General features: G+C 45.0%; 4 protein-coding genes across 4 annotated transcripts; all 4 read left to right on the forward strand.

Annotated features, from left to right (window-relative positions):
* Positions 1-23679: 23679 nt before the first annotated feature.
* On the forward strand, positions 23680-27610 carry LOC125507963 (uncharacterized). The gene has a single exon (XM_048672506.2). The coding sequence runs from the start codon at positions 24600-24602 to the stop codon at positions 27339-27341; it is 2742 nt and encodes a 913-aa protein (XP_048528463.2). The 5' UTR covers positions 23680-24599; the 3' UTR covers positions 27342-27610.
* Positions 27611-27737: 127 nt separating this feature from the next.
* On the forward strand, positions 27738-33216 carry LOC125506799 (B3 domain-containing protein LOC_Os12g40080-like). Its single transcript, XM_087525565.1, has 7 exons — positions 27738-29337; positions 29739-29868; positions 30512-30932; positions 31015-31220; positions 31380-31644; positions 31816-32018; positions 32168-33216. The coding sequence occupies exons 1-7, from the start codon at positions 29198-29200 to the stop codon at positions 32423-32425; spliced, it is 1623 nt and encodes a 540-aa protein (XP_087381691.1). The 5' UTR covers positions 27738-29197; the 3' UTR covers positions 32426-33216.
* A 414-nt stretch (positions 33217-33630) lies between these two features.
* On the forward strand, positions 33631-35184 carry LOC147970400 (B3 domain-containing protein Os12g0592300-like). Its single transcript, XM_087525566.1, has 3 exons — positions 33631-34096; positions 34280-34527; positions 34643-35184. The coding sequence occupies exons 1-3, from the start codon at positions 33682-33684 to the stop codon at positions 34940-34942; spliced, it is 963 nt and encodes a 320-aa protein (XP_087381692.1). The 5' UTR covers positions 33631-33681; the 3' UTR covers positions 34943-35184.
* Positions 35185-40366: 5182 nt separating this feature from the next.
* LOC125555686 (B3 domain-containing protein LOC_Os12g40080-like) lies at positions 40367-44477 on the forward strand. The gene is made up of 9 exons (XM_087522646.1): positions 40367-40506; positions 40700-40812; positions 41122-41171; positions 41465-41884; positions 41988-42402; positions 42486-42682; positions 42974-43235; positions 43439-43674; positions 43812-44477. The coding sequence occupies exons 1-9, from the start codon at positions 40367-40369 to the stop codon at positions 44091-44093; spliced, it is 2115 nt and encodes a 704-aa protein (XP_087378772.1). The 3' UTR covers positions 44094-44477.
* The last annotated feature ends 27612 nt before the right edge of the window (positions 44478-72089 follow it).

Consider the following 72089-nt stretch of genomic DNA (forward strand, 5'->3'; position numbering starts at 1 on the left):
GGGCAATGCTACTATCCTTTTACCACACTTGTGCTTCAAAGTAGCACCATGATCTTCATGATAGAGAGTCTCCTATGTTGTCACTTTCATATACTAGTGGGAATCTTTCATTATAGAACTTGGCTTGTATATTCCAATGATGGGCTTCCTCAAAATGCCCTAGGTCTTCGTGAGCAAGCGAGTTGGATGCACACCCACTAGTTTATTTTGTTGAGCTTTCATACACTTATAGCTCTAGTGCATCCGTTGCATGGCAATCCCTACTCAGTCACATTGATATCTATTGATGGGCATCTCCATAGCCCGTTGATACGCCTAGTTGATGTGAGACTATCTTCCCCTATTTTTGTCTTCTCCACAACCACCATTCTATTCCACTTATAGTGCTATATCCATGGCTCACGCTCATGTATTGCCTGAAGATTGAAAAAGTTTGAGAACATCAAAAGTATGAAACAATTGCTTGGCTTGTCATCGGGGTTGTGCATGATTTAAATACTTTGTGTGGTGAAGATAGAGCATAGCCAGACTATATGATTTTGTAGGGATAACTTTATTTGGCCATGTTATTTTGAGAAGACATAATTGCTTTATTAGTATGCTTGAAGTATTATTATTTTCATGTCAATATGAACTTTTATCTTGAATCTTTCAGATCTGAATATTCATGCCACAATTAAGAATAATTACATTGAAATTATGCCAACTAGCATTCCACATCAAAAATTATCTTCTTTATCATTTACCTACTCAAGGACGAGAAGGAATTAAGCTTGGGGATGCTTGATACGTCTCCAACGTATCTATAATTTTTGATTGCTCCATGCTATATTATCTACTGTTTTGGGCAATATTGGGCTTTATTATCCACTTTTATATTACTTTTGGGACTAACCTATTAACCGGAGGCCCAGCCCAGATTTGCTGTTTTTGCCTATTTCAGTGTTTCGAAGAAAAGGAATATCAGACGGTGTCGAAACGGAACGAAATCAACTAGAGAAGTTACTTTTGGAATGAAAGCCACCCGATGGACTTGGACCCCACGTCAAGGAAGGAACGAGGAAGCCACGAGGGTGGGGGCGAGCCCACCCCCCTAGGGCGCGCCCCCTGCCTCGTGGGGCCCTCGTGGCTCCCCTGACGTACTCCTTTCACCCATATATACCCACGTATCCTAAAACTGCCAGAAGAGAGATTAGATCGGAAGTTCCGCTGCCAAAAGCCTCCGTAGCCACCGAAAGCCAATCTAGACCCATTCCGGCACCCTGCCGGAGGGGGAATCCTTCTCCGGTGGCCATCTTCATCATCCCGGTGCTCTCCATGACGAGGAGGGAGTAGTTCGTTGATGGTATGTACCAGTAGAGGGTATGTACCAGTAGCTATGTGTTTGATCTCTCTCTCTCATGTTCTTGATTTGGCACGATCTTGATGTATCGCGAGCTTTGCTATTATAGTTGGATCTTATGTTTCTCCTCCCCCTCTTCTCTCTTGTAATCAATTGAGTTTTCCCCTTGAAGTAATATTATCGGATTGAGTCTTTATAGATTTGAGAACACTTGATGTATGTCTTGCCGTGGATATCTGTGGTGACAATGGGATATCACGTGATTCACTTGATGTATGTTTTGGTGATCAACTTGCGGGTTTCGCCCATGAACCTATGCATAGGGGTTGGCACATGTTTTCGTCGTGATTCTCCGATAGAAACTTTGGGGCACTCTTTGAGGTTCTATGTGTTGGTTGAATAGATGAATCTAAGATTGTGTGATGCATATCGTATAATCATACCCACGGATACTTGAGGTGACATTGGAGTATCTAGGTGACATTAGGGTTTTGTTTGATTTGTGTCTTAAGGTATTATTCTAGTACGAACTCTAGGGCTGTTTGTGACACTCATAGGAATAGCCCAACGAATTGATTGGAAAGAATAACTTTGAGGTGGTTTCATACCCTACCATAATCTCTTCGTTCGTTCTCCGCTATTAGTGACTTTGGAGTGACTCTTTGTTGCATGTTAAGGGATAGTTATGTGATCCAATTATGTTAGTATTGTTGAGGGAACTTACACTAGCGAAAGTATGAACCCTAGGCCTTATTTCCACACATTGCAATACCGTTTACGCTCACTTTTATCACTTGTTACCTTGCTGTTTTTATTATTTCAGATTACAAATACCTTTATCTACTATCCATATACCACTTGTTCGCCGAACTAGTGCACCTATACAATTTACCATTGTATTGGGTGTGTTGGGGACACAAGAGACTCTTTGTTATTTGGTTGCAGGGTTGCTTGAGAGAGACCATCTTCATCCTACGCCTCCTACGGATTGATAAACCTTAGGTCATCCACTTGACGGAAATTTGCTACTGTCCTACAAACCTCTGCACTTGGAGGCCCAACAACGTCTACAAGAAGAAGGTTGTGTAGTAGACATCACCTGCCAAAGCGCGCAAGGGGCCCGGGCCGAAGCCCAGGGTGCCCTCCAGGAGATCCAAGAAGCCAAGAAAATCGCGGCGGGTAAGGCCTTTATTATGCAAAGCAAGTTTGTGAAGAAAAGGTACCTCTTACTAACCCGGATTTGGAGTTCTCCAGGAGTGTTTGCGGATCTGCCGCGTAGTGTTGCTGATGCAGCGGAGTTCTTCCGAGCCGAAGAGGGGAGCTCATCGAAGAAGTTGTTCTGGTCGCACTACCTTGCGCTAGAACATCCGGTGCCCTTTAGCGATCAGCTGAAGTAGCTGACCGAACTGCATAGGGCGGTCGAACTGGCCATGAAGGATTTGATAATCTGTCTATGGCATGTTGACGCCCTGCCCAGCAGCTACTTCGCACTCGTGAAGCGGCTAGTCAATGCCTACCCTCGGCTTGACGCCATCAAGCGGTCGGTCTGCATCGAAGGTGCGCGAATGGCCTTCGCCCGTGTCAAGGTCCAATGGGGGAAGATGGACGTCGTCAAGCTCGCGACCGAGGGACCGGCCGTGGGAAAGGAGCACCGTACGCGCGAGCGGTATTTTGAGGATCCCACATTGTAGAGGGCCAGTGTTCAAAAGACATTATCTTTGAATGAATACCTTCATGTTATCCCGACCTGTATGATGAAAACAAGGCTGATATGTAATATAATGTTTGTTGTTTATTTTAAGATTTTACCTCCTGTGCGGCCGTTTTATTAAATCTGAGATTTGGCCAGTCGTCGGCTTCAGCCCCCACGTAGGTAGTACGGGGGTGTTCGGGTTGAAACCTAAACACTCTTGATCCAAGATTTTGGTCCTTAAAGGAGGTGTTTAGCGCAGCGAACCAGGCAATCGGACTATGTGGCTTTATCACCCTCACTTAGCCATAGGAGTTTGACAATAGAAATGTAGGCGCAACCCCTAGTATTCGTTAGTCCGGACTAGGGTGATGTCGACACCTGATCGGGTGAAAGCCGATCCGTCGCATAATGCGGAAAAAAACGCAAGAGATTTTAACCTCCTAATAGCTTACCAGCTCACGCCGCATCATGACAGTCAGTTTTTGGCTTTCTCTACTGAGGTGCTCATCCAGATAAATCAGGGCACAATCGCAGTAGTTCTCCCTTTACTACCCTAGCCGATAGAGCGCAACGTAAGGTAGTAAGCACAGGAGTCGGGCAACCCAACTGTTGACCAAAGACATGATTCGGAGCCAATGCATATAATGCTAAATTCGGGAGACCGAACTATACTGTAAAAGTGTTCGGACTTGTTGCCGTAGTATGGAGCGCAATGAGGCTCTTGGCAAATCAAGGCGTACCAAAGTGTACGGATGCAATCAATAATAATAACGAAATAAAATGAAGTAGTAAGCCAGTGCCACATAAGCTGGGCCGCAAACTGTTTCCATTATAATTGGGTTAATACGTCAAAGCGTATTTGTACAAATAGTGCGATAGGTAACAGGGCTATTTAACATGCCGAGACCAAGGGGGGAGCTTCGTGCGGGTCCTGAAAATAGATAGAGTGATCGTCAAAAAGACCACCTGGAAATTCCCCCATACATCGATGCTACTTGCCACCTTGGTATATCCATCCTTCGAAAGGATCGATTATCAGGCCATCGAGAAGGACCTGTTGAGAACAAACCTGAAAAGGATAAAAATAAAAGAGGAAATGTGTGTGTCCAGGGATGGTCGAGTCATATTATGGATCACAATTGGGTTACGCCTCCGTCTTTGTCCATGGTATTTTGAGTGCGTAGTTATGTGCGCGCGATACGTATGCCGCCAGTTGGTCGGGACTGAGACGGAGGCCGAATTGCTAGTCGAGCTCCTGACGAGCTGGACTGTCCTGCTGCGGAGTAATCCGGACTCGTTTGACGGTGTCCAGGAGCTTGGCCACCGAATTAAAATTCTTCTTGATAAGGTTGCTCTGTACTTCTCAACAGGTCTTTTTACAGCAAGATCGCAAAGACTTTCCCCAAGTCTTCCCAAAGGTTCTACTTGGCACAAACACTAATTAAAAGCATAAAACCACATCTAAACAGAGGCTAGGTGAATTATTTATTGCTGAAAATAATCAAAAAGCAAGAAACAAAAATAAAATTGGGTTGCCTCCCAACAAGCGCTATCGTTTAACGCCCCTAGCTAGGCATAAAAGTAAGGATAGATCTAGGTATTATCATCTTTGGTATGCAATCCATGAGTGGTTCTCATAATAGATTCATAAGGTAATTTAATTTTCTTTCTAGGAAAGTGTTCCATGTCCTTCCTTAACGGAAATTGGAAACTAATATTCCCTTCCTTCATATCAATAATTGCACCAATCGTTCTAAGGAAAGGTCTACCAAGAATAATAGGACATGTAGGATTGCAATCTATATCAAGGACAATGAAATCTACAGGCACATAATTCCTATTTGCAACAATAAAAACATCATTAATTCTTCCCATAGGTTTTTTAATGATGGAATCCGCAAGATGCAAGTTTAAAGAACAATCATCAAATTCACGGAAACCTAGCAAATCACACAAAGTTTTAGGGATCGTGGAAACACTAGCACCCAAATCACATAAAGCAAAGCATTCATGATCTTTAATATTAATTTTAATAGTAGGTTCTCACTCATCATGAAGTTTTCTAGGGATAGAAACTTCCAATTCAAGCTTTTCTTCATAAGATTGCATTAAAGCAACAACGATATGCTTAGTAAAAGCTTTATTTTGACTATAAGCATGCGGAGAATTTAGCACGGATTGCAACAAGGAAATACAATCTATTAAAGAACAATTATCATAATTAAATTCCTTGAAATCCAAGATAGTGGGTTCATTACTATTTAAAGTTTTGACCTCTCCAATCCCACTTTTATCAATTTTTGCATCAAGATCTAAAAACTCTGAATCATTGGGACGCCTTCTAAGTAAAGTTGACTCATCTCTAGTCCCATTCATTATCAAGATTCATATTGCAAAACAAAGATTTAATAGGAGACACATCAATTACTTTTAGATCTTCATCCTTATTATCATCAAATTCTTCCGGTTTGGCGGCCATCTTATTAACTAAGGTGGCCTGCTTATCCTAAATTTGGGCTATTAAGTTTTCAAGATGAGAAAACTGAGATTTCAGACCATAAAATTCTTTAGACATATCATCAAGCTCTTTATTCATGTATCCCATAAAACTTTTTTGTTCTTTAAGCTCGTTTCTGAAGAAATTATTATACTCAAACTGCAAGGACATAAAACTTCTAACGTTGTTTTCAATTTCTTCCAACCTTTTAAGGTGAGGATCAAAACCTTTAGGTAAAGCCATCGCGGCAAACAATCCAACACACAAGCAAACAAGAGACAAGCAAACTGGAAAAGAGAAGGGGAATAGGAAAAGGAGGGTGAATAAAACGGCAAGGATGAAGTGGGGGAGAGGAAAACAAGAGGCAAATGGCAAATAAAGTAATGCGAGAGATAAGAGTTTGTGATGGGTACTTGGTATGTCTTGACTTGTGCGTAGACTCCCCGGCAACGGCGCCAGAAATCCTTCTTGCTAACTCTTGAGCACTGCGTTGGTTTTCCCTTGAAGGAGAAAGGGTGATGCCGCAAAGTAGCATAAGTATTTCCCTCAGTTTTTTAGAACCAAGGTATCAATCCAGTAGGAGGCCACACGCAAGTCCCTCGTACCTACACAAAAAAATAAGAACCCCGCAATAAACGTAATAAAGGGGTTGTCAATCCCTTCACGGTCACTTACGAGAGTGAGATCTGATAGAGATAATAATGATAAGATAAATATTTTTGGTATTTTTATGATATAGATTGCAAAGTAAAATAGATTGGAAACTTATATGATGGAAAATAGACCCGGGGGGCATAGGTTTCACTAGTGGCTTCTCTCAAGATAGCATAAGTATTACGGTGGGTGAACGAATTATTGTCGAGCAATTGATAGAAAAGCGAATAATTATGAGAATGTCTAGGCATGATCATGAATATAGGCATCACGTCTGTGACAAGTAGACCGACTCCTGCCTGCATCTTCTACTATTACTCCACACATCGACTGATATCCAGCATAAAGGTTGGAAGAACTATGGGTGTTAATCACATAAAGATGTGAACTATTGGTGTTAAATCACATGGCAACGTGAAATAGATTATTGACTCTAGTGCAAGTGACAGACTAAAGGAAATATGCCCTAGAGGCAATAATAAAGTTGTTATTTTATATTTTCTTATATCACGATAAATGTTTATTATTCATGCTAGAATTGTATTAACCAGAAACTTGATACATGTGTGGATACATAGACAAAACATTGTGTCCCTAGTAAGCCTCTACTAGACTAGCTCGTTAATCAAAGATGGTTAAGTTTTCTAACCATAGACATGTGTTGTCATTTGATGAACGGGGTCACATCATTAGGAGAATTATGTGATGGACAAGAACCATCCGTTAGCTTAGCATAATGATTGTTAAGTTTTATTGCTATTGCTTTCTTCATGACTTATACATAGTCTTTTGACTATGAGATTATGCAACTCCCGAATACCGGAGGAATACCTTGTGTACTATCAAACGTCACAATGTAACTGAGTGATCATAAAGATGCTCTACATGTATCTCCACAGGTGTTTGTTGGGTTAGCATAGATCGAGATTAGGATTTGTCACTCCGAATATCGGAGAGGTGTCTCTGGGCCCTCTCGGTAATGCACATCATGATAAGCCTTGCAAGCTATGTGACTAATGAGTTAGTTGCGGGATGATGCATTACGGAACGAGTGGAGAGACTTGCCGGTAACGAGATTGAACTAGGTATGAAGATACCGACGATCGAATCTCGGGCAAGTAACATACCGTTGACAAAGGGAATAACGTATGTTGTCATTACGGTACGACCGATAAAGATCTTCGTAGAATATGTGGGAACCAATATGAACATTCAGGTTCCATTGTTGGTTATTGACTGGAGAGGTGTCTCGGTCATGTCTACATAGTTCTCAAACCCGTAGGGTCCACACGCTTAACGTTCGATGACGATTTTGTATTATATGAGTTATGTGATTTGGTGACCGAATGTTGTTCGGAATCCCGGATGAGATCACGAATATGATGAGGGGTCTTGAAATGGTCAAGAGGTAAAGATTCATATATAGGACGATAGTATTTGGACACCGGAAGTGTTCCGGGGGTACCGGATACGTATGAGTCACCGAAACGGGTTCTGGGCTACCCCGGCGAACTATATGGGCCTTATGGGCCAAGAGGGGAAACACACCAACCACAAAGGGGCCGGTGCCCCCCCCCCCCCCACACACACACACACACATATGGGCTGGCCAAATTGAAGAAGGAAAGGGGAAGGAGGAAAGGAAAAAAAGGAATAGGATTCCCCCTTTCCCCTGTTTCCTTTCTACTCCGAATAGGAATAGGAAAGGGGAAGGCCGAATTGGGAGGTGTCCAAGTAGGATTCCTCCTACTTGGGGCGTCCCCTTGGCTGCCTCTCCTCTTCTCCAACCTATATATATGAGGGGGGCACCGTTAGAACACACAACAAACATTGTTAGCCATGTGCGGCACCCTCCTCCACAGTTTACGCCTCCGGTCATATTCACGTAGTGCTTAGGCGAAGCCCTGCACGAATCACTTCACCATCACCGCCATCACGCCGTTGTGCAGACAGAACTCTACCTCGACACTTTGCCGGATCAAGAGTTCGAGGGACGTCATCGAGTTGAACGTATGCAGAACTCGGAGGTGCCGTACGTTCGGTGCTTGATCGGTCGGAACGAGAAGAAGTTCGGCTACATCAACCGGGTTGTCAAACGATTCCGCTTTTGGTCTACGAGGGTACGTGGACACACACTCCCCCTCTCTTTGCTATGCATCTCCTAGATATATCTTGCGTGAGCGTAGGATTTTTTTTGAAATTGCATGTTACGTTCCCCAATAGATAAAGCCTGTGACTTACACGTACGTGCTTATGGGACATTTTGCAGATGAAACTCCTTGATGGTTACTAATGATCGTGGTTCGTTAAGTTAACCTGGAGTCTTCGTTTAAACGGATTTTATCTCGACATTTATCTACAGTTTATATAGTTTAAAATTAACTCAAATAGCACTATATAAAGATCCCTAATCCCTAGCCTCAAAGATCGTTGTGAGCGGAACCACGCAAAAGGATCGAGGAATAGAGGTTAAACCGTGTGCGTATATTTCTTACAATGAGTTCATGATATCCAGCTAATGCATTGCATTAATCAAAGTGAACCATAACCAAACTACTTTGTCAAAATCGCATGAGCTTTACTGGTGAACAACATGCAAACGTCTGCTTCATGGTTGTCGCTTGGCGTAAGGGAGGCCATCTCGCTTCTCGTCGCAGACACCAGACCTCTCGCTTTAGGCCAGGCTGCCGCCAGCACAGCCGCTGCTTCCTCCTCTGCGCGTCGACCACCAGGAAGTACAGGCCAACCAGCTCCGCCATAGCCTGGTACCCTGGTCCGCGTGCCCGGCAAGGATCATCGATGACACTGCGAATGCATCGGAGGCGACATTGTCCGAGAGCACGAAAGCTTAGTGGCCTCCTGTGCCCGAATGGCGACGGAGTCAAGGGTGAGCCTCATGGCTGCATCTTGTGCAAAAACTAACGGTGGCGGGGCTAGTACTCTTGGCGGCCTCCCGTGTGTAGGAATAAGCCACGGTACCCATAGTCAGATAGTCTGGCTTGTGTCTGACTTGGGTATGGTCTCGCAATAGTCTGGGGATGATCCGACTTTGTGTCTGGCTTGTACGCGTGCGTGTGCGCGCTCGGGGCGCGTCGGGTCCGGCCGTGGCAGACTCGGGTGAGTGTGTGCGTGTGTGTCCGTTGCGTACGAGCGCTCGGGCCATTGCGTGTGGGCGAGACGAGCGGGGGAGTGACCGCGTCAGGGCGCTGGACTCAGACGCTGCTTCGGTGTCTTAAGGCACCTGCCTTTGGGCCTATGATAGGTGGGCCTAACAGGTGGCTGGCCCACCTGTCATAGACCCAAAGGTAGGTGCCTTTAAAGCACTGAAGCTCAGTTTGCTGGACTCGGGCCGTGACGACTACGTGCGAGCGCGTCGGATACACGAGCGCCGGGAGCATGGGAGCGTGGGACGTGGGGGGTGCGTGCAGAGCGTGGGAGCGTGGCGTAGCGCGTCCGAGCGCGCGGGTATAAAGCCAGCTCCCTCCTCCGTTGTAGCTCGCCGTGTGGATTGAGTTCGTGCTCAAGCAAAAGACGCCGTACGTGCGGCGGGTGGAGTTCGGGCTCCGGGAAACACACTTGTGTCTGGTGTCCTTCTTCTTCCTCCTCCTTCTTCTTCCTTGTGTCAATGAGAGAGTGAGGAAGGTGTAGCGAGAGAGAGGAAGAGGAAGGCCGTGACTCCAATAATTGGTATTAGAGCTTCGGTTCGAGAGCTCGCCGGCAATGGCGATCGTGTCACACGGCGGAGGCGCGGGCGGATCGGCGTCGATGGCGATGCCGATGCTCACGCAGGACAACTACACCGTGTGGGCAATCAAGACGCAGGCGATCCTCGACGTCCACAACGTGTGGGAGGCGGTGGCGTCGGGCGATGCGGCGGTGAACGCCAGGAAGGACAAGACGGCGCGCATGTGCTCGGAGCGCTGCCGGAGGATGTGCTGCTCTCGGTGGCGGCGAAGCCCACCGTCAGGGAGGTATGGGACTCCTTAAAGGTGAGATTCGTCGGCGCCGATCGAGTCCGCGCGGCGAGGCTGGCGATGCTGCGTGGGGAGTTCGACCGCCTGAAGATGGCGGACGGCGAGGCGTTGGACGCGTACGCCGGTAGGCTGGCGGGCATGACGGCGAGGTACGCGAACCTCGGGGAGACGCTGGGCGACGCGCCGCTCGTCAAGAAGCTGTTGGACACCGTGCCAGATCGGTTGTTCCCCGTCGTCGCCGGCATCGAGCAATTCTGCGATGTGACGACCATGGCGTTCGACGAGGCGCTCGGGCGGCTGCGCGCGTTCGATGAGCGGGTTCGGCGCCGTGGACAAGACGGCGGCGATCATGGCAGCGACCAGCTGATGCTGACCATGGCGCAGTGGCGGGCGCGGGAACGGTAGCAGCGCGGCGCTCGGGACGCCGACAATGACGGGCGGAGCGTGGCGTCAGGCAACGACGGCAACCGACGCGGGCGCTGCTACAAATGCGGCGAGCGCAACCACTTCAAGAGGGACTGCCCCAGGCTGCGGAGGAAGCCAGCGGCGGAGCGCGTGCTGCTGGCGGACGTCGTTGGAGTCAAAGACGACGGGCTCCTCTGAGCCATGGCTAGGGGGTGGATGTAGGAATAAGCCACGGTACCCATAGTCAGATAGTCTGGCTTGTGTCTGACTTGGGTATGGTCTGGTAATAATCTGGGGATAATTCGACTTTGTGTCTGGCTTGTACGCGTGCGTGTGCGCGCTCGGGGCGTGTCGGGTCCAGCCGTGGCAGACTCGAATGAGTGTGTGCGTGTGTGTCCGTTGCGTACGAGCGCTCGGGCCGTTGCGTGTGGGCGAGAAGAGCGGGGGAGTGACCGCGTCAGGGCGTTGAACTCGGGCCGTGACGAATGCTTGCGAACGCATCGGGTACATAAGCGGTGGGAGCGTGGGATGTGGGGGTGCGTGCAGAGCGTGGGAGCGTGGCGTAGCGCGTCCGAGCGTGCGGATATAAAGCCAGCTCCCTCCTTCGTTATAGCTCGCCGTGTGGATTGAGTTCATGCTCAAGCAAAAAACGCTGTACGTGCCGCGGGTGGAGTTCGGGCTCCGGGAAACACACTTGTGTCCGGTGTCCTTCTTCCTCCTCCTTCTTCTTCGTTGTGTCAGTGAGAGAGAGAGGAAAGTGTAGCGAGAGAGAGGAAGAGGAAGGCCGCGGCTCCAACACCGTGCGCCGAGTGATAGCGGTGAGGCTGGTACTTTTGGCGGCCTCCCGTGCGCCGAGCAGTAGCAGCGAGGGTGAGGCTACGCCAAGCGACAACAGCGAGGGTGAGTCTCTTGGCGGCCTCCTGTGCGCCGAGCGATGGTGAGGGTTAGGCCCTTGGCGGCGTCCCCAGCGCCAAGCCACAATGGCGAGGACGGGTTACCTATGGGTAGGAGCAAAGCGTGGTGGACGTTGATAAGGGGCAACTCGCAGGCGAAGACCTTCTGACAGCGTGAGTAGTTGTCGACCGAGAACGCCAGTTCGTCCGTATCGTCATAGACGGAGAACCTGTACGTGCCGTGGAGTCCCTTGTTGGTCCTCATCCACATTGACATTGTGTACAAGATGCCTGAGGTTGCGCCGCCACCGTCTCGCGGAGGGTAAATCAAATCAAAGGGAAAAGAAGATAATGAACGAACACTACCGTCCGGGAGCACGCCGCAGATGCCTGAGGTCGCGGCGCCACCGTCTCCCATCCGGCGAGGTCCTGGCCGGCGAATGCCCAGACGCCGCCTCCCATAGCTCCTATCCACACAGCCTCATCTCACCCAATTTTCCCCTCTGTCCCGTGGCCCATGATGAGGTGGAAGGGACACGTGTTCCCAAGAGCGTAGCGGTTCAGCGCATCTTGGTCCAAGGCGATTTAGACTGAGTTACCATTGGCTGACAAAAAGTAGTCGCACACGACCCCAATGCCTCGATTCATCAGAGAGCTGCATTTCTAGGGAGCTTAGAGTTTTAAAGGATACCATGTGATTTCACTTTACTATATAACCCGACTAGTCTTGCAGTCTGTATGGGATCTGCAACGGTGTCATATCCAAACATGAAGTTAAATGGAAGAAGCTCAAGCTTAATTTTGGTGAAGGAAGACCATTCTCCATGTTTAAGGACGCCCGCCATGAAAATGTATAGTTAGAATGTTATTATTGTGCCACTAAGAATTTTAATCTCATTCTTCATGCAAAAGAATAAAATAAAACGGTCCAACTGTGTGTTAAATTCCTGCATTTAAGAAAATGAGATCAAAGAAAAAATTCAACCATTTTTCCTTTCCACCCTTCCTTTGAACCAATGCATAAATAGTTTTCTATACCTAATTTTTCCTCTTCACTTTTTCTTTGAACCAATGAGTAACGTTTGACCTCGACACCATCATTTTGTAAAGGCATCCAAGGCGGACCCACAAACCTCCGGCAGCTGTTCGGACCGTTGAAACCATCCAACGCCACATGTGTCCATAGTATAAAGAACCGAATCGAAAAGGTTGTCAGTTTCGATTTTTACCGGTCGAACCGCCGGTTCATCTGTTCGATTGTCGGTTTTTAAGCAATAAAATAATACAAATTGATTAATATATGTGCTAATATAGTGTGAAATAATTGTCAAATAAAAGTATATCCATGTAGTGGACAACAAAGTAGGACAAACAAGTTGGTCATTGGGCCATGGGCAGGCCCTGCATACTACTCACACGACCTTGGATCGAATCCCACTTTTTCAATTTCTGTTAAAAAATTCTAGTTTTTCCCGGTTCAATGGCCTAGTTTTTCATCGGTTTTCCAGAAAACCGGTTGGTTCGACCGGTGTTCTCCGGTCTGGTTGCAGAACGGTCTTATTAGCTTAAAAACCATTGAGGCTGTCTGTTCCGTTTTTTCGGTTCGACCCCAGGTCCGGTCCAGTTTTTTAAACTATGCATGTATCAGTCCGCGGGGTGGTCCGGACGGGATTTCTCCCGCAAACTGGAGACAAAAATGGGGGAGGTTTGTGGGTTTAGACCGATCTAAAGCCCGCTTCTGACCGCCCTGACCTACAAAAAAAAATCCCCCACACGCGCGTCCTGCCCAGCGCCAGCCGCCCACATTCATGCCGCTGTAGAGCATGTCCGCATTGAAGGCGGCTCAGAGCGGTCGCGACCTCTCACTGCCTCCGCCACTAAAGCGGCTCACCGGCCGAGGGCGCCGCCAGCTGCACGCCCGGCTGAACACGCCTCCTCGTCGCATTCATACATCTCCATTAACCCGAGAAACCTATTTCGGCCACACGTCCGTCCATGAGCAGTCCGACATTAAACGCAACGTCAGCCCCGTCCATCCTCTATTTAAATGAGGCCAGACACCGGGCAAGAATCTCACCCCTCTCCCCCCCCCCCCATCTCCTTCTTCACCATTTTCTCCACTCTTCTGATGACTTCAGAAGAGCAGTTCTCCAGCATACAAGCCGGCTGGGAGGCCCGCCGGATACAAGCGAGGCCGCTCGCTGCCCCACCCGCCTCGCATAGCCCAACGGAGCCAGTTGCCACTCCAGACCAGCTAGATGAGGAGTGGTGAGTTGGTCCACGCCGGCAGGACGAGGAGCGCAATGGCACGGGCAGTCGTTGCATCCAGTACTTGCGACCACACCATCCGTCGTCGACGCGCGCGTAGTCACGCCATGCACGCAGAGAAAGAAGCCAGTTGTGCGGATGTCGACGAGGTGGCGGTCGACACACCACGCCCGCCGCCATCATCGAGGATAAGTAGAACACGGGAGGCCGCCGCCGGTGCCCTGGCCAGTTCTCCTTTATCTCACATCATTCTGGGCAGCCGCCTGATCTCCACGGAAGCACCCTTTCCCTTTGGGTGAAGCACTCTCTTTGTCGCTCCGATGAGCGGCGCAGCCGGACATACAAAAGATACGGGGGAAGAACATGCCCCCGGGTTCCAGGCAGTCGGGTTAGCAGGCTGCCGGACATGGCGAAGACAAAGGGGTCAGCCGCGGCCGTCTGTAGACTAGTGTGGTGTATCTGTGTCATGGGAGTGGAGCTCCGCGCGACCGTATGTGCGCGTAGTTTTAGCTTTTTAGTTGAAAATATGTCAAAAATGTTATCATTTTCGTTTGGTTTATATGAAATCTGTCATGTTTGTACGAAACCCGGCCGTGTTTGCATGAATTTCATTCGATTTGTTGAAAAAGAGTTTGAAATATATGCGACTAGTGTTATATGTCCAGCTCCCACATCCGTGTATGCGGACTGGTCCGACCAGTCCACGAACGGATATGGAAAAAAATTACGGTTTACAGTTGGAGATGCCCTGAGACAAAAACCAGGTTGTCCAAGGCAGAAAAAGGCTAGACCACGGAGCTCTGAATCTTAACAATGAGGTTGCACAACACCTCCACTACTTCAGAGGCCGAGCAGCACAAGTCTGCATGTTCATAGCTCAACTGCTCAAGAACTTAGGCCATCGAGGACAAAATCACAAAATCGACTCTTTGCGCCAAGTTTAGCATGAAATGACCTCTACTGAAAACTTCAACAAGTTCTAATCCATTTTAGCAACGCTCGATATGTTGGCGTTGCAGTTGCACTAGGCAACGGCAAGGACTAATGTGTTGCTGCCCTGAGCCAATGTAGTGGGAGCCAACGCTGAAGACTATGACGTTGCCCAAGGGTGCAGTCACGGAGTCTATAGCAACAACGCCGGGGACTATGGAGTTCCAGAGACAAATCGTGCTAAATTTTCTGGATAGTCATTTTGTGCCGAGCTTCTGAAATGAGGCCAAATTGGTGATTTTGGCCGGCTATTGACAACTTCACTCAAGAAAAGAAAAAAAGACTGCCAACAGTTTTTGTCCCACGATTCTGTTCCTGCAACTTCTACCGCTGCCTGAAACCCACAGAAATGCAATGCAGGTGAAGGAATTGTCTCCACCTGCATTCCTTGAAAAAAGGCATCTCGCTTTCCGTTCAAAGTCTCACTGGCGCGACTCAGATCCACAGCGGCTCGATTTGCAGGATCCAAGTCAGACGTTATCAACTTTGACTGTTTAGCTCAGCGTGAGGGCAGGGGCATCGGGAGATGAAAGTTACTAAAGAAATTACCGCGCGCCGCTCATTGGGAGGTTAACCATCACCATCACCATCACCATCACCACCACATGGTAGTAACATTGTGATAGATAAACAAGGAGGAGGATTGGAACCCTAGGTTGTTTCTTCAACGCTTGCAACCAAACGCTCACGCCATCTCTCCGTCTCGAGGCCGGGGACGGAGAAGAATCTGATGGGCCCGAGACGACAGGTAACGATCAGAGCGGGAGCAGTAAACAAATGGTGGCATGGCGATGGTGGAGTGGACACGGACTTGCGAGCGGACGCAACACAACAAAAACAACGGGGCAGGCGCACTGCAGTACTCCACTCATGGTCAAACATGGAAACACTAAATAATTGTGGATGTGAACCAGGGGTGCTACCGGATTTTACATAGAGCTTTGGACTTCTTTTTATCGAAGAATCTTGTAGTATAATTTATTTATTTTCCAAAAATAATCAAATCTATTATAAAAATTTATCACAAGTATAAAACACCTCAAATATAATAGAAAATACATTGAGGTCCATAGACCACATAACGACCATAGTCGCCGCCAGAACGAGTCGTCGGCTGCTCCCATACCGGAGCCGGTCTGACCTTGTCAATGACAGTCGGAAAGTTTTCATGCACGTGCTCATAAGGAGCAGCGCCCCGAAGCTACAGTCCTCGCCGTTGAATCCTTGAATAGATCTGAAGAACCTGACATCAAATATTGCCGTTGTAGTATAATTTAAATCTTTATTTTTTTCCTATAAAGCTCATTTGATTTACAGGACTACTCCATCTCCAACGCAGACTTCGGAGACTCCTAAAACAGACATAGTATTCGTTCGCTGACACGTCCGCTGACATGGATATAGGAGGCGGCCAGCCAACCGTGTACCTTAAACGTCCGAATATATTTTAAACAAGATTTGAATGAACCAAATGATTTCATGCAACCCGGATGATTTTTATTTAAATTGGACCACATTCATGACATGTTGAAAATATTTCATTAAACAAATGCACACATGCCATTTTTTAACATAGCAAAAGTTAATCTAGTCTAAATCTTCACCGACGTTAGTGTTCCAAGCTGTTTCTGCTCAGCCAGACCCAACCGAGTCGTATATGCAAAAAGCTCAAAAATAATCCAGGCAACCGCGCATGCCCTTTTGCCTTCCCAGTTTACATTTCTCATTCCTTTGTTTTCGTCATGCAAGACACACAAAGAACATGACAAATTGACTTTGCATTTGGGAATCCTACAAATTGAAGAGACTTAGACTATCCGAGCTATCTCAAATCATGTAGGAACTGAATTATATGGAGCAAAAGTAATTTGTTAGTTACGTCAGACTCACCCGTCCGTCGAGTGCATGCCGGAGGTTGATTCAGAAAACAATATCTTGATAGAAATTATAGCATACATGCACAAAATTTCATCACATATAAAAAAGCAATAAGTGTTTTTTTGTTGTATTTGGGCCAGATTTTTTTGTGCAGCCCGTAAGAAACCGTATTATTGAATGGAACTTTACATATAATGAGAAATCCGGACGTTTATGGGCGATTTGTAGTGTAGCTTTGAAGATGCCCTAGCATGTCATAGAAAACCAACCCTTAAACAATGCACAAGAAGTCAACAACACCTTTGAAGAAGCAAAAGAAAAATCCACTCCCGAAACCAAGAAAAGGGTTGCAGATAAAGAGCTTGCGGCACAGAGGGGAAACGAACACCCTAAAACCGACCTCTTCTCCGGACATCCTCTCAACCACCACTACAAAAAAAAAGCCTTGGTTTTTGTAGGTCCTTGAGAGGTGAGCTGAGGCATAAAAACAAAAGAGGCTGACAAAGTGGGTGGCTGCCCCAACCAGGCTAGGGTTCTGCCTAGCTCAGCCCGCATTGTTTCCACATGCTCCGTGGCCTTGCCCGTGTCCTCACCCCACACGCGCTTACAAAAACAAAACCCAGTAGTACAAGATTAGGAGCAACTAATGCTAGCTCAGCCAGTAGCTTCTAGCCTGCATTAACTAACGATCAGTTTTCCTTGATGATTATTGAAAACTGGCTCTAGACAAGCGTTTCTTCAATAATACAGTAATCAGCATGCATGGCTGGCTCAGAACTCAGATCATGGAGATAATAGTTGATCTGTGTGCTCTCAGATCAACAGGTCAATGATTAGGCTCCTCAGATCAACACCATCTTGCAGCACCGCGATGCAGTTTGCAGCTAATCAACGGAATCTTGGCTTCTTTTTCGTTTTCCTTTTGGGAATTGATTGCATGGGCATCTATCTATCCGGGAGTGGGATCTGTGCCTGCCCTGGCCACGGCGCTGCGTGGGCTGACCTAGCAAGTCCTTGCCTCATCCATCCATCCACCCATCCCGATCTCATCTGCCCCTTCTTTTCAAGTACTACAAAACGTACTCCAGCATTTGTATTTTGGGAGGATGAAATAAATCGGGAGATACAGTGCACCGGCGCGTCCTGCGCTCTGCTTATCTCCAGTATAGTACGCACTCCCCGTCCTTGACCCGTATTTGCAGCGAGCGGTCCTGCTCCTGCTCCGGCCACCACAATAATTGGTACACCAAGCAAGGGGCCGCGGTCAATAATACATTGTCACAGTCTTGGTGGCAAAAAAAAAAAAGAATCTCATTGACATTTTTACGATGGCGATAAAGAAAATCTGAAACTCGCTCAATCAGTGAGTAGACCAGACGAGGCCACATCGCAGAGCAGAACTGTTGCTGTCACTCATTCACAGTGTCACTAGGTCAGCGGCAGCAGTGCGGCATGGACATGGAGATATAAAAAAGTTCCGGCCTTTTCTGCGACAGCTCACGGCCGCACAGGGCTTACGTGGCTGGCCGCGTTTGACATTGCCCCGGATCCTCTGTGCATGAGTGTTGTACGTGTATACACTGCTGCCGGCGGGTGTGTGGATGGATAGAGAGGTTCCATATGGCTGTTTTTTCAGCTTGGACAATAAGATGGAAATAGAAAAATGCAAAATGGTGATTAAAACGTTTTATATTATTATATTAGTTTACAAAGAAGCTGTTTTTGGAAGAGGAGGATTACCCCAGCCTCTGCATACAACCATATATTATTAAAAAGGCAAAATCCAGCGGCCAACCAACATCAAGCCAAAAATTAAGCGAAAAGAAAATCCGAAGCCGCATGCCTCGTGACAGTAACACCATCAGATAACCACTAACTCTATTACAAGACGACAACAAAACGGAAAATACAGAACTCTCGGGCTACGCTTCAAGAAGGAATCGCCGTACGTGCGCCAATGAGGGCGAGTCCAACACAAGGTTGAACTTCGGATTCTCATCCTCAAAGTCAAGCTTCAATTCACCACCATCAATAAGGACACGATGCACGAGACGCAGGTGCTTCTCAACATAGCTTGATCATAGATATTGTGTTTCCGACGGAGTGTATAAAGTCGTCGTTGAAGCCGCGTGTACCGTCATACCATATCCGGGTACCGACACCTTGATAATTGGATACCTCTGGAGAAGACACCAGAAGGCAGACGTCCCATACCGTCTGCCTCCCGCCACTGTCGCACCACCTTTGATCTAGCAGCAACAGGCTAGACAGGAGACCTCCATCAGAGCCACCGTGCAAAACATGCCGGTAGCAGGCATGGCTTAATGCCCCAGCATGAGACGTCGTGCGTAGCATCCACCTGCGGCTTCACCCGCCCGTGACAGGCACTGCCCCACAACCCCAAAAGAGACACATGTGTCACCTGCTGGGCCGCATCGAACCCGATCTATTGATGGAGGGGACGTCCCATACCGTCACCAGCCTCCGAAGGTCGTCACCGCCTCGAGAGCAGACTCCATGTCGCCCAAACTACCATGGAGTCTGCCGCCGTTGAAGAAGAGGGGTCACCGCCCCAATTCCAGGTACTACAGGAAGCACCCACCGTCATCGCGACCGTCAAATCTGGGCATTAGGTCCCGAATCCCTAGCGCGTCGCCCCGGCATGCACCCGCGCTTGACCTTCCATCACTATGACAAGAAGGCCACCACCAGCTCCGCCGCCCGAAGCCACCGCCCCGGCATCCAATGCCGCGTCGTTAGAAGGCCACATCGGGTAAGGAGACATGCCGCTGCTGCCGCGAGGAGCAACCTCCACAGCCATGATGTAGCCGACTGACCGCGGCCGCGCCACCTGTGGGTCAGATCTGGTCGCCGTTGATCCCCGAGCACGCTCCGCTCCACGTCTCCCAACGCGCACCCGCCCACGCCGTCGTCGTTGCCTTGCTCTGGAGCCACACTCTGGCCCAACAGCCCTGGCCTACGCCGAGTCCACCACGCAAGAGGAGGATGGATCCCCCCACCGCCGCCGGGAAGCCCAGTTGCACCCTCTGGCGGCCGCGAGGAAGGAGAATGAAGAAGGGGAGGCCCCGATGGCGGCTAGGTTGTCCCTCCTGTCGCTCGCGGGAGCGAGCGAAGATATGTTGTGAAGTCATTTACAGAGAAAGTATTATTCAAATGTAAACACCTAGTTTGTATGGAGTTGTCGTTAAGAAGAACAAGTGTCAGTTTTTCTTAAAAGGGGGAAAGAACCCCGGACTATGCATTAGGACGATGCATGCAGCCATTTTATTAAAAGTCTAACAAACCAAGGTCCACAGTGCAGCACTATTGGGGAACGTAGCATAATTTTAAAATTTTCTACACATCACCAAGATCAATCTATAGAGTCATCTAGCAACGAGGGAGAGAGGAGTGCATCTACATACCCTTGTAGATCACGAGCGGAAGCGTTCAGGAGAACGGGGTTGATGGAGTCGTACTCGTCGTGATCCAAATCACCAAAGATCCTAGCGCCGAACGGACGGCACCTCCGCGTTCATCACACGTACGGAGCGAGGACGTCTCCCGTGCCTTGATCCAGCAAGGAGGAGGGAGAGGTTAAGGAAGAGGGCTCCAACAGCAGCACAACGGCGTGGTGGTGGTGAAGCCGCAGTACTCCGGCAGGGCTTCGCCAAGCTCTTACGGAGGAGGAGAGGTGTTGGGGAGGGGAGGGGCTGCGCCTTGGATATTGTGTGCAGCCCTCCCCTTGCCCCTCTATTTATAGGGGAAGGAGGAAGGGGGCCGGCCCCCTCTAGATGAGATCTAGAGGGGGCGGGGCGGCGGCCAAGGGGAGGGGGCTTGCCCCCCAAGCAAGGGGGGCGCCCCCTTTAGGGTTCCCCCCCCAACCCTAGGCGCATGGGCCCAAGGGGGCGGATGCGGCCAGCCCATGTAGGGCTGGTTCCCCTTTCCTCTACAGCCCATTAGGCCCTCTGAGAGAGGTGGCCCCTCCCGGTGGACCCCCGGAACCCCTCCGGTGGCTCCGGTATAATACCGATATGCCCCCGAACCTTTCCGGTGACCGTATGACAACTTCCTACATATAAATCTTCACCTCCAGACCATTCTGGAACTCCTCGTGATGTCCGGGATCTCATCCGGGACTCCGAACAACATTCGGTAATCACATACAAGTCTTCCTAACAACCCTAGCGTCACCGAACCTTAAGTGTGTAGACCCTACGGGTTCGGGAGACATGCAGACATGACCGAGACGACTCTCCGGTCAATAATCAACAGCGGTATCTGGATACCCATGTTGGCTCCCACATGCTCCACGATGATCTCATCAGATGAACCACGATGTCGAGGATTCAATCAATCCGTATACAATTCCCTTTGTCAATCGGTACGTTACTTGTCCGAGACTCGATCGTCGGTATCCCAATACCTTGTTTAGTCTCGTTACCGGCAAGTCACTTTACTCGTACCGTAATGCATGATCCCGTGATCAACCACTTGATCACATTGAGCTCATTATGATGATGCATTACCGAGTGGGCCCAGAGATACCTCTCCATCATACGGAGTGACAAATCCCAGTCTCGATTCGTGCCAACCCAACAGACACTTTCGGAGATACCTGTAATGTACCTTTATAGTCACCCAGTTACGTTGTGACGTTTGGCACACCCAAGGCACTCCTACGGTATCCGGGAGTTGCACAATCTCATGGTCTAAGAAAATGATACTTGACATTCAGAAAAGCTACAACAAACGAACTACACGATCTTTGAGCTATGCTTAGGATTGGGTCTTGTCCATCATATCATTCTCCTAATGATGTGATCCCGTTATCAATGACATCCAATGTCCATAGTCGGGAAACCATGACTATCTTTTGATCAACGAGCTAGTCAACTAGAGGCTCACTAGGGACGTGTTGTGGTCTATGTATTCACACATGTATTACGATTTCCGGATAACACAATTATAGCATGAACAATAGACAATTATCATGAACAAAGAAATATAATAATAACCATTTTATTATTGCCTCTAGGGCATATTTCCAACAAGCGCAGCTCGCAGAAGGAGCACAAAAAGCAAAGTAAATAAAACAAAGCCACAACTGGCAATGAACAAGGCAAGACGACTAAACATCTATCCTATTATTGGACCGCCATCCAAACTGGTTGTAGATGCCCGTGCTACCATCTTCTATCGGTTGCACCCAGTAACCAAAAGCTCCCTGGAGTCCGTATGAGTGAGTAACGACCACGTACGGATCCAAGCGGACGCTCTGTAGATAACCTGCAAGAAATTCAAAAGATTCTGTGTGTTAAAGATCATATCATTCCTGCAATTTCATATAGCCCAAAGAAGTGCACATATTCCTATCTGAATACGTCCCCCAGTAACTGGTTCCACTCCAGTAAGCCATGTCCCAAATAGCATGTCGATGCTAACATGTCAATGTTAACTGGATCCAAGCGGACGCCAAAGAAGCTTAGCGAGAGGGCAATCGATGAAGAGATGTTGTATCGTTTCATCATTATCACAAAAACAACAATGTAAACTGCCTACCCAACTACGCTTAAGCAAATTATCTTTGGTGAGTACCACTTGCTTGTGAACGAACCACATGAATATCTTGATTCTCAACGAAACTTTAATTTTCCAAATATGAATTAACTTGGGATTGGGCCAGAATCAATCAGATCCAAGTACATAGATTTTACCCTGAAAGCCCTGTTCCTAGTTAATTTCCAGTGAAACAAGTCAGGCTGTTCAGAAAGTTGAACATCCATCAACCTTCACACAAGATGCAGCCAAGAGTTCCACCGCTCCCCCACTAGGGATCTCCTGAACTGGATGTTCAAGGGGTACGACTGTAATACTGTAGCGATGTAAACCTCCTTATGTTATACAATATTATACAAAGTGGGATATTGCAAGGCCAAAGGCGTCTCCCTAACCATGTTTCTTCTCAAAATCTGGTTGTAGTACCATTTCCAACCAAAAATTTCGCTCTGCGAAAAAAGGCACCCTTTGTCCGCATTAGGCCTTTCCAGAATGGCGAGTCGTTAGGTCTGACGGTAACCTGGGATAGAGACTTTGATAATAGTTATTTGTTACGTAGGATCTGTGCCCACATACCGTCGATCTCAACTGATAACCTAAATAGCCATTTGCTTAACAAGCATTTGTTTTTGATCTCCACATTCTCAATCCCAAGCATTCCTTGGTCTTTGGTTCTCCAAATAATATCCCACCTGATCAATCTGTATTTCGTCTTTACTTCATCATATTGCCAGAAGAAAACGAGATCGATAGAAATCTAACCTTTTCCGCACCCCTTATGTACTTTCAAAAAAGATAATAGGAACATCGACATACTAGTTAATACCGTGTTAAGCACCAGCCGACCTCCATAAGACGTAAGCTTGCCCTTCCGGCAGCTTAGTTTGTTTTAAATTGATCCTCAATACATTTCCATTCTTTACTTGTCAGTTGCGATGGTGAACAAGTGCCAGTTATATGCCCACTTCACTTGTTTAGTGGAGTACTCATCAACATTGAAAATTTAACCAAGCCAGGGAAAGAAATTATTTCCTTTGGGACCTATCCAGCTCCGCTGGCACTAAAGCGTCCAAAATAATCATGAAAAGGCAACACAACACAACACACCATGATTACAGAAGAATTATCATCATGCAATGAAAGGACATGGGAAGCAAAAACTACCAATATTCACCCCCCTAAAAAGCACACGTGCATAAAGACAACTCCACACACACACACACGAGAAACCGGTCAAGGAAATAATCATGCAGACAAAAACTTTCGCTTTAAAAAACCATAAAACCAAAAGCCGCTGCCCTGCATTTCAATTCCTCAACGGGGGAAGGAAAGAGAGAAAGAAAGAAAAGTCAATGCCCCAAGAACGAAAGCCTTGCTTGCAGCGACTCCTCCTCCTCCCCCCACTTTACAGCCCACTGCGCGTGTGTGAGCCCCAGGGAGCAAAAACTAACAAGGTAGAGCCAATGATAATATTAGTGTGACAGTACCAAACACTTTGTTTTTTACCCGGTGGATGCTACTAAAGCACCCCACCCCACCCCAGCCCAGGCCAGCCTCACTAAAATAGTGCCGCTGCTTACTTTTGCAGCTCCAAAGCGAGGCAATGCAGTAGGCAGTAGCTGCAGTAGTGGCGAGCGTAGTACAAACAGGGGGAAAAAAGGAAAGGAAAAGGAGAGTGAAGTTGGTGTGGTGTTGGTAGTTCTTGGGCGGAAATGAATGCAACCCCCTCTTCATGATGCCAACGCATTCAGTGCGCCCCAAACCACTCGCGACGAGTTTGGTGAGAGCGGGGAGGATCTGAGCTCTGAGTGAAGTCAGTGAGTGTGAGCGAGCGAGTGAGCTCCTTTCATCTCTGGATTTCCACTGGTTTGAGAGAGCATTGATGGGTTCTTCTTGGTGGTGGTGTTGTGCAAAAGCAAGGAGAGTGGAGTCAAATCTTTGCTGAGGCTTCTTTCTTTCTTTGTTTCTTTCTATCCCTCTTCTTTAATTTGAGTTCTTGGTCCTGCCAAAAGCCAAAGCCGTCTCCTTTTTTGCTGGGAAAGGCGGAGCGTGTCATTGCATTTCAGGCATTTCAAGCCCCCCACCCTCCGCCATTTCTGCTTCAAAGAAAGCTCCGAGAAAATCCGCAGTTTCCCCACCTCAAACCCTGAGATTTCTGCACCCACAGCCAGCCGGCCACTGTTCTTGGTTGATGGGGGCGCTCGGGCTCTGACATTTTCTGATCCCCATTTTCTCTCCCCCCGGCGGAAGATCCGGTTTTCTTTCCCCACCCGGAGCCGAGCCGCAGTTTTCTCCGCGCCCGCTGATCCGGAATCCCACCACCCACCCAGAAATCCCGGGGTTTTCCGGTCAGCCCCATCCCCATGCCTCGCCGCGCCCGCTGATCCCAGCCGCGACGCACGGTTGGTCTCCCCGTCGTCGATCCGACTGCTCGGGGGCGCGCCACATGCATCTCTCCCTGTGGAAGCCGCTCTCCCACTGCGCCGCCATCCTCCTCTCCAAGAACCACCGGCGGCGTGGCGGAGGAGGAGGAGGCGGCGGCGGCCATGGCGGCGGCAACGGCCGGCGCGACGACCCGGCGTCGTTCCTCCGGCAGCTGCGCGACGCGCTGGACGCCGCGTCGGAGGAGGGCGCCCTCTGCCCGCCGCCGGACGCCGCCGGCGCGGAGGAGGACGCCGCCGTCACGCGCTCCCGCTCCCTGGCGCGCCTGCGGGCGCAGCGCGACTTCCTCCGCGCCACCGCGCTCGCCGCCGCCGCCGGCCCGTTCCGCTCCATCTCCGACCTGCCGCTCCTCGCCCACGCCATAGCCACCTTCCTCTCCATGTACCCGGACTACGCCTCCACCTCCGACGTCGACCGCCTCCGCCTCGACCACTACTCCCACCTCGACGCCCCCGGCGCCGGCAGGGTCTGCCTCGACTACTGCGGCTTCGGCCTCTTCGACTCCAGCTGGGACTCCTCCTCCTCCTCCTTCACATTGTCCGAGCTCAATGCCAATCTGAGCAACCACGCGCTCTACGGCGGCGCTGAGCCCGGCACGGCGGAGAATGACATCAAGGAGCGGATCCTGGAGTACTTGAATGTGCCGGCCAGCGAGTACGCCCTGGTGTTCACTGTCAGCCGGGGGTCAGCGTTCAAGCTGCTCGCTGAGTGCTACCCGTTCGAGAACAACCGAAGGCTGCTCACCATGTTTGACCATGAGAGCCAGTCGGTGAACTGGATGGCGCAGAGTGCGCGGGCAAAGGGTGCCAAGACGCGCACCGCATGGTTCCGCTGGCCCACTCTCAAGCTCTGCTCGACGGAGCTGCGCAAGGAGATTGTGGGCAAGAGGAAGGCCAGGCGACGGGATGCTGCAGTCGGATTGTTCGTGTTCCCTGCACAGTCTCGGGTGACCGGCGCCAAGTACTCCTACCAGTGGATGGCGCTGGCACAGCAGAATGGCTGGCATGTCATGCTTGATGCTGGTGCACTTGGTCCCAAGGACATGGACTCGCTGGGGCTCTCGCTGTTCCGGCCGGACTTCATTATAACCTCATTCTACAGGGTGTTTGGTTCTGACCCAACTGGATTTGGTTGCCTTCTGATCAAGAAGTCGGTTATTGGAAGCTTGCAGGGGAGGAATGGCTGCAATGCCTCTGGGATGGTCAGGATTGTTCCGGTCTTTCCACAGTACCTGAGTGACTCCATCGATGAATTTGATGCAGTGGAAACAGAGGGACTTGAAGATGACCCTTGCACTCCGAAAGATGAAAATCCAGTGCCTGATGTTCGAAACGGCTCACAGCTGCCAGCATTTTCGGGTGTGTACACTTCTGCTCAGGTCAGAGAGACATTTGAGAGTGACCCGGGTCGTGACAGCAGCTCGGATAGGGATGGGGCGAGCACCATTTTTGAAGAAACTGAGAGCATATCTGTCGGTGAGGTGATGAGGAGCCCGGCATTCAGCGAGGACTGTTCATCAGAGAACTCTTTCTGGGTTGATGTTGGCCAGAGCCCGTTGGGGTCAGAGAAGTCTGGTCAGTTCAAGAAAGGGAAACTGGGATCACCATTACCATCATCTTGGTTCACTGGCAGAAAGGGTAACAAGAGGATGTCACCTAACCTAGCATCGAGGATATCTAGAAGCCCACTTTATGATGGTAATGTGATTTCTTTTGATGCTGCTGTACTGTCAGTTTCACAAGATGTAGACTGCCTCAGGGAAGACCCTGAAGAAGAAATCTATGAGAATGGCCGGGGAAATCATTTTAGGCAAGTTAGTGAAATCCAAGAGGAGCCAGAGGTTGAAGAGGTTGCATGCCAACATGCCATGAACGGTGATTTGGACCACAAGGAAAGTGCGATAAGAAGGGAGACTGAAGGGGAATTTCGGCTGCTTGGACGGAGGGATGGAAACAGCAGGTTTGCTGGGGGTCGTCTCTTCGGTGTTGAAGAGATTGACGGAGCTATAAGCATGGGGCGCAGAGTTTCATTCAACACTGAGGCGAATATGATTGCTGACAGACTACATCGGGCCTCAGATGCTGCTGAAGCGTCTGGATATCCATTTCGTGATGATGATGTAAGTGATGGGTATGATGATGCTCAAGACTGGAGCAGGAGGGAACCAGAGATAATTTGCAGGCACATTGACCATGTCGATATGATGGGGCTCAACAGAACAACGCTTAGGTTAAGGTACCTTATCAATTGGCTAGTAACTTCGCTGTTGCAGCTGAAGCTGCCAGGCTTGAAAGACAGTGATGGAGTTCCTCTTGTCCACATTTATGGTCCAAAGATTAAGTATGAAAGGGGAGCGGCCGTTGCTTTCAATCTGAAGCAAAGTGGTGGTGCTTTCATTAATGCTGAATTTGTCCAGAAGATAGCTGAGAAAAATGGCATATCTCTCGGCATCGGTTTTCTTAGTCATATAAAGATAGACCCAAACCAGAAACAGTCAAATGGAGCACTAGATATACCCGAGGCTTCCTTTTATAAGAATGGTCGCAGAGACAGTAAAAAGGTGACTGTAAGAGTTGAAGTTGTGACTGCTTCGCTTGGCTTCCTCACTAACTTTGAAGATGTGTACAAGATGTGGGCATTTGTTGCCAAGTTCTTAGATCCTTCATTCCTGGAAAGTGAGCGTATTGCCATAGCTACTGACCAAATGGAGGCCATAGCTGCTGAGCACATGGAAGGGCAAATTTGAGCTTGATGTATGATATATTGATCAATGAAGGAGTGGAAGGTGATCTTTCTCCTTTTGTCGAGCCATAATTTGTGTTTCGAGGGGTAATTGGTAGTGGATTTAGCAGATTTTTTTATTCTTTGCCTAGTTCCTCGACATGTGACTTATTTTTGTGTCATGTAGAGTTTGCTCAAATATGTACCAGCGGCTCATCAGTAGAGCTCCTTTCAACTGAACAATGTTTGTAAAGCAGCTCACTGGAAATGAAATAGTTTTGAGTGCTTTGTACTTGGAATGTGTTCATGATGCAGTTTTCACATCCTGTCTTAAAATCGTCTTTTGATGTACTTTTGTTCGTGGTTGTTGCTTAAAGTTGTAACTTTTTTCGCCGACCTTTTATAATCAATCAATGTTGCTGGTTGACTCTCCTTTTTGTTCATGGAATCTCACAACTGAGAATAGTGTGGGCCACTGCTATGTTCCACTTCCATTTTGATTTTATTCCAGTCAATCTGTTCAACATGTTTTTGTCTTGTTGAAATAGAACCATTCAGTTGGATTCGAAATGTCTGTAAGTACTATCACTTTCCTTCTTGGGTGAACTTCAATCATGAATTGTCTCAGTGTGGTATTATCCAATTTCAACCCCCTTTTTGTGCATGTTACGTTTTTTGGCAGGATTACTAATAATCTGACACTTGAGTGCCTTGGATAACCTGATCTGAAGAAGCATTAGGAATCAGTCACACTGATTGTTCGATGTACTCCTGGAGTTTTTGCATGTCCTAGCATTGAAACATAACATTATCATGATTGTTGTCTCAGTGGGCTCACATGAATAAGACCCTGTATAACCATTAATGTTATTCTTCCTTTATTACTAGTAAATCAAAATTACGAACATCCACTACCGATCTATTTGGTATTTTGGTGCATGTCTTCCCCCAGCCCAGGTAAGAAGGTAGCTCCAATTTTGACGGTGCAATTTTCTTTGTGTATGACTTTTGGATGCTCCCTATTTATCAGTAATTATAATCAGGGAGTCCCATCATAGATCCGCTCTGCATTACCATGAAATATCTTTTATGGACCTTCAGTTGTGCTGGTAAACTAAATTGGGAACTCCCTACAAGTCAGAAGCTTATCTTGTGTTATGTGTTGTCAATGTTCAGTTTCTGTATTGGTTTCTACAGTAATTAGTCATGTTAACTCAGGTGGATTGTCAAGTGTTACGCTTAATATGATGATTTCATTAATTTTCCCTTTCAAATTGCTAAAATGTGCTATTTTATTTTTATCCTTGAAATGTAGAAGATAGCAGAATTGTGATAAACCTCTTACTAGGCTCTATTAGGATGCAGCAACTGTACATCAGTTTGTATTTAATACACAAACATCAGTTTTGAGCTTTTGCCCCTACTGTGGCTTGCCCTTTCCTTCTTGTACTGCCATGTAGCAGCAACATCTCATTTTATGCCAAGCAACTTACAAAATGATTCCACCATTGGGCTATAAAATGAAGTAACTGTAAATGCATTTTTAAAGTACAGCCAAAAGAAAAACGATCCAGCATCAAATGCATTTCTTTTCCCAGAATAAATGCCTGAAACATTGTTTCCTGCCTAGGCCTGGCTAGCTCTGACCTGATCAGTGGCTGGCCATACCCTATTCTGTTCACTCAGTTTGACAGCCATAGTCAAGAAGACCTTCCCAAGTATGTCGAAGCAGAGCAGTGGCAGTGTGCTCAGTGCTCATGCTCAGAAGAAAACGATTCATTGCAAAAATTAAAGAGGATGGTTTTCAGTTCCCAGTCTATTCCTCTCCCTAATTAATCAGTTTTACTTCTCTGTCCACAGTGGGTTTTAATTCACATAAATATGTGTCTTGAAGTGTTGAATGGGGCTTGTGACTTTTGGGTTCTCCGTACAGCCATACTATTTATCTGTGACCTTTGCGCTAGCACTGCTCAGAACATCCCTCTGGATCCGTGGCAACCAGCATCCTTGCAGATGTCCTGGTAATCTCCTGCTTTAATCTCTGCTGTTGTTTTGGCTATTGGTACTGACACAATCTGCTACTACACTCTCTAGATATTGCTGCCCTTCCTTATCTTCTTAGACTATATGGAAGAAATGAAACTGGAATATGTCAGTAGATTCTGTAGCTTTTAGTGCTCAAAAGTCAAATCTATCAAATAGCAACTTTTGTCATGCTTTCATCTGCATCAGCCTGAATAAACTTTTCTAGTGATGTTCTTTTTCAACAGTAGGGCACAATGCCAGTACAGTCGGTTCATGTCAGTTAGCCTGAATACTGGAAGTTTTTAGGTTACTTCCCAGTTCCCACCTGTTTACGTGCCTACTGTAAATTGATTTTGTCCTCCCTTCCTAATAACTTCCATCTTTATTAACATTGTAGGAGTGATCAGAGGATGGACAAGTCTTGCACACGATGCAGGGATTACGTCGCACATCAATATTGGGACCACATGGATAATCGGAAAAAGCGTTTCTTTAAGCTTATGCTTGGCAATTTCAGGAATGGAGTGGTACGATCTTTTCGACTGTGCTGTTCCTGTGGACAAATATACATGTTCTATAGTTTTGTTAGTTTGTTGTTTTGGTAAGTGGACAACTTAGGTCCTGGGATAACAGTTTCATGGTTTACTCATCTTAGTACTTGATTTGGAGGTTCAAACCAGTTTTGTTTTTCTGTATGAGTAGTTGTTCGAGAATCAATTTCAGGCAAAAATGTTGAACGTGAGAAGGTTATCGGAAATTATCAGGACATTCACCTCAATATTCTGTTCATGCATGGAGTTAGGATCCACATGTCTGTGGTTCTGTGAGACATGGATAATTTGTAAAGCATGCCCTGAAAAACTGACTTGTTGGTGGGTGGCATATCCTGAAAACCCTCCTTAAAACTATGCATAAGGCATATTCAAATAAAGGAATTTATATCTGCATTGAGAAGAAAACATGTTTGCTCTTGGTTTTCAGTAAAATTAGCAGCAACGACCTTGTTATTTATATGGATCAATATAACTAGTTATTACTCTTAAAATGGTAATGGTGTAATGCTTTCAATTTTATGACATACTCCATGTTAGTGTAAATTACCTCGGTTTTATCCTACCATGTACATGACTACGGCGTTCGTATGTCAAATTTATTTTTTAATCCCTGCAGACCATACCAGAGAAGTTTGTGCGCAGTGTCGGGGGAAAGATCTCTGAACTAGTCAAACTAGAAACTCCAGATGGTAATACATATAATGTTCATATTGCCAAGGAACTGAATAATCTAGTCCTTCGATCTGGATGGTCAAAATTTGCCAGAGTTTATGAGCTTCAAGAGGGTGACCTTTTGAGGTTCAAATACAATGGGGACTCCCACTTCAAAGTTGAGATCTATGATCCAAGTGCTTGCGAGAAAGAGACATCCTGCGTTGTAATGAACCACAATCCAGGTCTCCAAAAACGGAGCGTTCCTCGTGATAATCCAATGTTATCACCGGAGGGTGAAAGGTTAGCAAAGCGTCACAATGGTTGCTGCAGCGACAGTTGCAAAACTTCAAAGATGAATCCAGCAGGCACCCCACACAAACCAAGTAAAAATACATGTTTCTCCTAGTTCCAGCACAGTGCGATCAAGTTTCATTATTAACAGCATTAATGGTTGATATTGCACAGCTAAAAGGGAAGCCCCATCTTCTGAAGATGCCAGGAGTTCGGGTGAACTTCAGACTTCCACCAGGTCTCGCTATTTCTTAGCAACAGGGTGCAACCTGACTGATGCACATAAGGTGGAAGTCAACAAAATTGAGCAAAACATCAGGCCTGAGATTCCATTATATGTCAAAACCATGTCCAGTGCCAGTCTGGTTGATGGATTTCTGGTATGTTGCATTACTTGCATTGCATACTTAATGACTACTTGAGCTGTTTGAGTCTACATAACCTGTTCTTGCGATGATGAGAACTTCAGATTCACCTGTTAAATCTTGTTGAAACTTTGCTGAACTCATCGAAACTAACTGCTAGATCATTTGTAATAGGTCATATGCAAAGATTACGCTATCAAACACCTTCCACGCGAAGACGAATTCATCACACTTTGCCATGCCAGTCATAGCAAGACATGGGGTGCTCATTACAGGATCAACGCTGATGATACATATCATCTTTCTACCGGCTGGTTGGGATTTGTCGATGACAACCAGTTGCAAAAAGGCGATACTTGCGTGTTTGAAGTATTAAAGAGGCAGAGAAGTTTCACAATGGCAGTTCATCTGCTTAAAGCAAGCTATCATCATCCACCAGGTAATTCCCTGCGTATATGCATGCAGTCTGAGGGATCATCCTTTAGATGTAGCTCTACTCACAGTAGGGAAATACTTGAAAATGAATCCAGCAGATTCTGTAAGAGATTATGTACATTATATTGGTTTCGTGTCCCATGTTTAGTAATTTGTGACTGGGTCTTTTATGTAGGATTTCCCGCTTCTTCCAAGAGTCTTAGGCCTGAAGCCAAGAGTTTTAGGCCTGCAGATAAAGTGAGGTTGTCACGATTCACCACTCTGGAGGGTCTTCTGAAGACTAAAGTATATGAGAAAGTAGAAGCTATTAAGCCTGAAATCCCTGTTTTTGTGTCTATCATGATGAAAACCAATGTTAGCAGCAGAAGCCCCAGTTTGGTGAGCCACCATCACTTTGTTCATATTCAAAAGAAAAGGAAAAATACAATTCATCAGCAGAAGTTTATTCCCTATTATAGTGAGAAAACAGAAAATTAGAGCAGTGAAGTTTTCACTAAATCTTACTTCTATTTTTTCCGTGCAATCAGGCCTTCAGTCTGGATTATGCCAAAGATTTTCTCCCTGGTGAGAACCAAATTTTCAGGCTTCACCGGCCTGGGGAAAGCGCTCCATGGAAAACTGAATTCAAGAGCTTTGCTTCAAGGCGTTGGCTTGTTAGAGGCTGGGAGCAGTTTGTCATTGACAACGAACTGGAACTAGACGATGTCTGCCTCTTCGAGCGGATTGAAAACAAGAAGAAGCTCAGGATGATGGTCCACATCATCCGAAAAGAAGAGTACTGTTGATTTGCTCCTTTTTTTGCCTATGCTTTTGTAGTCGGGAAGTTTAGTATCGTCAGTGGGTTTTGTGTTAGAATTTCCCTGACTCATCCGACAAAATCTCAGAAAAGTGCTAGAATAAACTATATTACCTGGATATGATGATACTTCCTGGTTAGTTTGTGTTACAGAATCATGATCATACTGTGGCTTCTAAATATCAGTATAAGTTGTTTCGGATATATCCTTTGAAAATGCGCAAAAATTCTTGTAATCCCATGAAATTGATGTGTACAAATTTGAGAAGCTTATGTATTGTTCTACATTCTTGCAAAGTTTAACCTCAAATTAAGTATTGTCAATGGATTGCTTCTGATAACTGTATGCTGCAACCAGGAGGCAATGAGCTGCAACTAGATAAGATCACAGATAATTTGATTACAGTTAGTTTCTGACAACTTTACTTGATTGAAATGACTGCGCACTGTCCACTCCACTTACTGCCAATTTCACCTCCCCCAAAGATGAAGTAAACATAGTAGCACGCATCTGCCATGGTGGCCCCACCTTTCAGTGGGTAAGGTCCATCAACACCCAGAGTCCACTAGTCTCCCCCTGAGCTGTAACTTGTAGGTGAAATCTATGTATGTATGTAGTTACTCCACTAGTCTCGTCAGCCAGCACCAGCACAACTCCTTTCTCTCTCTTCTCACCAGGAAGAATAAAGGGAATGCATGAAGAGCAAGGCAAGCACAGCTCTGTGTGTGTGTGTGTGTGTGTGTGTGTGTGTGTGTGTGTGTGCTGTGGCTGAGGATGTTGCTTGTGTGATTGCTGAATGGCAGATGAGATGATGGGTGAGAAAGGGTGCGAGAGCTGCAAGAAGTGGCAGGAGCACTACTACTGGGAGCACATGGATGTGAGCAAGACCAGGTTCTTCAAGCTCATGACACAAGATTCCCAGCAGCGCATTGTAAGTATCCAATACCCTCACAAGGATTGAACTCCGTAACAATAGTTGACGGCTTGTACTAGTTCCAAATAGTTGATTTCCCCCCTAAAAAAGTTGATTTAAAAACAACAACAACTAGGATTAACCCTGATTTTCTAGAAAGCATAAAGAAGTTCTTACAAGGCTCATCCGTCACTATTGGTGTCTTCTCCAAAAAAGGAAATGTCTTGGAAGATGGAACTTACCTCCCAATAATGGGCTGTACAGACTTAAAATGCATTAGGTCCTCTGAACCTAACCATGTGACAAGTTCGCGAGCAATTTCATCAGGCAGATGCAGAGCCCACAGGGTTTTGACCTGAAAGCACCAAGCGGCGAAACGTGGCATGTGGGTGTTAGCAAGGTTGGCAATGACCTGTTCTTCAGCTCAGGATGGGTAGATTTTGCCAAGGCTCATGAACTGCAGGAGAATGACCTCCTGGTCTTCACATTCAGTGGCAACTCTTTTGAGGTTCTGATCTTCGACGTGAGCGGCTGCGAGAAACTGTCTTCTCTCTTCGCTGGCGCTGGTATGCGCAAACATTTTGATGGTATGATGGGTCAACAGGTTGAGCAATACTCTCTTAGTGATGATTCTGATTCTGATGATGATGATGATGACGACGATGGTACAAGTGTGCCGTCTCAGTTGATTGAGTCCCGTCAGAATGTCTCCACTTTAAGGAAATTCAGTAGCCGGAACAAACCAAGTAAGGCATTATGATTTTGTGGTTCGACTAATGCATGAGATGTATCTCTGAATATATCCCTTTCTTGAGATCTCGGTGTAGTCAGCTAACACAGACCCATGTAGTTAACTATGCATGATCAATAATTATCTTTTGCTGGTAATTTCAAATGGTAAATTTAAGCTCATGTACACACTGTTTCAGGGAAAGATCTTCTTCCTGGATCACCAAACTGTAGCAGCTCATGTGATGTTAAGCATGAGGAAACTGAGGAAGAGGAGAGTGATGATGACACATATGCTGACTTCGACTACTGCTACTCGAGGGTTGTGAAGCAACTACCCGACGACGAAAAACATGAAATAATCGGGCTGACTTCGCTGCAACGGGGCAATCCAGCGTTCATGACAGTTCTTCTGAGGGCCCACCTGCAACGCAAGGACAACTTTCTGGTCAGTTTGGATTGATCAAAACGATTACAGCAAGCTTGTGTAATTCTTTGTCAACTCTGGCATGCACAAGGTTCCCATATGTTTAGACATTAATTTCTCCTTGTGGCTTGTGTAGGTCATCCCCAGTGAATTTGTACACGAACATCTTCACATGAGATCACATGAAGTGCTGCTGCTCAGGCCAAACAGAGAAGAGAGGTGGCATGTCAGCTACTACCAGGGGAGCTCCAGCAAAGGCTTCAGGGGCCAACCCTGGGTCAAGTTCATCCGCGACAACAAACTGCACAAGGGGGATATCTGCGTCTTCGAGCTGATCAAAGGCGCGAGGAATGAGAACAAGAAGGCCGGGACGACGATGACCGTCCATGTTGTCAGGAGGAAGAAGTCCGACGGTCGGTTTGCCTTAGTGGGCTAAGTTCCTGCAGCGTGTGCGACGTGTGCTGAATGTTTTGGCGTGTAATATGCAGTGTAGATATGTGCAAGTGCCTAGTACTGAAACCTGAACTGGGAGTACTTAGCTGGTGTTAGCAGTGTGCTGAATGTTTCTGAACCGGAGAGGAAATCACCACTGATCTTCATCAACAATGTCTATCCGCTGACCCCCATGAGATGTGAGTAGTCCACCTCCAAGACTAAGGGTTCATAGTAGATCTTTCTTTTGTGTTTCTAATGTTTGCATAACTCCTTGACAGAGGTTAGGTCTTCAACTCTATGTCATCATGCTTTATTGAAAAAGGCTTTCGCCCCGCTTTATAAATAAAGCAACCACCAGGCAAAAAGTATCAAGGTAACAACGAACAATCCACACACAAACACAACGCCACCGCAGGCAAGGTCCAACACCCACACACAAACACATAGACCCAAGTTCAGCTGTGGGCACAGCACAACAAGCCCAACAAGGCTCACGACAAGACAACACATAAACGAAGGTGGCGGTGTCATCATGCTTTGTGCAATGCTCTATTTTATTATTTAAACTCAGGCGTATATGAGGGTTTCAATCACTATGAGTGAAGTATTAGCCATTAGGTTTGGCGTGTGTCGATATAATGGATTTATAGACGTACTGCTTATATAACATGATCCCAACCTATGTCATAATTTGGCATGATTGTTTGGTTGATCAAACTCACATGCCTAGGCTTATATTCATGTGTTTGCACCAGAACCAACTTGTGGTTGGATGATGTGAGTTTCAGGGCCATCCATGTGAGAAAAAATGTTTCCATGCTTTTGTGAGAGATGCTACTACCCCCCCCCCCCCCCCCCCCCCACCCACACCACCACCACACACACACACACAAAATCTCAATTCCTTGTGTTTTTGTTTACTATCATTATTTGTACTGAAAATACAAACAATTTAATACTACAATATCTACTCGTTACTTGTTGCAACTAACAAAGCTAATGAGGTTGACACCCTCATTAGAACCATCAGGGGCAAAAGGTGCCTTTTTTTATTGTTAACTCTACACAGTACACACCGATACCTTGGTTTCTCAAGTTAGGGGAAACACAGGCCACCGCTGCAAACCCTTGCGCTTGTGGGCAAACAACTGGCTGCAGACTATAGAAATTGGAGCAGGCACCACCTCACCTGCTCAACGACCATCAAGCAACTCCAAGCCACATAATCTCTCTCGGATCCATGGGCTATTTTAGGGATCATAAATAGAACATTCTATTCGAGCAAATGAATGGTTAGCAAATTCCGACAACAAAAGATTGACATCATGGGAAATTTAATCCTTTCTCCCCTTGAGATGAAATGCATTTAATGTCGGTTAGAAAGATGACCTTGCTAGTTACTCTGTCATGAAAAGCCCCATGTCACATGCTGTTAGTATGTAGCATGGCAATCTGAGTCACGTTTGCAAAGCTTGTGGTCGCGGGAGGGGGAATGTAAACTGCCAACTAGATGAAGGTCAGATAATAAATTGATAAAATGTTGTTGACGATGAAAATAAATTCGCAATTTCAAAATAATATCTCTTGGTTGCAAGAATCCAAATCAGGTAGCACATACTCCCATCTAACTACTTAAAATCACATTGGCTATTTTGCTTCGAGAATACCCCAATGCATAAGAAATGGAAGTTTCTCCCAAATTAAAACCTACAGTAGTACAAAACTACTATGCTTGTGTTCTAGTTGAACACCCCCACATAGTAGTGACACAAAAGTTGCATCTATCAAGCTTTCCTCTCGGAAGATAGCTGAGACTCGTGCTAGTTAACTTTGGGTTGATGAATCCACCACCAAGACCACATGATCCCAGAAATGGATTGGCAAGCAAGTTCTTCTTTTATAATACTCTTGTATCATAAAGGCTTGATATATTCTTGACCCCTCTCATCCCTAAGAAGACGTATGCTCGACAAGTAGGGAAGGAAATGTGTTGGACTGAGAGATATATCCTCTCAGTCCTAGCTACACCTGTAGTTGAGCATCACGAGAGAAGGTGGCAGAGGCAACAAAAAATGTGAGAAGATACGGTGCTAAAGGCCAGGTGACGGCGAAGTTAGGATGCTTGTGTGAACATATATATTGAAAAGTGAAAAAGCGGTGGTTGAAAGATAATATGATCTCATCAATTACACTTACACACCACATGGTAATTGAAATCATATTTCAATAGTATAATTTATTTATAGTATATTGGTACTGCATGAGATGCACGTGGGAGGACCACACAAACTCAGCTATTCGTTCACCAAGGTATGACCTTTGTGTGGAGTAATTTGGTGCATTGTTTGGTTGATGACTAATATTGCCAAGGCTAGCCTTAGAAGAAATATGTCCGCTCAAAAGAGCGCGACCAACTTTGATGTATGACATGTGAGCTATATATATCTAACAAAAGGTGGAAAACCACAATTATCACGACAAACCAAATACATGCTTATATAATTCTGGAAGGACTAACATTTGATGTTGCAAACTAAACATTTCATTAGAATTTCGTCTCTCCTCTCGATTGAGTGCACTGTCTCCTACAACCATCAGCACACACTTCTATCCTAGCGCACACTCCGGAACCACCCCCCATGGAACACACACTCCCATGCCAACAAAGCATGTCACATCAAACAAGAACAGGAGGAAAGCATAAGAGAGCTAGCATGGTCCATTTTATCTTTCGTACAATTTTTTTACATCATTTGGGGGATATGGTTCTTTTTTGTGTTCACAACTAGTGTGTCTTGATGAATATAAAGTTAAATGGTGAATTCGACAAGGGTTTCGGCAGGTGCTGGCTATCACGACACATTCATGATGCTGGCAAGAGAAGCACACAGATCTTCTTGATTCTCTTTCAGGATTTCGCGTTGATGGTTGGACGGGCTGATAAATTTCACCTGATGCACCACATTTACTTTCTTTGCATTATTATATAGAGCTTAGTGTATTCCCTTCGTTTCAGTTTACAAGTCCTGCACGTATACCTAGGTTGCCAATTTTATCACCCTAATATAAACTATATAACACAAAAATTATACCGTTTGAAAATAGAACATCTGAAGTTTATATTGGTATATTTTTTTGTAATATATGACCTGTATTAGGTTGGTCAAATTGACGACCTTGGAGTACGCGCACACCCTCTAAACTGAGAGAGAGGGAGTATATATATAGGGTTGGGATTAAAATGGTTACACTAGTCTCTAGACTATGGAGAGAAGGCATGCCAAGTGAATAAACTATCACCAACACATACATTCTTCATTTGATAATCAACTATACTTATTTTTAATAAACATGTCTTGGATGGATCATAAGTTGGTTTTAGAATTCAAAAGAAAAAATATTCTCTTTGGAGCTGGGCAGTTGAGCTACCTATGTATGCTCACATTATTACACCATGTCCTTCATCTACTTTTCTCATGCTTATGAATAATCCGTCTAAGCTGTGCAATATGTAACTATATATGCAATCTATAAAATACAAGTTGTGATATATGAAAAGGCACGCGATTGTTCTTTACTTCCATTTTGATCTGGTTTAACTAAAAAACATTACATTGATTATTACAGTTAATGTCTATGGTTCAAAAGCATTAGAAAATCACCTACATTTACATGAACATTTTTTGGTTGTTCATTTCTTTAACTTAGCACATTTATTTTATGAAGTTATGATAGTTCACTCAAATTATGGGATATACGTACTAAGTATATAACTTGATAATGTGGTAGAATTGTAGTATGAAACCTTATTGGGAGGAGATTCAATAATATCACATGATGCCATGATGGCAAATCAGATGTTTGCAAACTAGGAAGCAAATTTTCAACACTATAACTATGCAAAATGACAGACTTATGATTATATAGTATGATAAAAGTTCAAACCTGGCACTAAAATGCCAATTGCATCGAATAACTAGTGCTCCCATACTAGTTGTCAACCCCCGAGAAATTGCCGCCGCCGCCATCGACGCCGCTACCGCTGTTGCCCACCGATTTGTCACCGTCATTGGTATTCATCGGCGCCATGGCTGCTACCACCTAGGTGAAAGAGAAAGTGAGCTGTGCGAGCTGCGCAATGTGAGCGAGGTTGGGAGAGGAGGAGGGAGGGTCGACCATTTTGACCTCGGCCCAAGCGACATGGTCTGACTGATCCCCGTCCCTAACAACCGTCAGGTGGTCCCCGTCTTCCCCGATGCCAACGTGGCCCTGACAAGTGGGCCATATGCGGACCCAACCTGTCATAATCCTGCTTAACCAGACTGAACCGGTTTCTAAGTAAAAATGGTACTTCCTCATCCACAATAAATCTCGCAGTTTTGAACCGAGATTAGATTTTGGATCGGAGAAGTAGTTTTTATTTTAGACAAAAAGTTGAACATAGTGATAGTTCTGTGGGAAAGTGGTACAGTAGTAGTATTATACTACCTTCTTAAGTCATTCGTGTAGTTTTAGGTCGACAATTTAATCATCTAAATATGAATTATATGTGATAAAAAATATATATTTAAAAACTACATCCGTGTAGAAATATAATAATATATTTTTTATGACATATAACATATATTTAATCCTTCAAATCGATGATCTATAACTACACGAATGACTTATTCATAGTAGTTTTTTTAAATACTTCAATAATTGCCTAACCGTGGCGCGGCCCGCCGGCGTTCACCGGCACCGCCGCGTCCGGGAACAGACCGACTGCCGCCTTCCACGTGCCCGCGGGTTCTCCCTCATCGAGGCAACCCACAGCGGCGCTGCCGCACCGAAGCCGAAGGGGGCCCATCACTCCAGCGCTGGGTTATCCGAGGCCGTACCGGCGCTGGCAGGAGGCGGAGGGCGCGCCCTGAAGGAATCTTCCTGATTAGACATGGCTTGCTCTGACCTGGTGAGTGATGGCCTGCTCTGTTCACTCGATTCGCACTGTAGGTGAAACCTTCTCCGTTTCTTCATTTTGTTCCAAATACTGTAGAACAATGGGGTTCAATCCAGGTCAAGTTTTTCTCCTCTCCTCGCGTCTCCTCTTATTAGCAAGCTCTGTTTGTTATTTTGTGTGTGCCTTGGATACTTAAATGATGTTATTTGGGCTCCTGACTCTAATGTTGAAACCTTGGCTCTGAAGCTACAATGTAGAATTTCTTGTAACATCCCTGTGTTGATCTTTCTTGTGGTTTTTGCTATGGAGGCTCAGCTGCACTCTACAGCACCCTCTGGGTATAGCTGTGCTCCCTTATCTCCTTGGCATTGCGAAAAGTAGGGTACGATTCCTTCTGCTCAGATTCCAGAAGTTCTCAGTTGAAAGCATGGTCTGCAACTCTCTGAAGACTTTTCACGTGAGACTCTTTTTTTAGTTGAAGGTGTGATGGCAGTACAAGACCCGCAAGCATCAGCTTGTATGGTCTGTCATTCATCTGCATATATCTATGTTCTTGCTCTGTGCTTGGGCATCGTTGGCAACTTGGCATTGTGGCTGGCTTGGCTACTTCTCTGCAGAAATCAAGTATTGGCTCTTGGCAAAGGTAAGAGGGTTCTACTTTCTACTACATCTTAGAGCATAAACTTGATACTTTGGATCTTGTTTATGGTGGCTTCTTTAGTGTTTGCTTGCATAGCTTACTTTCCTTTGATTTTTCTGACATCAAATATATGCATCCATGTGAAGTTGGAACAGACTGCTGATAACAAATATTACTACTTCATCCTATTTTAGGCTGCTCTTTTGCTCTGGGCTTGGGGTTTCCGCATCCTTGGCATATAGACTGCTTCTCTGCATAAGTATTGGCTTCTTCAAAGAGCTTCTTGGCAAAGGTAAGAGGCTTCTTGTCTTTCTACTTGCTACATCTTTAGATCATAAACGTTTAGATGATGTTTATGATGGCACACAGACACAGGAACCTAAAGTGCATAGTTCTATTTGTCCTGAAATTTAGTATTAGACGTTTTTCTTTGATTTATCTGGCATTGGAATAGGCTGCTGGTAGTAACACATATTGCTACATCTTCCTATTTTACTCTGAAAGAAGTATTGGCTGTTCACAAATGTAAGAGGCTTCTTCTTTTTCTACTAGATCATAAACTTGCTAAATCTTTAGATCACCTGAAAAAAGCTTGCTCCAGTATTGGACACCTTTGATTTGTCTGACATTGAATATATGCATCCATGTGAGGTTGGAACAGACTGCTGATGATAACACACACTACTACATCTTCCAATTTTAGGCTGCTGTATCTTGCTGTCTTGATTCCCCACCATTTTGATTACATTTGTCATGGCGCCGGATCAAGATTATGATCAAGATAACAGTCATGTGGATGATACGCAGAAGTATTTTTTCAAGTGCATGGTTGGTGATTTCCCAGAAAAAATGGCAAGCCCTGGTGCATGGATGCCCTTTCTCTCCTTCAGATGGAATGCCATCCTGGTCAGAATGATAATTTTGTTGTTTGTTTGTTCCTTCAGGCCATACCACAGAAGTTTGTGGAGAATTTCAAAGGTCATATCTCTGAAGTTATCAAGCTAGAAGCTCCTGACGGAAACATATACAATATTCAGGCTATCAGGGATCTGAACAAGATAGTCCTCGGACCTGGATGGGGGGTATTTGTCAGCTTTTACAAACTAAAAGTGGGCTACTTCCTGGTGTTCAGGTACATCGGGGATTCTCACTTCAAAGTTCTGATATTTGATTTTGGAACTTGCTGTGAGAAGGAAGTGTTCCACGTTCTCATGAACTGCGACCCTAATGCCCAAGAAAAAGAAAGCAACAGTGAGTCCCATCGAAGGTGCGAGCTCTGTGATGTGCATTTCTATTGGCATCACCTGGATGATAGGCAGAAGCATTTCCTGAGGCTCATGGTTGGCGATTTCCGTCGAGAAATGGTAAGACCTTGGATGATAATGCCCTTCCTGACTTCTTGATGAAGTGTCGTCTTTTGATCAGACATATATAATTTGTTGATTGCTTTGTTGTCTGTTCCTGCAGAGCATACCACAGAAATTTGTGAACAATTTCAGAGGTCGGATCTCTGAAGTTATGAAGCTAGAAGCTCCAGATGGAAACATATACAACTTTAAGGTTACCAAGGATCTGAACAAGATAGTCCTTAGATATGGATGGGCAGCATTTGCCAGTGATTATGAACTAAAAGAGCATGACTTGCTGGTGTTCAGATACATTGGGGACTCTCACTTTAAAGTCCTAATATTTGACCCAAGTGGTTGTGAGAAACAATCAGTCCACATTGTCTTGAACCATGCTCCTAATGTACCAAAAACAGGCATATCTCATGATCGGTCATTCATCAGGGAAACCAGGCGCCGAGACTGCGGATCACACGATAACAACAGTAGGAAAACTAAAAAGATGACTCTGGTGGACTCTCCTTCACCGAGATTTGGTAAAGAATTGCTAACTGATGTACATTTTCATTGGTGCCTGTAATTGCTAACTGATGTCTTGATGATCGGGGTTGTGGAGCAGAAGGTGTCACATCTCCAGAAGTCACCATGAATTCAGGTGGCCTTCGGGAAATCACCGAGCTTCACTATGTCCTAGCAACGGGGTGCAATCTGACTACATCACAGAAGGCAGAAGTCGACGCGCTTGTGAAGAAAGTTAGGCCTGTAATTCCATTTTACATCACAGCCATGAACAAGACAAGTATGTCCGGATCTCTGGTATGTGTGCAGTATCCTCTACAGATTCAATGAGACTCCTGCAAAATTTGTTATTTAATGTTCAGATCTCTTGTCTAAAATTTTGTTGGAATTTTTAAAATTATAGTAGCTCTCTGTAAATTACAATCTTCAATAATTTGAAAGTGGTGTATCACGATAGACATTCCAATCAATGGTTGAACGATGAATATCATCGAACTATTCCATTCCACTGCTGAATGACAGAAACTGGAGTTTTTCTTACTAATGGACTGATCCTGGGAATCCTCATGATTCATTCATCTGTAACAGGTCATCTGCAAGGATTACGCTGCCAAATACCTTCCACATGAAGACCAATTCATCACACTCTGCCATCCTCATAAGAGCAACATATGGGTAGATAATTTGAAGGTTATCACTGATGGTTCATGCATGCTTTCTGTTGGCTGGTCGTGCTTCGTTCTCCACAACGAGTTGCGGGAAAGTGACATCTGCCTATTTGAAGTATCGAAAAACGACGGTGAAGTGACAATGGTTGTTCATTCTCTTGAAGGAGGTCATCACCTACAAGGTGAGTATGCAACACATTGACACCTGCACACATGACATTAAAAATAACGCTCAGGATCGCCAACTTAAAAAAATGAATTTATGAGACAACATAGAAATAGACTCCTTTGTTTTATGTAGCCATACCTGAACCAGTATGGAATCAAGAGTGAGTTAGTGTCACTTTACTCGATCATTTTGGAATGCCCATTTGTGTTTGTACAGGGAAAAAGCCCGAATCTCAAAACAAGTGCAGTTATCCAGTTAAGGTCGAGGTGACCGAGGAAGAGGAGAGTGACAACGAACTTGCTGAGTCCAACTACTACTACTCAAGGTATGCCTATGACCTGACCGGCAAGGAGCAAGAGGAGATATTCAGGTCAGCGTTGATTCAACAGGGCAATCCGGTATATGTCGCCGTTCTGCAGGAGAATCATGTTAGCAGCAGGAATAACTTGCTGGTCAGTTCAGTTGTTCCGCTAATCACAAACTGGAAGACCTAGACAGTTCATTAGACCGTCTTTGATAGACTTTCTGAACCGTCGGTGCGAAAGCTTTCTGTACTAATGACTAATGTTCTGCTGTACTATATATGCAGACCTTCCCCAGAGAGTTTGCGGCTAAGCATCTTGCGGAGAGGTCGCATGACATCCTGCTCCTGAGACCTAACAGGAGAGAGAAGTGGTGCGTGAGGTACTACTACCATTCTATGATGAGGATACAGGGTTTCAGCTACAGTTCCTGGACCAAGTTTGTCTGTGACAACAGGCTGCATGAGGGCCACGTCTGTGTCTTCGAGCTGATGAAAAGCGCGTGCAAGGCGACGATGATGGTCCACGTTTTCAGGAAGTTCAATGGCAGGTTTGTTCTGCTGGACTAACTAGCTACTTCTGCGTAGCTGCATCCATCTTAATTTGTCGTTGAATAACTGAAGCGGTTGCCACTGGGACCTGAAATGAGAGTAGCTTGTGTACCAGCAGAAGTAGTTGCCTTTTTTTCTTTTGAGGGGAAGTAGAAGTAGTTGTAGAAACGTACCGTATGAATGTTCACTCCTGATTCACCACTCATGACTGTGATTTCAGAACCAAGAGGAGTATTTCAGTGCTTGTAGCCGTAGGTAAAAGGCATGCCAAAGCATCTATGGCTCACTCCCCTGAAATTTTATTGAATGTAAATCGGTTGACTGAAATTTTATTAAATCTAAGCCGAGTCCCAGCTAGTGGATAGCTGTGTGCACATGTTACTCGAGGACAACTACTCAGCTAATCGGCGACGAAAAGTTTTAACTTGTAACTCGTGTGTTCTTGTGTGGGTGGGTTCTTTAAGTGGTGATTGACTAGGAGAAATTAATTGTCTGTTGCACGATCTGGTTCTCGCGGCCGCTTTGGCTGTTTTGTTGTGGCTTTTGTTAGACCTGTGATGATATGAAGCGTGTAGTTGCAAGATTCATCAATGGCTCTTTATCTGGTTTTGCAAATTCAGAAACTTGTCGAGCAAATTTGCTGGAGTGGATGATCACAACATCAACAGCAGGAATCAAGCGCTAACATATTTTATTTTGAGATTGAGATCGAGAGATGTAAACCGCCGGATGGGTAAGGGTTAGACGAGAACTTACAAATTGATGCGATGCTAGCATATTTTGTTATTATTGTTGTTCTTGTTGTGTCCATGATGACGATGAAAACAAATTTAGAATTTCAAAACAACATCTTCTCGACTCACCGAATTAGTTAGATCCCATCCAATTACTTGACATAGCATACAACTTGTTTTTTTTGTGTTAGGCCCCAATACATAAGAAACTTTAATCCTTCCTGATTAAATAAACTATACTCCAGGCCATTCCATCTATGCATAGTCATGCCACATAAGGCACAACTATTATGCTTCCCCCTGGATGTATCATACAGAATCACGCTAGTTACAGTTGGACACACATATAGCACACAAAATTGAAAAAATAGTTTGCACATTCAAACCGTAAAGGCTAGATGTATTTCCGAACCCTCTCATCCCTAAGTAGACGTGCGTTCGACAAACAGGGAAGCAGTGAGATCCTTCTAATCCTAGATTGACTTGTAGGTATCAGAAGGTGGTAAAGAAAGAGAACTCAATGAGAGAAAAGTAGTAGAGTCTGGGTGATCTCCAGGCTAGAGTTCTTATGTGAAGATATACACTGCATAAGAAGATGATGGGTGAAAAATGATCTGATATCATCAATGAAACCTGCACCACATGTGACCTGAGATTGTATTGCATTGCAATTATACCTAGTACTCCATGGAGGTGTCGGAGTAACATGGAAATTTAGTTATTCATTCACCAACATAACCTAGACTTTTTGGGTGGCTCTATTCGGGGCATTATCGACTGATAGCTAACATTGCCCCAATTGAACTTTTAGAGAATTGGTGTGACCACTAAAAGAAGTGTGGCAGGCAAAATGACCACCATATATAGGTGTGGAAGATCTTGCAAGAAATTAAGTCTATGACATGTGGACAATATGGCTAACAAAATGTGTAAAACTATAATTGTCACAATGATCAAACACATGCTTGATCGTGTCTGTTCATTGTTCAATGACAAGAAACCAAGTTCTCTTACAAACATTTTCCTGTTGATTTAGTAGATTTTCATTATTTTTTCCAATGGGCCTTTGCCGGTTCTATTATTTAATCACTGGATTTTTCATAAAGTAATGCACTTATGTGTTGGCTTTTTTATGAGACTTGCAATTACTCCCTCAGACTGTAATAAAAGTTGTTGTTTGGACATCGATTTCCAAAACACAACTCCAACTACTAATTTCGGCTACAACAGATTTGTAGAACCCAACAAAAATCACGTATCTTCCTGAAACAATTGATGCACATGTGATTTTCAAGTGTAGAATTTAAATATGTTGGAAGATATTGATTGTCAAAGTTTCATCTTTTGACTTTACCTACGCACTACATGACATTTGTATGGAACTCGATGGAGTATGCTATTTACTTCAATAATATGATCATGAACATGTTTTCTATCTAAATACAAATTAAGCAAAAAAATAGTGTACCCATAGTCCACGTGTTTGCCTCGGTTTGTTTTGCTGTTGTGAAGTCGAAGCTGCAGCGGCAGGGCCCTATGGTATACGATGACTAGCTGCAGGCGGACCCTTCAGCGATTTTCAGTGGCGCCAGCCATGCCTGGTTTTGTCCTTCATAGTTCTTCGTCAGAGTCGGAGCTGTGTTGTTTGGTCGCGGGTGGATGAGTTTGGCGCGGATCTTTTCTCAGCTTCACCCAACCTCAATGTCGGTTGAGTCCACGATCGCATGCGGCGAAGTTGGAGTCGCTTGCTCAGACACTAGTGCAGAACCGGGCAATAGCACCGGTTCGTAAGGCTTTTTAGTGCCGGTTCGGTAACCGGCACTAAATTGTGGGCACTAAAGCCCCCCCTTTAGTACCGGTTCAGCATGAACCGGTGCTAAAGGGCAACCACATGGCACGAGGCAGCTCCGTGCGCATGTAGGACATTAGTACCGGTCGGTAACACCAACCGGTACTAAATGTTTGGGTGTGTTTTGGTTTTATTTTTTATTTTTACTTTAATTTTGTGTTTTCAATTTAATTTAGTGATTGTTTTACATTATAATGAGTTGTTAAATCATTAGCAGCGTGTTTGGCAGTTTGAGGGAAAAGGCATGGGAATTTTTAAGTGGGAGTTAGCTGAGAGATTAGACATGGGAAGTGGACTATTAGTCTCAATCCCTCGTTTGGTTTGGGGGTGGGAGTTAGTCGTGGGAATCTTGTTTCCGCAGCTTGCGGATGGGAGCAAACGAACATGACGATTGCTTTTTTCTCTCTTATTTCCCATTCCCTCCTCCAATTACCAGGGCCCCCCGTGGGAAGAGATAAGTGGAAATTTGATCGGCAACTCCTTTTCCCCGTCCATCATCAATTCCCCTGTCCTCAAATCAAACAAGGGAATTTAAACCCCACGCCCTCCTAATTCCCATTCTCTAATACTACTTTCGCCGAAACAAACAGGCTGTAGGTGAATGTACCGCAGATTAGTTTGACTGGATGCGTGAATCCTAGCTAAGTCATCAAGTATATGTCATTCCATATCTTACATTTTTAAAAAGTTGCTCCCCACTTCTACCCATTCTCTCAACATGCACACTATACACATCAGCTCCATGCCATGTCAGCGTTTTTTTTTTTGCAAAGAGCAGCCATTCCCCGAGCCTTAACTCCCTGGAAGAAACAGAGAAGAGAATAATATCTTTCCCTGGCACAGGCCGAACAATTATTACTCGATCTCTCTTCCTTCCGGTCTCTTTGTTAGGCTGGTCACAATGGGCAAGAACATAAGCTAGTAACATACACATTTTCCTAGACTATGTTACTATCTTCATAGTGGGTAGAAACATCTATGTAGTGTCATGCAACGATGTATTTATTAGGTTATATACTCATTGTTTCTTGGAGTGTGTGATGTTCCGGTAACTTAGCTAGTTACCACAAGCACCTCTCTTTTCATTAAATATGTGCCACATAAGCAAAGTTGTATTGAAGTGTGTGATGTTACTGCTAAGTTCCTCCTCATTGTGACCAGCCTTACTCCAATCTCATCCCTTCCCCTTCTCTCGGCCCTTCGCTGGATTTACTTTGCCGCCGTTCAGGATCCAAGCAGCAGCCCCCGCGGTGAAGGTTGTTCTCATGTATGTTCAGATCCAAAAATACGCCAATTTTCTTCCCTGGCTACAGTAGGCCGCGGCGGCTGGGAGCTCTTCCGACACGACGGCGGTCCAGCTCGCCTCCACGACTCTCTGGGATTCTACCGGGCCAGACTCCCCTTGCTGTTGTGATGCCATGCATCTACGAGACGATGGTCCCTCACCTCCCGTCCGTATCTCTGTATTGTCCAAGGTAGCTCCGGTGCCGCGAGGGCTATGATTCCAACCAGATTGCTGGTGAGATTGGACTCCGAAGCAGGCTTTCGTTGTCGTCTCTGTGGTGCAACGCCGAACGGTGGTTCAAATCCGCCGATGAGAGGCACCTCAACGAGACTACTCCGGCGTCTCTACCAGTCGCACCACCTCGAACGCCCGCGGATCCATCCACCTGCGCTGGCGTGCCAGACACCGACCGGATCCTTCCTAAGGTCAAACTACTTGCCTTCTCATCTTCTCCAATAACTGAGACCAATGGAGATATCTTAAACTGTCGGTGCACACTCAATGGGAACCTGAGGAGACACGCAATCGACTTTATCTTATCCTCCTTGATAGGCATCTAGCCAGTAAGTTCCTTATCTAGCATCTGCACAAATTCTCTTAACTCTGCTGAACTTGCATATAGCGCACACAACCGGTGTCCTAATCTCCTCCATGTTAGTACATGATATCTGTGTTGTGTGGCGTTTTCTTTTGCTAATTCCTTAGTGTTTCCAATGCTGACTTCATCCTCTTTTTCAGGTTGAGTATCCCAATCATCACATATTGAAAGTTACATTGGACACATATATAGTTCCTGAACAATTTCCAGTTTTTCTTTGGTGTTGTACTTTTATCTGTTAGTTTGCATCTCTATTATGATCTTGGTTTTTTTTTCAAGTTTATGCACCTTTCCATACAATTTGCAATAACTTTTCTTTTATATAATATATTTCACCGTGCCCGAGTCCTCCATCGACGGAAGACTGCGCAGGATCGACTGATCAACGATGTGGTGGTTGCTACACCAGTCCGGTACCTCCACAAGGAGGAGGAGTTCAGCTGAGGTGAGAAGGAGTACATTGTATCAATGCGGAATCCTAATGTCTCTTTCTTCGAGGTTTCAGTGGTCAAGGCAACGTTTCAAAGCTAATCATTTTTTTCTGACATCTCTGTACACAAGATTAATCAGGTCAGTTGACCACTAATCTATTTGTTCACGTTGAATGTATCACTATGGTAGTTATTCTCCTGCTGAACTATCAAAGCATTCTTCATTTGTCTTTCTCTAATATACCAGCTATACGACATACTTTCTTTTGTAGAGGCCGAGTGACACTACCATGAGCTACTTGCGGCTGCTGCCTTTTCTCCCTCAACCATGGGAATCGCTGGCGTGCCTACGTGATCCCACAGTAGGTCTTTGTTCTCCAATGAGTATCTAATCCGCAAATTTATTTGTGTTCTTTTCCATGATACGCACAGGTGGTGCTTGGACAGGGGCATGAGCCTCACATGAATCACACTACCTTTTTAAAATCTGATGAATTTATTGATTTATGGCTTTATGCTCTACATTCTTATCTAAAACTGTTCCAAGCCTTCTAGATTGATGGACGATGTGTTGCAAAATGTCTGTTATCTACCAAATTTGAAAATTGTTGAAACGTAAAAATGTATCTCTCTTTTGTAGTATTTCAAATATTTGCCAGTTGTCACTATCTTTACTCACTCTATCCAGTTATATTTCTTAGTCCCCCCCTATCTCAAATTTTCAGATAAATGCTCTTTTTATTGACAGTGACTCGAGCATAGCACCTGTGTTGCCCTGTTATATAACAGGAAATACAAGGAAATAAACAGAAGTAAGAAGAAACAAGTACCCAAAAGGAAGTTTTGGATGAAAGTGAGATCCCCTTTTCCCAGATATAGTTACTGATAGCATTTTGTTTTTTTGTTTCATATATGGCAATCATCTAATGTATCTGCCAACATTCAGATTGAATAAAAAAATTGGATGCGGAGAGCAAACTTGGTACACTATGTATTCCATTTTCCTTCGAGGGCTTCAGGTCACGTGTCGGTCATTCATGTTTGGTGGTTTCTGATTGTACTTCAGAAGAAAAAGATTAGTGACTGCCATATTCCATACGCATGTACAGAATATCAAACAATGCAACATATTCATTTTGTTGTTAGGTATGCAGATAATTTGTAAATCTATTGTATCTAAATGTGGTCTAGATTGTAACAACTTCTGTGAGCATCTAAATGTTCCTGTTGTTATTACAAAATTGAAAGCTTTCAGCCTAACCTTAGGAGCAACATGAAAGGTTGACTTTATTATTTACAATTATTTAGGTAGACTTAGTTTTTCCTGAATGGTCAAAGAATGAGCTGATAGCACGTACATGTCACTTCCACATTGGTACATTATTTGCTATGACATGTATATAGTATACTTGGTTTGTTTCCTTGCAAATTCATTGCTCGAGATTCCTGCAGCAACGTGCGGGGAAACAAATAATAAGGCTTAAATAGTTATTAAATTTGTTATTAAGTAAGCTTAATATGATCAACTGATGTTCTCAAACTTAAATCCTTTGCAATATATCAACATGCCAACACAGCAACAATGCACTTATCGACTATAATACCCATTTTTCTGACTTTTTATATCATTCTGCCAAATGTTGAAACAAACATACAATTATATATTCATTTTATGGCTATTTATTGCTCCATAAATCCACCTCCTATAAGGTGCTACAAATTCCCGCAGCAACGCGCGGGGCGTTATCTAGTTATATATACTTGATCACCTAATTAAGTGATCGAGGTAATATGGATATGGCATATACTTGATCACTTAGCTAGAATCCATCTAGTTGAAACTAATATGCAGTTTCTTTCATAAATGATATAATAACTCATCATCATCATCATATTAATATAAAAACTCTTGCATCATATATATCATCACCAACGGTTTTCATAGCAGAGATATCATCGAGTTCAACATGGTAATGATATTATAAGCGTTCATAACACCACAAAAGCAAATCACTCTTTGAGATTAAGTTCAGGACGAAGAACACGGACATGAGAGGACAAGTACTAAAAGCATGAACTAGCTAAGTAATCACTCCTGCTGCTCTCTCTGAGGTAAAATAGCATAGAACATGTATATAGCTTTGCTGATTCATCATATTGGAGCATGCAGATGAACCTGTCTCCTAATCGTGGGTTGCGCTTCTGATTGCTGCCCCTAGTACTTCTCTGTGATCGTTCACAATTTTGCTCCAGTCTTTTACTATTAAGCATTCCTCGCTATTAGAAATAAAGTGCATTGTAGGATATCTTGGCCGTAAGCTAACAATATTCATGGTACCTTTAGTCTCGATCCAATCAGGCACAACATTCATCGGGAGTCCCTGTTGAAGAACATCGTATAGTAACATACTTAGCAATGAAGTTTAGCTTAAAAAAAATAATGTATGCAAAAGATGCACTAAGGAGAAATAGTAGAAATCTTACCATCTTTCCTAAATATATGTGACCGTAGTTCAGTACGAACACTATTGGTCGCACGTTTTGAGTACTAACATTTCTAAGTGCAAGAAAGAAATTTGTCTTGACAGCATCAAGATCCTCAAGCCATGAAACATAATGACTTGTCTCCTCGCAGTTTAGTTCAGCTCCGGGACAATGGACGGTCCTGTCTACCAAGCGCCGAACATGTTTGCTTGATTGGAAGTAAGCTGTCAATATAAATTGAGATCTATTAATTATTCAACTGGTTCAAATAATCTCATATCGAAGACATAAATATGGTTGAGAAACTCACATAATGGTAGAACTGGAGGCGTCTGCACATCGACCCAAATGTCTCTATTACTTTCAATATCATCTTCCGGACGAATATCAAAGGTGATAACCATATCAGGCTCAAATGCATAAGCCTTACATAGTGCTTGCCAAGTTTTGCATTCAAAATAGGTGTATGTGTCTGCATTGTATAATTTGACGTTGAAGGTATAACCATGCTCGGTCTTCAAGTAAACTCTTTTTACCTCCATAATTTCGTTATGACTGAAACCTATCTTATCCAAGAAAAAAATTCTTGCATGGCAGGTGATACGCTAGTAGAATAGTGAAAAATTAAAATTAAAAGTTGAAGCAAATGAAGCATAAGTCATGCTTAATTACGAAAAAAGACTTGTCGTTGTGACTTACTGTATCCACTTCGAAGTTCTCATCCAGCTTGATGCTGAAGCGTCTATCATCAACTAGAAAATTTCTACCGCACAGGTCGCGCTGGTCTTTACAGTATTCGCACATAATGAAATTGTGTTCGTCGTCAGACGACATTCCTATATTCATAGGTGAAACATTAAACACTTATTAGTTCTATTAATTCAACTAATTCTGCTAATTCAACTAGTTCAACTAATTAATTGAACTAATTCAACTAAGCACTTACGAAAAATATACCTAATTAATTGAACTAATTCAACTAACTAGTTCAACTAAACTAGTTCTATTAATTTTCTTACTAAAAATAAGGTAGCTAGTTTTATATAATAAAATATTAATTAGATAATGAAATCTCATATAACTAAATTAAATATATACCTAAATTTTCTTACTAAAAATAAACTTGTTCTATTAATTTTCATACTAAAAATAAACTAGTTATATTAATTCAACTAGTTCAAATCTCATATATATACCTAATTAATATCTAGCTATACTAATTCAACTAGTTCAACTTGTTCTAATTCATCTAAAATTGACATTAATATTTGACATCTTTTCCATATAATTCATCTAACATGCATTAACATTCTAACATTATTATCTACGTAATTTATCTAACATTAATCTAAACAACAGAAAATAGAAAATAAGTAAAAACAATGTGTGTGTGTGTGTGTACGAGCGGGGGGCGGCGGCGTACGGGCGGCGGCGCGGGCGATGCGACGGGGACGGGCGGCAGGGGCGAGGGCGGTGATGGCGACAACGGGTGGCGGGGCGACGGCGGTGACAGCGACGACGGGTGGCGGGGGCGACGGCGGTGACGGCGACGACGGGCGGCAGGGGCGACGGCGGTGACGGCGACGACGGGCGGCGGGGGCGGCGAGGGCGGCGCGCGATGGGCGACGGGCGCGGCGAAGAAGTTGGATCGAGAAGAAGTGGTGGTCGATGAAACTGATTTTTTCGTAAGTGCCATATATATAGGAGGGGTCTTTAGTACCGGTTGGAGCCACCAACCGGTACTAAAGGCCAATATTCGCCAGGCCAAGGGGCGGGAAACGGCCCCTTTAGTACCGGTTCGTGGCACGAACCGGCACTAAAGGCCCAATCATTAGTACCGGTTAGAGCCACCAACCGGTACTAATGATTGTGCGCTGCCATCGGCGGTGCACAATGTTTAGTCCCACCTCGCCGAGCGAAGGGCAGCTGCACTGGTTTATAAACCCAACCGCGGCTTCTCCTTCGAGCTTCTCTATATATCTGTCTTCTGGGCCTAAATAGGGCGCGCTGCCCTGTGAGTCTGCTGGCCCTTCTGGGCCTGCATTTGCACACCCTAGGTCTGGCAGGCCCATTGGGCAGCGCCCCAACAAATTTTTTATATAGGCTTTTTCTTTTCTGCATTATTTATTTTCTTCTATTTATTTTTGAGTAATTTTTTATATAGTTTTTTTTCTTTTCTGCATTATTTATTTTCTTTTATTTATTTTTGAGTAATTTTTTATATAGTTTTTTTCTTTTCTGCTTTATTTATTTTCTTCTATTTATTTCTGAGTAGTTTTTTTGTGACCCCCTCTACTCTGATACTCCGAAATGATAATACCATTGCAAGTTTCAACATTTTCAGAATTCATTTTGTAGTGATTTTTAATTTCACGGTCATTTAGCTCTCTAAACAATTAGGTAATTTGACTGAAAAACAACAAATGATGTCAGAACATGTTGGAAATTGACGACGTCGCTTTGAATGCTGCATACTGAACACAAAAGAAGTCCGGAGTTCAAATAAGTTTAAAAAACATTGAAGTGCCCGTGTAACAGATGAGTTCTCGTCCGAAACCCTGATACTCCGAAAGTGTTTGTCCAGTTTGTACACGAAGTGCGTTCAATTTTTGCCGTGACCCTCTTTACTTTTTCGCACATGCTATGTGGGTGAAATGATGATACCATGCCAAGTTTCAACATTTTCAGAGTTCATTTTATAATGATTTTCAATTTCACGGTCATTTAGCTCTCTAAACAATTAGGTAAATGACCGAAAAACAACAAATAATGCCAGAACATGTTGAAAATTGATGACGTCGCTTTGAATGCTGCATACTGAACACAAAAGAAGTCCGGAGTTCAAATAAGTTTAAAAAACATTGAAGTGCCCGTGTAACAGATGAGTTCTCGTCCGAAACCCTGATACTCCGAAAGAGTTTGTCCAGTTTGTACACAAAGTGCGTCCAGTTTTTGCCATGACCCTCTCTACTTTTTTGCACATGCTATGCGGGTGAAATGATGATACTATGCCAAGTTTCAATATTTTCATAATTCATTTTGTAGTGATTTTCAATTTCACTGTCATTTAGCTCTCTAAACAATTAAGTAAATGACCAAAAAACAACAAATGATGTCAGAACATGTTGAAAATTGATGACGTCGCTTTGAATGCTGCATACTGAACACAAAAGAAGTCCGGAGTTCAAATAAGTTATTAAAAATAAAAAAGAGGTGCAATGCTGGTTAATTTGCTTCAAGCCTTTCGGAATAGTGTAGACTGCACTGCACATAGCTCAGTACAATCTATGCTATTCCGAAAGGCTTGAAGCTAATCAACGTGCAGGTGAGCATTGCGCCTCTTCGTCATTGTCCCTGCACTCACGGCTTATAAACCGTTCATACTGGCTCTCTCTTGGCGATGTGGGACTAAAAATCAGCTTACTAAGAAACTCTAGTACCGGTTCATGCCATGAATCGGTACTAAAGGTTTTCGTGGGGCCCCAGCCTGACCACAGCCGCACTGGCCTCATTAGTACCGGTTCATGGCATGAACCGGTACTAAAGGTTGCCCACGAACCAGTACTAATGATGCCCGCCCGTCTAGCCGTTGGAACCGGTACTAATGGTCACATTAGTGCCGGCTCAAATTTAAACCGACACTAATGTGCTTCACATTTGACCATTTTTCTATTAGTGAGGGTTTAGGGATGGCGAGGTCGCCTCTAAGGGAGGAGTGATGATGATGATGCCTGCGTGCTGTCTCGACGAGATCCTCTTTAGAGTGATGTGCGTGGGGTATTTATGTGTGGCGCTGATCAGCGGTTGTGAAATGTTTTCGCCTGGTTTCTCATAATTAGCTGGGCAACTGGTTTTTGCTTAGTTTTTACTAATTAACTAAGTAACTCTCTTCTGCTTAATTAATGAATGAGGCAAAACTTTTACCTCCGTTTCGAAAACAAATATTGGAAAGTATGCACACACCTACTACTCCATCCATACAATATCCCTAGTATTTTGAATTCAACTTTAACCATCGATTCAACTTAGAAAATACAAGTTATGATACACAAAAGTTATACCGTTGGAATTGGAAACATCTTTCAAATGCAAATGTTGGGCATTGGAATCGTGCGCCTCAGTTTCTAGTATACAGTGTAATCTAAAAAAACTAAAAAAAAACTAATTTTAGTGTATTGTAATGTGGTTGAGGGTATTGTACCCATAGTCCAGGGACTTGTTGGAAAGCATGCACATGCCAACAGAGGAAAAAATTTAGTGTTCACTCTTGTCTACCGCTTGAAAATTAAATTCCCTACAACCCATTTATATATGTGTCAGTTTCTAGTTTGAATGAGTTGTATGTATCAGTTTTAAGTTTGAATGAGAACGTAATTATGACACGAAAAATCACTCTATCATGCTTGGGAAGACTCGTGCTAGCTGGCTTGGGCTCCTTTTGTTTCTCAAACATATCATTGGATTTGGCAATTCATTTGTGAGTTTATTTGTTCTTTCGTGGCAGTACATCAGACCTATAGGGCCCAGATGCATTCATAACCCCTATCATTCCTGATCATATGCGTTTGCCAACCATGGAAGCAGAGATTGATACTTCTAATTCTAAATAGGAGTTGAGGTTTAGTTGAGCATCACACGAGAAGGTGAGATGGAAGGAATATAAATCAATGAGCATGGAATTGGGTGATAGACTGATAGGTGATAGCTAGAGGATGGGTGAACTCCAAGGTAGGATGCTTTTGTTGAAATATATATATGACATTGAATAAAAAGACGGAACGTGAATGATGATCCAAATCCATCCTTGTTTTTTGCACGTTAGGTGAGAACTACGGTTGTCTTGCAAGGACGTTATCACTTATCTGTGTGAGTTGTTGACTGGTCGAAAGAAAAACTAGCTAGTATATACTTTCATCGGCGTAAATGGAGGTTTTAGTTGGCTTGCTCGTGGCTGAAAAATTTCTTTGAATGGTGCATAAGTTCTAACATCTTGCGTCTCAATTTTTTGGGTTGGGAAAACCTTGCACATTTTTTGGGACCATGCATGTGGTGGGCACCGTTGGCCACCCGATGTAAGAAAGTTCACCAAAATTCACCATGCCAGAGCTAGATAAACTCCTGACTCTCATCCTTAGGCAGATGTGAGTTTTTTGCGAGAAGATGTACATTTGACAGGATCTGTGGAGGAAGAAAGATGCTCTTAATGACAGAAATACATATAGCTGAGTACCATATGAGGATGTGGTAAAGAGACATAAGTCGATTGGAGGAGAAGATGGTTCAAATTTCCACCAAATTAGGATGCCTTCGTGAAAATATACATGTGTGAAAAAATACCGTAGGAAAAGACAGACCGAACTCATGAATTAAACCTGCACACTATATGAGCATTGAGATTCTCCTCCCTTGAACATTATCAGTGCTCTTGCCGGTAGCTCAAACAACTTAAAATACTAGTATGGTTCCATCACTGTAAATAGAGGTCAATGAAAAATATACTTAAAGACTCATAGGGCATGGGGATTAACCATTTTATATCTCGGTTAGAGAATCTACAGCCGGACATGGCAAATTCGACCCCTCAAAATGCGGACAATGGCCGGTCACACCTCAAATAATTGATTTCACAACCAGATACCTTAAATTAGAAACCTCAAATCCATACTATTACATGCAACGCAAACCTAATATTAAGCGGAGCTCTTCCAGCTCTGCCGTGCCCATGTCTGGCGGCCGGTTGCGCCCCTCTGAGTGTTGGTCCGGTCGCCGGCGAGGTAGAGTAGGACATGGGATACAGCCCGACTCACGGGACTCAAGGCGTGGTTGTCTCCCATGCCCTACTCTTCCTGGTCGGAGCCCGGAACCCTAACCGTGCTGGTGGGTCTGAGATCGATGATGGATCCATCCTTGCCATCAACATCCACCATGACGCGGTTGTGGCGCCTGGGGTTGTAGTCCGTCCGTTGAGGCGTTGGAGAATGCGACACCGCCTCTCCAACGTCCACCGCCGCGAGGGCTGTCGCCGTCTCACGCTCGCTGCCTCACACGGCGGGCATGTGTCTCAGACAACGCCTATGCGTTCACCTCCTACTCGGCAGGCCAACAAAGGGGTTGCCCGTCTGCCACAACACCCGTACGCCAGACGGACCGCACCGCCTCCGGTGAGACAGCGGCGACACACCTCGCAGCGGATCCATGCGCCATTTTGGTGGATGCAATGGATTCCCGACGCAAGGAGTCCGAGCGCTACCATCGAGCGGCCTCCTCCAGGGAGCAGCGGAGCGCAAGCCAGACGGTCATCTCCTCGGGGCTACGTGGGATGAGTTCGGAGTCGATGGATCTGGAGGTGTAGGACTCAGATCTGCTGCCCGCCATGCCGGAGAAGGCCGGAGATCACCGGGCGGAAGTTTGGGTGGCGGAGGGGAATGGAGTAAAGTGGCTAGGGTTTAGTCCGGGGAGCGGATGGGGACGGATATATACGGGGTCGGGTGGGCCAGGTCCAACGTAGCTGACGCGCCCGGTCATGTCTGGGTCTTCCCATATCCGCCTCATATTTGGGTTGGATGTGAAGAGTGTCGGTCAACCCGGGCGCTTGAGGGAATTTTAAGGTGTCTTGCAAGGTCGATTTTTTCTGACTGGTCACTAACCGGCCCATCCGCCCGAGCATTTGAGGCGGATTTGAGATGCCCGGCTGTAGATGCTGCTAGTTAGGTCTGAAAGCATTTGCGCATATTTTTGAGACCATGTGTAGATCATAGTGTTTGGGGTCAGCCAAGATGCAGAGCACGACACACACGCCCACACACCCACTTTTATGTTACATGTCGTGCTTAAGACTTTTTTTTTGGAAAAGGAGGATATCTCCAGCCTCTGCATCACAATGATGCATGTGGCCATTCTATTAATACGAAACAAGTAAAACCAAGGTTGTAATCCAGTACTACTAGCAAAAGGAGCAAAAATTAGACTAAAAACTGGAAAAAAAATAGCAAGTCACAATCGGCAAATCATAGGACTCAAGGATAAATACATATCCTATTAGTAAACCGTCATCCAAACTGGTTGAAGATATCCCATGCTACCGTCTCCCACCAGTTGCATCCAGTAACCAAAAGCTCCCTACAGTCCGTATGAGAGAGTACCGATCACGTATGGATCCATGTAGTAGCTCTGAAGATGACCTGCAAAAAATTAATAAATATTTTTCTATTAAAGATCATATCAATTCTGCAGCTCCATATAGCCCATAGTAAAGTGGATATTCCCATCCGAATACGTCCCGCAGTAATTGTCTCCACACCAGTTAGTCAGGTTCCAAACAACGTGGCAATGCTAGTTGGAGGGCTAATGTTAAAGGCTATATGAATCGTACCCAGAGGATCTTGGCAAGGGGGCAATCAATGAAGAGATGTTGTATTGTTTCATCCTGGTCACAAAAATAGCATCGAGAGCTGCCGACCCATCTTCTCCTTAGAAAATTTTGACATAGATCTGGATGACTCTAAGTCTTGATCTAGATACATATTGAAAGTGGGAGCAATTAGCTAGAGTAGCTCCGTGCAGAGCATTGTAGACGATGATACCTGCCACGAGCCTCAATATTCATCGGACCACATACATTAGTATGTATGATTTCCAACAAATCTGTTGCTCGCTCCATTGTTCCAGAGAACGGAGTCTTAGTCATCTTGCCCATGAAGCATGGTTCGCAAGTATCAGCTGATTCATAATCAAGTGATTCCAAAAGCCCATCAGCATGGATTTTCTTCATGCGCTTTACACCAATATGACCTAAACGGCAGTGCCACAAATAAATTGCACCATCATTATTAACTTTGCATCTTTTTGGTTTCAATATTATGAATATGTGTACCACTACGATCGAGATCCAACGAACCATTTTCATTGGGTGTGTAACCATATAAGGTTTTATTCATGTAAACAGAACAACAATTTATTCTCTTACTTAAATGAATAACCGTATTGCAATAAACATGATCAAATCATATTCATGCTCAACGCAAACACCAAATAACACTTATTTAGGTTCAACACTAATCCCAAAAGTATAGGGAGTATGCGATGATGATCATATTAATTTTGGAACCACTTCCAACACACATCGTCACTTCACCCTTAACTAGTCTATGTTCATTCTGCAACTCCTGTTTCGAGTTACTACTCTTAGCAACTGAACCAGTATCAAATACCTAGGGGTTGCTACGAACACTAGTAAAATACACATCAATAATCTGTATATCAAATATACCTTTGTTCACTTTGCCATCCTTCTTATCCGCCAAATACTTGGGGCAGTTCCGCTTCCAGTGACCAGTCCCTTTGTAGTAGAAGCACTTAGTCTCAGGCTTAGGACCAGACTTGGGCTTCTTCACTTGAGCAGCAACTTGCTTGCCGTTCTTCTTGAAGTTTCCCTTCTTCCCTTTGCCCTTTTACTTGAAACTAGTGGTTTTGTTTACCATCAACACTTGATGCTTTTCTTGATTTCTACCTTCGTCGATTTCAGCATCACGAAGAGCTTGGGAATCGTTTTCGTTATCCCTTGCATATTATAGTTCATCATGAAGTTCTACTAACTTGGTGATGGTGACTAGAGAATTCTGTCAATCACTATTTTATCTGGAAGATTAACTCCCACTTGATTCAAGTGATTGTAGTACCTAGACAATCTGAGCGCATGCTCACTGCTTGAGCTATTCTCCTCCATCTTTTAGCTATAGAACTTGTTGGAGACTTCATATCTCTCAACTCGGGTATTTGCTTGAAATATTAACTTCAACTCCTGGAACATCTCATATGGTCCATGGCGTTCAAAACGTCTTTGAAGTCCCGATTCTAAGTCGTTTAAGCATGGTGCACTAAACTATCAAGTAGTCATCATATTGAGCTAGCCAAACGTTCATAACGTCTGCATCTGCTCCTGCAATAGGTCTGTCACCTAGTGGTGCATCAAGGACATAATTCTTCTGTGCAGCAATGAGGATAAACCTCAGATCACGGATCCAATATGCATCATTGATACTAACATCTTTCAACTTAGTTTTCTCTAGGAACATATTAAGATAAACACAGGAAAGCAACACCGCGAGCTATTGATCTACAACATGATTTGCAAAATACTATCAGGACTAAGTTCATGATAAATTTAAGTTCAATTTAATCATATTACTTAAGAACTCCCACTTAGATAGACATCCCTCTAATCCTCTAAGTGATCACGTGATCCAAATCAACTAAACCATGTCCGATCATCACGTGAGATGGAGTAGTTTCAATGGTGAACATCACTATGTTGATCATATCTACTATATGATTCAGGCTCGACCTTTCGGTCTCCGTGTTCCGAGGCCATATCTATTATATGCTAGGCTCGTCAAGTTTAACCTGAGTATTCCGCGTGTGCAACTGTTTTGCACCCGTTGTATTTGAACGTAGAGCCTATCACATCCGATCATCACGTGGTGTCTCAGCACGAAGAACTTTCGCAACGGTGCATACTCAGGGAGAACACTTGTTCCTTGATAATTTAGTGAGAGATCATATTATAATGCTACCGTCAATCAAAACAAGATAAGATGCATAAAAGATAAACATCACATGCAATCATTATATGTGACATGATATAGCCATGATCATCTTGCGCCTTTGATCTCCATCTCCAAAGTACCGTCATGATCTCTATCGTCACCGACATGACACCGTGATCTCCATCATCTTGATCTATATCAATGTGTCGTCACATGGTCGTCTCGCCAACAATTGCTCTTGCAACTATTGCTATCGCATAGTGATAAAGTAAAGCAATTATTTGGCGCTTGCATCTTATGCAATAGAGAGACAACCATAAGGCTTTTGCCAGTTGCCGATAACTTCAAAAAAACAAGATTATCTCATACAACAACTTATATCTCATCACGTCTTGACCATATCACATCACAACATGCCCTGCAAAAACAAGTTAGACGTCCTCTACTTTGTTGTTGCAAGTTTTACGTGGTTGCTACGGGCTTAGCAAGAACCGTTCTTACCTACACATCAAAACCACAACGATAGTTTATCAAGTTGGTGATGTTTTAACCTTCGCAAGGACAGGGCGTAGCCACACTCGGTTCAACTAAAGTTGGAGAAACTGATACCCGCCAGCCACCTGTGTGCAAAGCACGTCGGTAGAACCAGTCTCGCGTAAGCGTACGCGTAATGTCGGTCCGGGCCGCTTCATCCAACAATACTGTTGAACCAAAGTATGACATGCTGGTAAGCAGTATGACTTATATCACCCACAAATCACTTGTGTTCTACTCGTGCATATGACATCTACGCATAAAACCTGGCTCTGATGCCACTGTTGGGGAACGTAGTAATTTTAAAAAATTTCCTACGCACACGCAAGATCATGGTGATGCATAGCAACGAGAGGGGAGAGTGTTGTCTACGTACCCTCATGGACCGACAGCGGAAGCGTTATGACAACGCGGTTGATGTAGTCGTACGTCTTCACGGCCCGACCGATCAAGCACCGAAACTATGGCACCTCCGAGTTCTAGCACACGTTCAGCTCGATGACGATCCCCGGACTCCGATCCAGCAAAGTGTCGGGGAAGAGTTCCGTCAGCACGACAGCGTGGTGACGATCTTGATGTTCTACCGTCGCAGGGCTTCGCCTAAGCACTGCTACAATATTATCGAGGATTATGGTGGAGGGGGGCACCGGACACGGCTAAGAGAACGATCACGAAGATCAACTTGTGTGTCTAGAGGTGCCCCCTGCCCCCGTATATAAAGGAGCAAGGGGGGAGGAGGCCGGCCCTAGGAGGGGCGCGTCAGGGGGGTAGGATTCCTACTCCTAGTTGGAGTAGGTTTCCTCCTTTCCTAGTCCAACTAGGAGAAGGGGGGAAAGGGGGGAAGAGGGGAAGGAAGGGAGAGATAGGGGCCGCGCCCCAAACCCCTTGTCCAATTCGGACTGGGCTTGGGAGGGGCGCGCGCCACCTCCTGGTCCTTCCCACTAAGGCCCATTAAGGCCCATTGCTTCTTCCTCGTATTCCCGTAACTCCCCGGTACCTCCGAAAATACCCGAATCACTCGGAACCTTTCCGATGTCCGAATATAGTCGTCCAATATATCGATCTTTACGTCTCGACCATTTCGAGACTCCTCGTCATGTCCCCGATCTCATCCGGGACTCCGAACTTCTTCGGTACATCAAAACTTATAAACTCATAATATAACTATCATCGAAACCTTAAGCGTGCGGACCCTACGGGTTCGAGAACAATGTAGACATGACCGAGACACGTCTTCGGTCAATAACCAATAGCGGAACCTGGATGCTCATATTTGCTCCTACATATTCTACGAAGATCTTTATCGGTCAGACCGCATAACAACATACGGTGTTCCCATTGTCATCGGTATGTTACTTGCCCGAGATTCGATCGTCGGTATCTTAATACCTAGTTCAATCTCGTTACCGGCAAGTCTCTTTACTCGTTCCATAATACATCATCTCACAACTAACTCATTAGTTGCAAGGCTTGCAAGGCTTATGTGATGTGCATTACCGAGAGGGCCCAGAGATACCTCTCCGACAATCGGAGTGACAAATCCTAATCTCGAAATACGCGAACCCAACATGTACCTTTGGAGACACCTGTTGAGCTCCTTTATAATCACCCAGTTACGTTGTGATGTTTGGTAGCACACAAAGTGTTCCTTCGGCAAACGGGAGTTGCATAATCTCATAGTCATAGGAACATGTATAAGTCATGAAGAAAGCAATAGCAACATACTAAACGATCGGGTGCTAAGCTAATGGAATGGGTCATGTCAATCACATCATTCTTCTAATGATGTGATCCCGTTAATCAAATAACAACTCTTTTGTTCATGGCTAGGAAACATAACCATCTTCGATTAACGAGCTAGTCAAGTAGAGGCATACTAGTGACACTCTGTTTGTCTATGTATTCACACATGTATTATGTTTCCGGTTAATACAATTCTAGCATGAATAATAAACATTTATCACGATATAAGGAAATAAATAATAACTTTATTATTGCCTCTAGGGCATATTTCCTTCACCGGAATGGTCCGGAGGTGAAGATCGATATATTGGACGAAGGGTATTGGAGTTCAGAATTGTTCTGGGGGTACCGGGTGACGACCATCGTGTCCAAAAGTGGTTTCGGAGGCCCCAACAAGCGTTGGGGGCCTTATGGGCCAAGGGGAAGGGGCAAACCAGCCCACTAAGGGGCTGTGCGCCCCTCCCACCCCATCTCACGTAACTTGAAGAGGTGGGGGCGCCTCCCCTAGGGCAGCCACCCCTACCGGCTTGGGGGGCAAGTTTCCTAGCGGTGGGGGCGCCCAAACCCATCTAGGATTTTCCCTGTGGCCGCCGCCCCTCCCCTAGGGAACCCTAGGGCGCCTCTTCCACCCCCTTCCCCCTATATATAGTGAGGGAGAGAGAGGGCAGCCGCACCCCTTCCCTGGCGCAGCCCCTCCCTCCTCCAACTCTTCCTTCTCCTTCGTAGAGCTTGGCGAAGCCCTGCAGGAATACCACAAACTCCACCACCACGCTGTCGTGCTGCCGGAGTTCTCCCTCAACTTCTCCTCTCCTCTTGCTGGATCAAGAAGGAGGAGACGTCCCCGGGCTGTACGTGTGTTGAACACGGAGGCGTCGTCCGTTCGGCGCTAGATCGGATCTTCCGCGTTTTGAATCGCCACGAGTATGACTCCATCAACCGCATTCTTGTAACGCTTCCGCTTAGCGATCTTCAAGGGTATGAAGATTCACTCCCTCTCTCTCGTTGCCAGCATCTCCTAGATTGATCTTGGTGACACGTAGGAATTTTTTTGAATTATTGCTACGTTCCCAACAGTGGCATCATGAGCTAGGTCTATGCATAGATTCTATGCATGAGTAGAACAAAAAGCAGTTGTGGGCGATGATTTGTTGAATTTGCTTACCGTTACTAGTCTTATCTTGATCCGGCGGCATTGTGGGATGAAGCGGCCCGGACCGACTTTACACGTACGCTTACGTGAGACTGGTTCCACCGACTGACATGCACTTGATGCATAAGGTGGCTGGCGGGTGTCTGTCTCTCCCACTTTAGTCGGATCGGATTCGATGAAAAGGGTCCTTATGAAGGGTAAATAGCAATTGGCATATCACCGTTGTGGTTTTGCGTACGTAAGAAACGTTCTTGCTAGAAACCCATAGCAGCCACGTAAAACACGCAACAACAATTAGAGGACGTCTAACTTGTTTTTGCAGGGTTTGCTATGTGATGTGATATGGCCAAAAGGATGTGATGAATGATATATGTGATGTATGAGATTGATCATGTTCCTATAATAGGAATCACGACTTGCATGTCGGTGAGTATGACAACCGGCAGGAGCCATAAGAGTTGTCTTAATTTATTATGACCCGCGTGTCAATGAAAACGCCATGTAATTACTTTACTTTATTGCTAACCGTTAGCCATAGTAGTAGAAGTAATATTTGGCGAGGCAACTTCATGAAGACACGATGATGGAGATCATGATGATGGAGATCATGGTGTCATGCCGGTGACGAAGGTGATCATGCCACGCCTCGAAGATGGAGATCAAAAGGCGCAAGATGATATTGGCCATATCATGTCACTTTATGATTTTCATGTGATGTTTGTCATGTTTACATCTTATTTGCTTAGAATGACGGTAGCATAAATAAGATGATCCCTCGCTAAAATTTCAAGAAAGTGTTCCCCCTAACTGTGCACCGTTGCGAAGGTTCGTTGTTTCGAAGCACCACGTGATGATTGGGTGTGATAGATTCTAACGTTCGCATACAACGGGTGTAAGCCAGATTTACACATGCGAAACACTTAGGTTGAATTGACGAGCCTAGCATGTACAGACATGGCCTCGGAACACAAGAGACCGAAAGGTCGAGCATGAGTCGTATAGTAGATACGATCAACATGAAGATGTTCATCGATGATGACTAGTCCGTCTCACGTGATGATCGGGCACGGCCTAGTTGACTCGGATCATGTATCACTTAGATGACTAGAGGGATGTCTATCTAAGTGGGAGTTCATTAAATAATCAAGTGAACTTAATTATCATGAACATAGTCAAAATGTCTTTGCAAATTATGTCGTAGCTTACACTTTAGTTCTACTGTTTAAGATATGTTCCTAGAGAAAATTTAGTTGAAAGTTGATAGTAGAAATTATGCGGACTGGGTCCGTCAACTAAGGATTATCCTCATTGCTGTGCAGAAGGCTTATGTCCTTAATGCACCGCTCGGTGAGCTGAACCTCGAGCGTCGTCTGTAGATGTTGGGAAACATCTAACATACACATTTTGATGACTACGTGATAGTTCAGTGCGTAATGCTAACGGTTTAGAATTGTGGCACCAAAGACGTTTTCGAAATGTCACAAAACATATGAGATGTTCCAAAGACTGAAATTGGGATTTCAGACTAGTGCCCACGTCAAGAGGTATGAGACCTCTGACAAGTTTCTTAAGCCTGCAAACTAAGGGAGAAAAGCTCAATCGTTGAGCATGTGCTCAGATTGTCTGAGTACTACAATCGCTTGAATCAAGTGGGAGTTAATCTTCCAGATGAGATAGTGATGGTTCTCCATGTCGGAAATATGCCCTAGAGGCAATAATAAAATGATTATTATATTTACTTGTTCATGATAATTGTCTATTATTCATGCTTTAATTGTATTATCCGGAAATCGTAATACATGTGTGAATACATAGACCACAATGTGTCCCTAGTAAGCCTCTAGTTGACTAGCTCGTTGATCAACAGATAGTCATGGTTTCCTGGCTATGGACATGGGGATGTCATTGATAACGGGATCACATCATTAGGAGAATGATGTGATGGACAAGACCCAATCCTAAACATAGCAAAAGATCGTATAGTTTGTTTGCTAGAGTTTTTCCAATGTCAAGTATCTTTTCCTTAGACCATGAGATCGTGTAACTCCCGGATACCGTAGGAGTGCTCTGGGTGTACCAAACGTCACAATGTAACAGGGTGACTATAAAGGTATACTACGGGTATCTCCGAAAGTGTCTGTTGGGTTGACACGAATCAAGACTGGGATTTGTCACTCCATATGACGGAGAGGTATCTCTGGGCCCACTCGGTAATGCATCATCACAATGAGCTCAAAGTGACCAAGTGCCTGGTCACGGGATCATGCATTACGGTACGAGTAAAGTGACTTGCCGGTAACGAGATTGAACGAGGTATTGGGATACCGACGATCGACTCTCGGGCAAGTAACGTACCGATTGACAAAGGGAATTGTATACGGGGTTACTTGAATCCTCGACATCGTGGTTCATCCGATAAGATCATCGAGGAGCATGTGGGAGCCAACATGGGTATCCAGATCCCGCTGTTGGTTATTGACCGGAGAGCCATCTCGGTCATGTCTACATGTCTCCCGAACCCATAGGGTCTACACACTTAAGGTTCGGTGACGCTAGGGTTGTAGAGATATGAATATGCAGTAACCCGAAAGTTGTTCGGAGTCCCGGATGAGATCCTGGACGTCACGAGGAGTTCCGGAATGGTCCGGAGGTGAAGAATTATATGTAGGAAGTGCAATTTCGGCCATCGGGAGAGTTTCGAGGGTCACCGGTATTGTACCGGGACCACCGGAAGGGTCCCGAGGGTCCACCGGGTGGGGCCACCCATCCCGGAGGGCCCCATGGGCCAAAGTGGGGAGGGGAACCAGCCCATAGTGGGCTGGTGCGCCCCCTTGGCCCACCCCATGCGCCTAGGGTTGGGAACCCTAGGGTGGGGGGGCGCCCCACCTGGCTTGGGGGGCACTCCACCCCTTGGCCGCCGCCCCCCTAGGAGATCCCATCTCCTAGGGCCGGCGCACCCCCTAGGGGGCCTATATAAAGGGGGGGAGGGAGGGGGCAGCCGCACCCTTGAGTCTTGGCGCCTCCCTCTCCCCTGCTACACCTCTCCCTCTCGCAGTATAACGGCGAAGCCCTGCTGCGGTGACCCCCTGCATCCACCACCACGCCGTCGTGCTGCTGGATCTTCATCAACCTCTCCTTCCCCCTTGCTGGATCAAGAAGGAGGAGACATCATGCTAACCGTACGTGTGTTGAACGCGGAGGTGCCGTCCGTTCGGCGCTAGGATCTCCGGTGATTTGGATCACGTCGAGTACGACTTCCTCATCCCCGTTCTTTGAACGCTTCCGCGCGTGATCTACAAAGGTATGTAGATGCAATCCGATCACTCATTTTTAGATGAACTCATAGATGGAATCTTGATGAAACCGTAGGAAATTTTTTGTTTTCTGCAACGTTCCCCAACAGTGGTATCAGAGCTAGGTCTATGCGTAGTTCTCTTTGCACGAGTAGAACACAATTTGTTGTGGGCGTAGATGTTGTCAACTTTCTTGCCGCTACTAGTCTTATTTTGCTTCAGCGTTATTGTGAGATGAAGCGGCCCGGACCGACCTTACACGTACGCTTACGTGAGACTGGTTCCACCGACTGACATGCACTAGTTGCATAAGGTGGCTAGCGGGTGTCTGTCTCTCCCACTTTAGTTGGAGCGGATTCGATGAAAAGGGTCCTTATGAAGGGTAAATAGAAGTTGACAAATCACGTTGTGGCTATCACGTAGGTAAGAAAATGTTCTTGCTAGAACCCTATTGCAGCCACGTAAAACTTGCAACAACAATTAGAGGACGTCTAACTTGTTTTTGCAGCAAGTGCTTTGTGATGTGATATGGCCAAAGTTGTGATGAATGATGAATGATATATATGTGATGTATGAGATCATGTTCTTGTAATAGGAATCACGACTTGCATGTCGATGAGTATGACAACCGGCAGGAGCCATAGGAGTTGTCTTTATTTTTGTATGACCTGCGTGTCATTGAGAAACGCCATGTAAATTACTTTACTTTATTGCTAAACGTGTTAGCCATAGTAGTAGAAGTAATAGTTGGCGAGCAACTTCATGGAGACACGATGATGGAGATCATGATGATGGAGATCATGGTGTCATGCCGGTGACAAGATGATCATGGAGCCCCAAGATGGAGATCAAAGGAGCTATGTGATATTGGCCATATCATGTCACTATTATTATTTGATTGCATGTGATGTTTATCATGTTTTTGCATCTTGTTTACTTAGAACGACGGTAGTAAATACGATGATCCCTCATAATAATTTCAAGAAAGTGTTTCCCCTAACTATGCACCGTTGCGACAGTTCGTTGTTTCGAAGCACCACGTGATGATCGGGTGTGATAGATTCCAACGTTCACATACAATGGGTGTAAGACAGATTTACACATGCAAACACTTAGGTTGACTTGACGAGCCTAGCATGTACAGACATGGCCTCGGAACACAGAAGACCGAAAGGTCGAGCATGAGTCGTATAGAAGATACGATCAACATGAAGATGTTCACCGATGTTGACTAGTCCGTCTCACGTGATGATCGGACACGGCCTAGTCAACTCGGATCATGTTATACTTAGATGACTGGAGGGATGTCTATCTAAGTGGGAGTTCATTATATAATTTGATTAGATGAACTTAATTATCATGAACTTAGTCTAAAATCTTTACAAATGGCCAACGTTGTCCTCAACTTCAACGCGTTCCTAGAGAAAACCAAGCTGAAAGACGATGGCAGCAACTATACGGACTGGGTCCAGAACCTGAGGATCATCCTCATAGCTGCCAAGAAAGAATATGTCCTACAAGCACCGCTAGGTGACGCACTCGTCCCACAGAACCAAGACGTTATGAACGCTTGGCAGACACGTGCTGATGATTACTCCCTCGTTCAGTGCGGCATGATTTACAGCTTAGAACCGGGGCTCCAAAAGCGTTTTGAGTGACACGGAGCATATGAGATGTTCGAAGAGCTGAAAATGGTTTTCAAAGCTCATGCCCGGGTCGAGAGATATGAAGTCTCCGACAAGTTCTTCAGCTGTAAGATGGAGGAAAATAGTTCTGTCAGTGAGCACATACTCACTATGTCTGGATTACATAACCGCTTAACTCAGCTGGGAGTTAATTTCCCGGATGACGCGGTCATTGACAGAATCCTTCAGTCGCTTCCACCGAGCTACAAGAGCTTTGTGATGAACTTCAATATGCAGGGGATGGAAAAGACCATTCCTGAAGTATTTGCAATGCTGAAATCAGCAGAGGTAGAAGTCAAAAAGGAACATCAAGTGTTGATGGTGAATAAAACCACTAAGTTCAAGAAAGGCAAGGGTAAGAAGAACTTCAAGAAGGACGGCAAGGGAGTTGCCGCGCCCAGTAAGCAAGCTGCCGGGAAGAAGCCAAAGAATGGACCCAAGCCCGAGACTAAGTGTTTTTATTGCAAGGGAAGTGGTCACTGGAAGCGGAACTACCCCAAATACTTAGCGGACAAGAAGGCCGGCAAAACGAAAGGTATATGTGATATACATGTAATTGATGTGTACCTTACCAGTACTCGTAGTAGCTCCTGGGTATTTGATACCGGTGCAGTTGCTCACATTTGTAACTCAAAGCAGGAGCTACGGAATAAACGGAGACTGGCGAAGAACGAGGTGATGATGCGCATCGGGAATGGTTCCAAGGTCGATGTGATCGCCGTCGACACGCTACCTCTACATTTACCCACGGGATTAGTTTTAAACCTCAATAATTGTTATTTAGTACCAGCTTTGAGCATGAACATTGTATCAGGATCTCATTTAATTCGAGATGGCTACTCATTTAAATCCGAGAATAATGGTTGTTCTATTTATATGAGAGATATGTTTTATGGTCATGCTCCTATGGTGAATGGTTTATTCTTAATGAATCTCGAGCGTAATGCTACACATATTCATAGTGTGAATACCAAAAGATGTAAGGTTGATAATGATAGTCCCACATACTTGTGGCACTACCGCCTTGGTCACATAGGTGTCAAACGCATGAAGAAGCTCCATGTAGGTGGACTTTTAGAGTCTCTTGATTACGAATCATTTGACATGTGCGAACCATGCCTCATGAGTAAGATGACCAAGACTCCGTTCTCAGGAACAATGGAGCGAGCAACCAACCTATTGGAAATCATACATACTGATGTGTGCGGTCCAATGAGTGTTGAGGCTCGTGGTGGCTATCGTTATGTTCTCACCCTCACTGATGACTTGAGTAGATATGGGTATGTCTACTTAATGAAACACAAGTCTGAAACCTTTGAAAAGTTCAAGGAATTTCAGAGTGAGGTTGAGAATCAACGTGACAGAAAAATCAAGTTTTTGCGATCAGATCGTGGAGGAGAATACTTGAGTCACGAATTTGGCACACACTTAAGAAAATGTGGAATAGTTTCACAACTCATGCCGCCTGGAACACCTCAGCGTAATGGTGTGTCCAAACATCGTAATCGCACTCTATTGGATATGGTGCGTTCTATGATGTCTCTTACCGATTTACCGCTGTCATTTTGGGGCTATGCTTTAGAGACTGCCGCATTCACTTTAAATAGGGCTCCGTCGAAATCCGTTGAGACGACACCGTATGAATTATGGTTTGGGAAGAAGCCTAAGCTGTCGTTTCTAAAAGTTTGGGGATGCGATGCTTATGTCAAGAAACTTCAACCTGAAAAGCTCGAACCCAAGTCGGAAAAATGCATCTTCATAGGATACCCTAAAGAAACTATTGGGTATACCTTCTACCTCAGATCCGAAGGCAAGATCTTTGTTGCCAAGAATGGATCCTTTCTAGAGAAGGAGTTTCTCTCGAAAGAAGTAAGTGGGAGGAAAGTAGAACTTGATGAAGTATTACCTCTTGAACCGGAAAGTGGCGCAACTCAGGAAAATGTTCGTGTGGTGCCTGCACCAATTAGAGAGGAAGTTAATGATGATGATCAAGATACTTCTGATCAAGCTCCTACTGAACTTCGAAGGTCCACAAGGACACGTTCCGCACCAGAGTGGTATAGCAACCCTGTCTTGGAAATCATGTTGTTAGACAACGGTGAACCTTCGAACTATGAAGAAGCGATGGCGGGCCTGGATTCCGACAAATGGCTGGAAGCCATGAAATCCGAGATAGGATCCATGTATGAAAACGAAGTATGGACTTTGACTGACTTGCCCGATGATCGGAGAGCCATAGAAAATAAATGGATCTTTAAGAAGAAGACAGACGTGGATGGTAATGTGACCATCTATAAAGATAGGCTTGTCGCTAAGGGTTATCGACAAGTTCAAGGGGTTGACTATGATGAGACATTCTCTCCCGTAGCAAAGCTGAAGTCCGTCCGAATCATGTTAGCTATTGCCGCATACTATGATTATGAGATATGGCAAATGGACGTCAAAACGGCATTCCTTAACGGTTATCTTAAGGAAGAACTGTATATGATGCAGCCGGAAGGTTTTGTCGACCCTAAGAATGCTAACAAGGTATGCAAGCTCCAGCGATCCATTTATGGGCTGGTGCAAGCATCTCGGAGTTGGAACATTCGCTTTGATGAGATGATCAAAGCGTTTGGGTTTATGCAGACTTATGGAGAAGCCTGCGTTTACAAGAAAGTGAGTGGGAGCTCTGTAGCATTTC

This window comes from Triticum urartu, chromosome 5A (genome assembly GCF_056163025.1).
Source record: "Triticum urartu cultivar PI428250 chromosome 5A, HENAU_Tu73, whole genome shotgun sequence".
NCBI classification, from domain to species: domain Eukaryota; kingdom Viridiplantae; phylum Streptophyta; class Magnoliopsida; order Poales; family Poaceae; genus Triticum; species Triticum urartu.

Excerpts from the sequence above, each read along its gene's own strand:
- LOC125507963 (XM_048672506.2), top strand. The coding sequence starts at position 24,600 with ATGCATCTCTCCCTGTGGAAGCCGCTCTCCCACTGCGCCGCCATCCTC.
- LOC125506799 (XM_087525565.1), top strand. The coding sequence starts at position 29,198 with ATGTGTCTTGAAGTGTTGAATGGGGCTTGTGACTTTTGGGTTCTCCGT. Across the intron at positions 29,338-29,738 it reads GCATCCTTGCAGATGTCCTG|GAGTGATCAGAGGATGGACA; the intron begins GTAATCTCCTGC and ends TTAACATTGTAG. Across the intron at positions 30,933-31,014 it reads AGGCACCCCACACAAACCAA|CTAAAAGGGAAGCCCCATCT; the intron begins GTAAAAATACAT and ends GATATTGCACAG.
- LOC147970400 (XM_087525566.1), top strand. The coding sequence starts at position 33,682 with ATGCAGAGCCCACAGGGTTTTGACCTGAAAGCACCAAGCGGCGAAACG. Across the intron at positions 34,097-34,279 it reads CAGTAGCCGGAACAAACCAA|GGAAAGATCTTCTTCCTGGA; the intron begins GTAAGGCATTAT and ends ACACTGTTTCAG. Across the intron at positions 34,528-34,642 it reads AACGCAAGGACAACTTTCTG|GTCATCCCCAGTGAATTTGT; the intron begins GTCAGTTTGGAT and ends TGGCTTGTGTAG.
- LOC125555686 (XM_087522646.1), top strand. The coding sequence starts at position 40,367 with ATGGCAGTACAAGACCCGCAAGCATCAGCTTGTATGGTCTGTCATTCA. Across the intron at positions 40,507-40,699 it reads CTTCTCTGCAGAAATCAAGT|TTCATCCTATTTTAGGCTGC; the intron begins ATTGGCTCTTGG and ends AAATATTACTAC. Across the intron at positions 42,683-42,973 it reads CAAGTATGTCCGGATCTCTG|GTCATCTGCAAGGATTACGC; the intron begins GTATGTGTGCAG and ends CATCTGTAACAG.